The sequence below is a fragment of the Hyaena hyaena genome, unplaced genomic scaffold (assembly GCF_003009895.1).
Source record: "Hyaena hyaena isolate Hyena2069 unplaced genomic scaffold, ASM300989v1 scaffold_285, whole genome shotgun sequence".
In the NCBI taxonomy this organism is placed as follows: domain Eukaryota; kingdom Metazoa; phylum Chordata; class Mammalia; order Carnivora; family Hyaenidae; genus Hyaena; species Hyaena hyaena.
Window position 1 is genome coordinate 1,365,684 of NW_024080917.1, and position 64,700 is coordinate 1,430,383.

The 64,700-nt window shown below is 64.3% G+C and overlaps 7 protein-coding genes across 16 annotated transcripts in view; 5 read left to right on the top strand and 2 right to left on the bottom strand.

The window, feature by feature from the left end:
• TELO2 (telomere maintenance 2) overlaps window positions 1-5,109 on the bottom strand; it is an 11,335-nt gene extending 6,226 nt beyond the window's left edge. The window contains exons 1-6 of one of the 2 annotated variants that reach the window (XM_039246890.1): window positions 4,887-5,109; window positions 3,620-3,955; window positions 2,474-2,751; window positions 1,727-1,795; window positions 1,385-1,532; window positions 163-265 (exon numbers count right to left, since the gene is read on the bottom strand). In XM_039246890.1, the coding sequence (XP_039102821.1) occupies window positions 163-265; window positions 1,385-1,532; window positions 1,727-1,795; window positions 2,474-2,751; window positions 3,620-3,954 (933 nt within the window). In that variant the 5' untranslated portion in view covers window position 3,955; window positions 4,887-5,109. Of the gene's footprint in view, window positions 1-162; window positions 266-1,384; window positions 1,533-1,726; window positions 1,796-2,473; window positions 2,752-3,619; window positions 3,956-4,796; window positions 4,859-4,886 lie in introns of those variants that run through there. The other variant, XM_039246891.1, reaches the window with a different exon arrangement.
• Window positions 5,110-9,244: 4,135 nt separating this feature from the next.
• On the top strand, window positions 9,245-13,658 carry PTX4 (pentraxin 4). The gene is made up of 3 exons (XM_039246824.1): window positions 9,245-9,716; window positions 10,341-10,986; window positions 12,345-13,658. Exons 1-3 carry the CDS (start codon window positions 9,468-9,470, stop codon window positions 12,983-12,985), a joined length of 1,536 nt encoding a protein of 511 aa, XP_039102755.1. The 5' UTR covers window positions 9,245-9,467; the 3' UTR covers window positions 12,986-13,658.
• Window positions 13,659-16,052: 2,394 nt separating this feature from the next.
• CLCN7 (chloride voltage-gated channel 7) lies at window positions 16,053-40,628 on the top strand. 4 transcript variants are annotated; one of them, XM_039246657.1, is made up of 25 exons: window positions 16,053-16,257; window positions 23,336-23,407; window positions 26,511-26,582; window positions 26,856-26,921; window positions 27,273-27,405; window positions 27,615-27,724; window positions 28,264-28,344; window positions 29,145-29,207; window positions 29,327-29,410; window positions 30,028-30,121; window positions 30,297-30,361; window positions 30,818-30,934; window positions 31,560-31,614; window positions 32,058-32,118; window positions 32,645-32,783; window positions 33,627-33,720; window positions 35,418-35,587; window positions 36,532-36,583; window positions 36,829-36,956; window positions 37,118-37,203; window positions 37,462-37,591; window positions 38,046-38,105; window positions 38,185-38,361; window positions 38,745-38,825; window positions 39,088-40,628. In XM_039246657.1, the coding sequence occupies exons 1-25, from the start codon at window positions 16,099-16,101 to the stop codon at window positions 39,172-39,174; spliced, it is 2,436 nt and encodes an 811-aa protein (XP_039102588.1). In that variant the 5' UTR covers window positions 16,053-16,098; the 3' UTR covers window positions 39,175-40,628. The 4 variants fall into 4 exon arrangements, with proteins under 4 accessions (XP_039102588.1, XP_039102589.1, XP_039102590.1 ...); XM_039246658.1 differs by lacking the exon at window positions 16,053-16,257 and adding an exon at window positions 16,790-16,992; XM_039246660.1 differs by lacking the exon at window positions 16,053-16,257 and adding an exon at window positions 17,409-17,480.
• On the top strand, window positions 40,622-48,684 carry CCDC154 (coiled-coil domain containing 154). Its single transcript, XM_039246770.1, has 17 exons — window positions 40,622-40,747; window positions 41,458-41,765; window positions 41,859-42,048; window positions 42,121-42,173; window positions 42,401-42,496; window positions 43,191-43,314; window positions 44,668-44,769; window positions 44,856-44,984; window positions 45,198-45,322; window positions 45,498-45,624; window positions 45,702-45,839; window positions 46,992-47,111; window positions 47,196-47,272; window positions 47,552-47,669; window positions 47,951-48,037; window positions 48,257-48,444; window positions 48,538-48,684. Exons 1-17 carry the CDS (start codon window positions 40,622-40,624, stop codon window positions 48,665-48,667), a joined length of 2,238 nt encoding a protein of 745 aa, XP_039102701.1. The 3' UTR covers window positions 48,668-48,684.
• Window positions 48,685-49,373: 689 nt separating this feature from the next.
• PERCC1 (proline and glutamate rich with coiled coil 1) lies at window positions 49,374-50,165 on the bottom strand. The gene has a single exon (XM_039246691.1). The coding sequence runs from the start codon at window positions 50,163-50,165 to the stop codon at window positions 49,374-49,376; it is 792 nt and encodes a 263-aa protein (XP_039102622.1).
• A 7,262-nt stretch (window positions 50,166-57,427) lies between these two features.
• On the top strand, window positions 57,428-58,070 carry CUNH16orf91 (chromosome unknown C16orf91 homolog). The gene is made up of 2 exons (XM_039246809.1): window positions 57,428-57,519; window positions 57,594-58,070. Exons 1-2 carry the CDS (start codon window positions 57,488-57,490, stop codon window positions 57,967-57,969), a joined length of 408 nt encoding a protein of 135 aa, XP_039102740.1. The 5' UTR covers window positions 57,428-57,487; the 3' UTR covers window positions 57,970-58,070.
• Window positions 58,071-61,807: 3,737 nt separating this feature from the next.
• Window positions 61,808-64,700, top strand: part of UNKL (unk like zinc finger) — a 36,251-nt gene continuing 33,358 nt past the window's right edge. For 3 of the 6 annotated variants that reach the window (XM_039246795.1, XM_039246796.1, XM_039246797.1), the window contains exons 1-2: window positions 61,808-61,884; window positions 62,943-63,152. In XM_039246795.1, coding sequence (XP_039102726.1) covers window positions 61,808-61,884; window positions 62,943-63,152 — 287 coding nt within the window. The remainder of the gene's footprint in view (window positions 61,885-62,942; window positions 63,153-64,700) is intronic. The other 3 variants (XM_039246799.1, XM_039246801.1, XM_039246798.1) reach the window with 2 other exon arrangements.

Genomic DNA, 64,700 nt, shown 5'->3' on the forward strand with positions numbered 1-64,700 from the left:
CCAGCTACCCACGCGCTGGGCTAAGACCATCGGCCCCAGGCTCCCGGAGCAGAAACGGGTCTGGGCTGAGGGTCAGTGGCATTTCCTGGGCAACCGAGCTCAGCTCCACCTGCTCAGGTCACGTCTCCTGGGCCCCGGGTGGCCCTCAGCCCACGCCCTCACCGAGTACCGGTACTGTAGGAACAGAAGCTTCCGGGTCATCACGAACTGGGCCTTCTTATTTTTCATCACCAGGCTCCCCAAGAGCCGCGAGAGGACTTCAGGCCTGCGAGGTATAGTCGGGGGGCAGGGGGGGCGCATGAACTCCGGGGCCCAGCAGGGCCGGCTTCGCCCCTCCCCGGCTCTGCGCTGACCACCGGGAGCCCGGGGCCTGGGCCCCAGCTCTGACTCGGTCCTGATTCGCCCTCCTCCGGGCACGTGGGGAAACCGGGACGACCCAGCGCCTCATGCGAGAGGACGTCCTTTCCCCGCTCTGCCCAAGCGCAGGGTTCGGGGCTTCGGCCGCAGCAGGTGCGGCCAGGCTTCTCCGGGAAGGGCCAGAGGACGAGCACTCTGGTTCCCGGGCCATCAGACCCCGCAGCCCCTGCAGCCGGAAGCAGCGAGGGGCGTGCGTGGGAGCGAGCGCGGCTGTGGACCCGTGAAACCCCATGAAAAAAACGCACAATGGGCTGAATCTGGCCTAGACTGGGGCCCCCGCTCGTCTGTGTGAGCAAGCGCCCAGCCACCCCTCCGGCCGGTGTGGAAGGACGGGGACTGCGTGTCTCCTCTCAGCCCTTTCAGATGCCACACAAAGATGTAAAGGTGAAAAGAAAAAGAACCAAAAAAAAAAAAAAAACCCCGGCCATAGAAGAAAACCCACGCAAACCGGCCCACAGCCTCAGAGCAGGGGTGGGACACAGCGCGGAAGACAGAGAAGGCAGCGGCCCGCGGTGTGACACGCTTCCGGGGCAGTGTGGACACCTCTGAAAAGCCACGAACCAATGACGAGCTGGGAGGGACCAGAAGCGCGTGGCGGGGGCGGATGCGTCACAAGGAGGTTGTGCAGACAAGGCCTGAGCACCCAGCAGCGGAGGCGGTGAGACGTCAGGTGGTTCAGAGGCAGAAGGCAGGTCCCGGGATACACACACCCGCACCCAGAACCAAGAAACACGCGGTCACACGCGTGCTGGGGCGTGTGAAGGCGGGCACTCTGCGCGCACACACACGGGCACGTGCGGACACAGCTCCGGGGAGGGGAGCGAAAGGGGCGGCCCGGGGCCGGTGCAGAGCTTCCGGGAGGGGCTGGGCCGGCCCACCGAGGCCTCGCCGCGTGAGCTCCGACAAACTGGAGGGAAGAGGAGACGGGGTGGCTTTGGGACCGCGCCCCGCCCTCCTGGCTCCTTACCCGGAGGCGGCCTCCACCAGTGCCGTCAGCAGCGCCTCCACGGCCCGGTCGGGCACCCGCGCCACCAGGCGCCAGCAGACCCGCTGCCAGAGGCAGCTGCCCTGGGTGAGCGCCGTCAGCCGCGGCACCAGCACGCCCAGCATCTCCTCTGAGGGAAGCACATGGGGCCCTGAGCCCGGGGCCGGGGCCGCGAGCCCGGAGCGGGGGGGGGGGGGGGGGGGGGGGGGGGGGGCCAGGCCCAGGCGAGGGAACCGTGCAGCCCGCCCCCTCCCGGGAGGGCTGAGGGGAGGAGGGGAGACGTGCACGCAGCGCTGCGGACCCCCGGGGACAGGAGACACTCACTCTGCCTCCCGTGGACACAGGCTTTCCCGAGCACCTGCGACAGGAAGGACACGGAGCAGTCCCAGCCATCTGGGGCAAGAAAAAAAGCGGGGTTTTCAAGCAGGGCCAATGGTTCCGGCCACGGGACACCACCTGCCCAGGTGGGGACAGACCCCGTGTCCGGACAGGCGTCTCTACGCTGTAAAACGTCATTTCTCTCCATCCCATTCCAGCTGAAACCTCAATACGACTGTTTCTAGCTGGAAGCCAACAATAATTTCAAAAAGCCTCACGCGCTCTTGCTCAATTCATCGCCACAATGAGCCCAGGGAGCAGGGACCAGTGTGGCAGCACGGGGAGGGGGAGGCACCCAGGGCCCATGAGGCAGGCGGGAGGACACAGGACACGGGGACAAGGGGAGGGTGGCGCACCGACTCCCCCGGAAGTGGCCACCCTGAGCCGTCAAGGTGCGCCGCGATGGAAATGCGGTCTCTGCCACCTCAGCGGAGCGCCTGAGACCCTACAGAGGTGAGCCGGACGCAGCCACCCGGCAGGGGCTAGAGGGCTCGAGGTCAGCTCCAACTCCAAGGTCGACGGCCCAGACGTGGGTGACGCTCGGTACGGGTCGCCGCCTCCCCACACGGGAGACAACGTCTGACCTGCCAGCAGCAGCACCCCGAGAACCCCAGGGCGGTGAGAAGCCGGGGAGGGAGGGTAGGGGCGGTGGCCCCAGAGGACGGCTGGAGGGACAGCGTGGAGGGGCCGCACCTCGGAGAGAGGCCACCACCGCCTGCAGCGCGCGCACGATCTCCTCGCCGAGCAGGGGGAAGTAATTCTGGGGCAGGAACGCGTCCAGGTTCTCCCGCTGCAGACGGTTGCCCAGGCGGTCGGGCAAGCCCACCACCTGGGTGAGGAGCGTCTCCTGGAGCAGGGGGGAGGCCGGCTCGGTCAGCCGGCGGCACTGGCCCTCCATCACGGCGGCCATCCTGCCCGCGCTCAGGAACCTGGCCAGCAGCCGTGCTATCTTCATCAGACGGAAGCTCGGCCTGAAGCAAGGGCAGGTGTGACGGGCGGAGCGGTGAGTCCCCCCAACGAGCGGTCCCACAGCGTAATCGGCACTTAAAACGAGGATTTAAATCCCACTGCCAGGGCCTCGGTGGCTCTGGACTTCGGCTCAGGTCATGATCCCAGGGTTTGCGGGATCGAGCCCCGCATCAGGCTCTGTGCTGACAGCCTGGAGCCTGCTTGGGATTCCCTCTCTCTCTCTCTCTCTCTCTCTCTCTCTGCCCCTCCCCTGCTCATGCTGTTTTTCTCTCAAATTAAATAAACATTTTAAAAAATAAAAGTTTTCCTTCCTGCTGCCAAAAAGCCAGCCAGTGGTGCGGCGTGACCACCCGCCAGGCCCAGTGCAGCTCCCCCACCGCGGAGTCACGGGGCGCACCCTCCCCTCCCGCTCCACCCCACAGGGTGCTCGTCGCTTAGGTCAGGAACCGCTAAAACCCAGCTTCGCCACCACACGCCGGCCATGTCCCTGCAGGCCTGTCACATGCTCTGACACTGCTGGCTGCAGCACCCGGGGCCTCACCGCAGAGCTGAGAGCCGCGAGGGGTCAGAGGGCCCCAGGACGCTGGCGCTGCCCACTGCCCACCTGCGTCACCTCAGGAGCTAACCTGAGCCACCAGGATGGGGACGCTCCTGTCCCCTCCCTTCACCAACTCGCCGGGACCTACTGCAAGGGCCTCTTTGTCGCGAGGGAGATTAACACCAACCGCTTTAAGCGTTCAGGTGCTCTGCGACTTTCTCAGCTTTCAGGACGCCAGATTCTCCCAGAGCCTGCTGGTTCGCACCCCTTCAGGCCACGCTCGTGCCTCGGACGGTACAGGTGACCCCGTAACGAGGCCCGGCCCCACTCACCCGGCAGCACCGTCGACGGACTCCATCAGCACCAGGAAGGCCTGGTCGGCCGGGCCCTGCAGGAAGAAGCTGGCCCACAGCTCCTCCAGCGCGCCGCCAGCCACAAGCTCCAGCCAGCCTGGGCTCAGCCTGCCCACGAGACACCGGAGGAAGGCGGAGAAGTGCGCCCTGGCGAACTCCTCCTGCTGCCCGGCAAGGGCGGGGTTCTCCGCTCCACCGAGATACCGCTTCAGGGACTCCAAGGTGGAAAGGACGCGGCCGCCATCCTCACAAGAGGAGAGGGTGTGCACTGCTTCCCGCACGGCCAGCCGGACCGCAGAGACCGCTGGGTCCATCCTGGAGTGCGGAGGAGAAGCACATAAGGCCGGGGAGCCCTGGCACCCGTGCCGAGTATGTCCCACACAGCCTCAGACCTTCTGGCACCTCTTGGAAAGCTTCTGGGGACCCCATCTCTCCTCACCCCTGCCGTCACCCAGCAGCCTCCGGCCCTCCAGCACCCGTCACCGGTCCTACCAAGAGTCTGTTTCACAGCTAGGGCTCCGTGGCGCCCCTATTGCAGGGCCACTGTGCCCAGGGCCACAAGTGGGGGTGCTGTTGGCATCCAGTGAGTGGGGGGCAGAGGCCGGGGTGCTGGTAAACATCCCACGGGTGCACGACCGCAGCCACGACAGAGGCTGATCCAAGCCCAAATGCCAACCGTGCCGAGCTCGGGTCCCGGGGCTACCCCGCGGCAGCACTGCTAACTGCCCGACTGTCCGGCTAGGAGACTTTCCGTCCGCTAAACTCCCGTCTTTCCCAGAAACCACACCCTCTGCAGGTAGTATTTCGGGCCAGGCGCCCCTGCAGGATTGAACACCACTAGGCAGGCACCTATCACCAGGGACCCAGCCACTAGATAAGGCTGCATCAGGGGACCAAGCGGGTCCCCACGAGTGCGGGTCCTCCTCGCCCAGCCGAGTCTACGCGGGCTCCGGTGAGCAGCGCTCAGGCCTGCTAACGCGCCAGCGACGCCAGCACCACGCCCCCCCTACCCAGCGGCGACGGAACCCACATCACTGGGCCCAAGTCACGGCGCAACGGGCAGGGGGCTCCGGAGCGGGGCCGGGTCTCGGGGAGCGGGAGGGGATTTCGGGGTGGGCGAGGGTCTTAAGGGCGGACGGGGTGTCGCGGCGCGCACGGGCCTGGGGACGGACGGGGGTCTCAGGGTGGGCGTCTCGGGCAGCGCACGGGTCTCCGGAGCGGGCGGGGGTCTCGGGGAAGCGCGCACCCGCTCGGTCCCGGAGTCTCCCGGGCGTGCTCAGGGCCCGCCCCGCCGCTGCCGCCCCGCGCCGATTCGCCACGGCCGCCGAGGCCCAGTTCCGCACGCGGCTCACGGCCTAGAACGTGAGGCCGCGGAGCACGAGCTCCCCGCGCGCTGGCAGAGCCGCCGCTGAGATTCTCGAGCCTCCGAGGCCTGCCCAGCGGGCTGATCACGACGAATCTGCCGCGGAGCCGGGAAGCCGGAAGAGGCGTGGGGCGAGCGGCTTCTGCGCCTGCGCCGGGCGGGGCGGGGCCCCGGTGGGCGGGGCCGAGCGCGCGCGCCGCCGCAGCCGAGCGCCGTGCGCGCTCCCGGCCGGCGCGGGGTGCCTGAGGGAGGGCTCGGGGCGGGGGTTCCGGGTCCCGACCGGCGCCGCACGGCGCGGGGGCCGCCAGCCGTCCTGACGGACGCGCGGTGGGCCGTGCCGGGGCGATCCGGGAAGACCTCACAGGGGAGGCGCCGCCTCGCCTCTGCCCTCGAGGGGAGGCCTGGGAAGCGCCCTGACTCCGGCCTGGCGCCCGCGGCAGGCTGTCTTCCGGGACAGAACGCCGCGGCTGCAGCGCCCGCTCGCACGTCAGGGACGCGGGTCGCGGCGCCGGTGGCTCGGCCGGCTGCGCGTCCACTCGGGCTCGCGGTCCGTGGGTTCGAGCCCCGCGTCGGGGTGGCTGTTGTCAGCCTGTCGACGCACAGCCCCCGTTGGACCCTCTGCCCCCACCCTCCTCGCGCGCGCGCCCGAAAACAAACCCGAGCGCAGGAGGCGCAGGGGCGCGACGTCCCGGCCAAGAGTTGGGGAAGCTGGAGCGGCGGAGGAGCCGCCCTCCGGAAGGCCCCCCGGGGGCGGGCAGGGGGCGCGCGGCGGGGGGCGGCCGCTTCGGGCGCGGAGCGCGCTTGTTCCCGCAGCAGCTCCGTTCAGCCTCCGCCGTGTGTTGCCCCCGGTCCTGTCAGGCGAACAGGTGCCCGGAAGCTTCTCAAGCCTGTGTGTCTGGAAAATGCCTTTGTTCTTTGCTCCAGGCCAGTTCACATTTACATGAGATGAACCATTTTATTTTATTTTTTTAATTTTTTTAATGTTTATTTCTGAGAGAGAGACCGCGTGAGCAGGGGAGGGTCAGAGAGAGAGGGAGTCACAGACTCTGAAACAGGCCCCAGGCTCCGAGCTGGCAGTCAGCACAGAGCCCGACGCGGGGCTCGAACCCACGAACCGCGAGGTCATGACCTGAGCCGAAGTCGGACGCTCAACCGATTGAGCCCCCCAAGCGCCCCCAGGTGAACCATTTTAAGTGAAAATAATTTGGGGGCGCCTGGGGGGCTCAGTCGGTTAAGCACCCGGCTTCAGCCTCGGCATGATCTGGTGGTGGGTGAGACCAAGCCCCGCGGGACCCTGCTGTCATCGCAGAGCCTGCCTGAGACCCTGCGTCTCCCTTTTCCTCTGCCCTTTCCCTACTCACGCTTTCTCTCAAAAATAAAAGCATTGAAAATAACTTTTATTCACAAGTGCGAGGTCTGGTGCCCCGTGTTTGGCAGCCAGCGTTCAGTCCCCCGAGGAAAGTCTCAGTCTTTCCCATGTGACCAGGTTCCTCCTCTGCGGACACTTTTAGGAACTTCTTCATCATCCGTGGGGTTCTGAGCCTGGAGGAGAGACCCGGCCCTCTCTGGCGTGTGCTCCTGGGAATGGTGGGTGCCCTTGACCGTGACACCTTCCCAGACTCTCTTCCCCGCTTTCTTGAGTCTCACGCCCTACACTCGTGTTTCATCGGGTTGACCTCAAAGGCTATTTTTTCCCTTTTCTTCCCCATCTCTTTGTCTTTGGCCCTACATTCTGGGCAGTTGCTTAAACTTTGTTTTTCAGCTTTCTGGATTTCTGTTTTCATTTGCAAAATCCTAGTTTTCATTTTCAAGAGCGACTCCTCCCTTTTGATTACTCCTTTTCTCATAACATCCTTTTTTTTTTTTTTTTTTTTTTTTTTTGGCCTTGTGGACACAAAGCTTTTCTTCTCTTTCTGGGGGTAGTGATTAAGAGGTGTTTTGAGCTTTTCCTGGGCTCTCGGCATGGTTCTGCCTGGGCAGATTTCCGTCTGAAGCTCCCAAGTGTCCAGTGAGCCCTAGCGGAGCCTTCGCATGAAGCACGAGACCATAAAGGGCGGGAAGCTCTGTGTGGGGTCAGGGGGAAGTTGTTTTGGCAGATGGGGGAGGGAGGCTCTTGCTCCTGGTGAATGTAGCTTCTCCCCAGTCCTGAAGAAGCTTCCAGCCTTGAATCGCTGGATTCTACTCCTGAGGCCAACATCGCACTGTACGTTAACTAACTAGAATTTAAATAACTTAAAAACTAGAAAAACTTTCAAAAATAGCTGCCACCCTCCTACCACCTACGTGGGGGCAGGTGCCTGGTTTTCATTGTTGCTTTCTGGAGGCTGGCGGAACCCTCAGAGTCATACAAGCCGGTGTGTAGACTTTATTTCAATAACTTGCTTTCAGCATTGGCCTTAAAATAAGTGAATTTTGTGCGATGTATCATGTCCACTAAAATTATTTTTTTTAAAAACTGATGATGAAGGAGATTGAGAGGAAAGTCACCTGACCCAGTGCACGCCTGCACACGCCTGCACACGCCTTCATGCCCTTGCAGGCCCAGTCTTTCCCCAGGCAATCCTGTCCAATCACCATAGGTTGTGAGCTCTGGATGTAATGTTAAGTTTTCTGTTAACTGTACTCAAAAAGTAAAAAGGAATGGGTGAAGTTAATTTTAATTCAAAAATACATATGCATTACATCTGTAATCCAAATACATATATTTTTTTAAGTGGGGCCCACACCCAACACGGGGCTCGAACTCATAACCCAGAGATCAAGTCACGTGTTCTACTGACTAAGCCAGCCAAATGCCCAAGAATATATTTTGTTTACCCCAATCAATCCAGAATGTTCCCATTTCCACATGTCACACGTAAAGTATGATGGTTAGTGAGATATCGCACATTTCTTTTTCGTACAAAGATTTGTAATCCAGCGTGTACTTTATCACGGGGGCCTGTGGTGGAGCTCAGTTCCGACCAGTCACACGGCAGGAAGGGGGGTCCCTGTCAGATGACACGGCTCCAGAGAGCCGCCTGGCCACGCCCCGCGCGGAGCTGACGGCCCACCAGCCGCAGGACGTCAGGGACCCTGCGGACCCAGCAGCTCTGGGACTGACTCACAGGAGCCTCTTCACTCAAGCCTGTGCCGTGTCCACCCTCCCACCGTCCTCTGCAGCCTTGGGGAGGAAGGAGAGGGGCCCCGGGACCCCGGCCTCCAGGACGACGAGAGAATAAACTTCCGTTGTTTCGAGCTCCCCTGTGGCGGTCACTGGTCACAGCAGCGCGGCCAGCGGCCTCAGTAAATGGGGCAGGTGGGGACCTCGCCCCAGGGCCAGCCGCAGGGCCGAGACGGACGGAAGAAGCAGGAAAAAGCCAGTCAGTTAAACACACGGCTGCGCACACAGACACGCATGGCTCCCCTGCCGCCAGGCGCCGCTCCGATGGCAGCAGAAGGACCAGGGCGAAGGAGCCCAGGCCAGGAGCACCCAAGGGGACAGAGACGCCAACGTGGCCTGGGAGAGCGACAGGCCAAGGGGGCAGCAGGGGACCTGGAGAGGAAGACCTAGCGGGCGGGTCTGCGGCAGCATCCTGGGTGGCAGCCAATGGCCAGTGACCAACGGAGGGCCGAGGTCAAGGTCCCCAGGCTCCAGGGGGAGGACCCTTCCTGCCTCATCCAGCCCCTGGCTCTTCGTGCGGCCACGTCACCCCCGTCTCTGCCTCTGTCTGTCCTTGGCCTCCTCCCTGTTTCCTCTTCTGTCTCTTCTGAGAACACTCTAATTTGGCATGGTCTCATCAAAAGAACCTTTTATTTTTTTACGTTTTTTTTTTCTATTTATTTCTGAGAGAGAGAGACAGCGTGAGCAGGGGAGGGTCAGAGAGAGAGGGAGACACAGAATCCGAAGCAGGCTCCAGGCTCTGAGCTGTCAGCACAGAGCCCGACGTGGGGCCCGAACCCACAAACCAGGAGATCATGACCTGAGCCAAAGTCGGACGCCCCATCACAAGAACCTTAATGACATCTGTAAGGGCCTTTCTTCCATAAAACTCACGTGCGCAGGCACAGGGGAATTCACAGGGTCAGGACTCAGACCTACCATTTCGGGGGCCACCATTCAGCCCACCACATAACCTACCCCCCAAAATCAGTTAAGACGCCTCCCAACCCCATCCTTTGCCTTATCCAAAGGGGAGAGCTGGGCCTCATGGGACCAGCACGCTGGGCCCCCCAGCAGACTTGGCTCGGGGCGCCCTGGCCCCCGCCGGGCCCTGTCCTGCGTTGACTTCTCTGCGGTGGGAATACGCGTCCCTGTGCCCTGCTAAAGCCATCACCGCCGTCTGCCCCCGTCCCAGCCAGGCCAGGGCTCGCACCCAGAAGGGTTATTTTCCAGAGAAACTGTTTGCCTCTGTTTTAAGCTCGTGTCCTTGGGAACCTCCATCTCCCCAGAGCTCGCTGCTGGAGGACAGACAAGTGCTTCCCATGAAGGTGGCGGAAGGAGGAGGCGCGCGAGCCGGGTGTGTGTGGAGGGAAGGAGCACGCAGCAGGCGGCCGCCTCGACCTGCAGTCGGGGCTCCTGTCCGCGTCCCCGGCATGGGCGGCCCGCGGAGGACCCTGTCTCTCTTCCTTATTCTTGTGCCTGTGTGCCTGCATGGGGCTTTGTCGCACGAAGCCGGCCCCGCGGCGCCACGGAAACCGTTTTTCGAGAGGCTCCGTAGACTGGAAGAGCAGGTAAGGGTGCCCCGCACGTGGGGCAGGTGATGGCTGTCACAGAAACAGAGTGGGAAGCGTCAGGGCCCTGGGGACATGAGCGTGGAGTCCATGGCTCCTTCCTTCAGCCGACGCTGTTGCCACCCGTGGTTGGAAAGCAGCACGGAGGTTTGCAGGGCTCTGTTATGAAGACAAGCCAGTGGGACTGGGTGGGAGTCGGGAGGGAGGGGCAGCGGGGAGCCCCGGGGAATGCAGCTGGAGGGGTGCGGGGGCACTGGGCTCCCGGGCACCCTGCCTGTGCCGAGCTCTCCCGGCTCTGATCCCCACACACCCGCCTGTCCTAGGTCCGCTCAAGGGCGGGGCCCTGAGGGTCACAGGGGTGAGGTCTGCGGGGCGCAGGAGGTGTGGGAGCCCAAAGCCCTCGCCCCCCTAAGGCAGCCCAGGGCCCATGGGTTAGTCAGCCACGTCTCTGAGCCATGGGCCTGGCTGTGGTAATCGGCCCACCCCTCACCCAGCGGCCTGGGGATCAAATCAGTGCAGACCATGGCCAGTGCTTGGCAGGCGCCCAGACGCGTGAGCGGAAAGGCGTGTCCTGCGGCCTCCCCGGCCCTCAGCCCCCGTGACGGCCATGTGTCCTCTCCCTAGTTTCGGAGGCTCCAGGAGGTGACCCTTACACACCTGCGGGGCCTTGCCGGCAACTACAACCTGTCCTACAACGTGGACACTCGATTCCGGAGCCTGGCCCTGGAGACCCAGGCTGTGGCCCTGGCTGTGAACCGGTCGCAGGCCACTGTGCAGGGCGACCTGAGCCACCTCAAGACCTGGATGCAGAAGGCACAGCGCAGGAGCCGGAAGCTAGACTCCAGGCTGCTGGCCTTGGACGCCGCCCTGAGCCACAGGGACAGGCAGCTGGCCCAGGCGGGGAAGGAGCAGGAGGCACAGAGGGACGCCCTCGCCGGCCTGGGCCTGACCCTGCGGGGCCTGCAGGACACGGTGGCCCGCCTCACGCACCTGGTGCAGAGCCAGGGCACCAGGCTGGCTGCTCTGGAGCGGCGGCTGCAGGTGGCCCGCCCTGGCACCATGGCCCCGGGGCCGCCCCCCACCCTGCCCCCCGCCCAGCCCGGGCTGCCAAACCCAGGCTCCCCAGAGCCGCAGATGGGCAGGCAGGCGCTCAGAGCTCAGCCTGAGCCCGGGGACCCACCTCCGGACTTTGCCAGCCGTCTCCAGGGGACGCGGGAGCCACCGGGCCCAGGCAGCCGGCCAGCACGGCCCCCAGACACACAGGGAGAGAGTAAGTACCGCAGCCCGCCCTTCCCCCCGTGGCTCTCCCCTCCCCCCTCTCGCGCCTCCTTAGGCCCCTGGTCCCCAGAGCTGTGTGGAGAGATCACCGGCTTCACAGTCGCACGTGCTGGCAGGGAAGAAGGGGACCGCGCAGGGGCCGGTCTGTCTGCGGGTCCCCGCAGCCTGGACATCGGGGGAATGTGCACACAGGACTGGGGTGCCGCCCCGGGGGCAGTAAGTGCCCCCGCAGAGCTGGTGATCACACTGGGGCTCATTACCATGCCCTCCACCCTCACCAGCACGAGCCTTCTCTGCCGGGGCCTCCGGCGGCTTGTGCCCCAGCCTGGAGGCCCCTCTGTGAAGCCGGTTCTGTGTTGCCGTTCAGCTCTCCCAGGACAGGGGCGGGGCGGGACTTGTCCTGGGCGCGGTGAGGCTTTAGCGCCATCCCCGGCCTCCCCGCACTAAAGCCTGGCTCATCTTTAACTTGTATCTTTGACTAGGTCAGTCCTCTGGCTTGGCAGCCCTGGGGCCCCGTTAATCTGAAGCAGGGTTCCCGTCCACCCGGGTGGCTCTGGTGGCCTGTCTCCACCCTTGGACCAGGCACAGCCACCCCGGGCCCACCCCTCCCGTGGACCCTTCCATCAGGCAGACCTGAGGGCGATGGCCCCAAAGATGTTCACCTCACACAGCAAGGGGACTTTCCGGCTGTGCTTACGGATCCTGAGATGGGAGGGGATCCGGGATTAGCCCTTCCAGAGGACACGGGAAGGTCAGGATGGGAGAAGGAGCTGTGACCCCAGGGACAAAGGTTAGACGGAGGTCCAGGAGGGGCCGGGAACACGGAGTGGGGGCATCACTAGCAGCGGGGTCCCAGAAGTTCTGGGGTTCTGAGCCTCCGGAAGGAACCAGTGCTGCCCACGCTGTGATTTCAGTCCAGGGGACGGACCCGTGTCTGACTTCTGATCTCCAACCGCCAGGAGTGGAAGACACTGAACTTGCGTGGTTTCAGCCTCTAAGTTTGCAGGGCTCCCTCACAGCAGCCCCGGGAGGCTCAGTTCTGCTCAGTTGTGTGACTGCCTGCCCCCGTCTCCCAGCCGTGCGACCCCCGTCTCCCCGGCCGTGCGCCCCCGTCTCCCTGGCCGTGGGCATCCCAGTCTCCCCAGCCGTGCAGAGGCCCGGCTCCCAGTCTCCCCAGCTGTGAGACACGCCGGCTGTTCGGTCTCAAGAACCAGCAGGGCTGTGTGCGGCCAGCCTCGCCCGTTGGTGCTTGACGCTGATCAGCGGTGCCCCACAGCAAGGGCAGCGCCAGCGGTCGTGGGTGCTTCTGCCGCCCCCTGGCGCCCGGCTGACTCTCCCCTGTGTCCCCAGCCTGCAACGTGGGCCCCGTGCTGGTCTTCCCCAACGCCTCCACCCAGAACGCCGCCTTCCTCAGCCCCGGCTTCCCTGCGGCCCTGCGCGCCCTGTCTGTGTGCAGCTGGGTCCGCGTGGCCTCGGGCCACCTGGGCACCCTGCTCTCCTACGCCACCGAGGAAAATGACAACAAGCTCGTGCTGCACGGCAGGGACTCCCTGGTCCCTGGCTCCGTCCACTTCGTGATCGGAGACCCGGCCTTCAGGGAGCTGCCCCTGCAGCCGCTGCTGGACGGCCGGTGGCACCACGTGTGTGTCATCTGGACGTCCACCCTGGGCAGATACTGGCTCCACGTGGACCGCAGGCTGGTGGCCACCGGCTCCCGCTTCAGGGAGGGCTACGACATCCCTCCGGGGGGGTCGCTCGTGCTGGGCCAGGAGCAAGACAGCGTGGGAGGTGGGTTCGACAGCTCCGAGGCCTTCGTGGGGAGCGTGGCAGGCCTGGCCATATGGGACCGGGCGCTGGTCCCCGGGGAGGTCGCAAGCCTCGCCACTGGGAGGGAGCTCCCGCGGGGCGCCATCCTCACGCTGGACAACGCCCACTGGGAGGGCGGGTTCGTGCAGAGGGTGAACTGCAGCTGCCTGGAGCTCTGTCCCTGAGGCCTCGCTCTCAGGCCTGACCGAGCAGCCTGCGCAGCTCTGGCCACCTGCCACCGCCGCCCCCCGGCCCCAGCTCCCTAGAGGCCCCCTCCCGGACCGGGGTGGGGGACAGGGCAGCATGGAGGAGGGCGGGCCACGGGCGGAGCGGGGACCCCAGTGGGGCCCCTCCTCTGGGCTGGGGTTGGTGGCTTGTGAGAGTGTCCCTCTGGGCGGTCCTTGCTCCCATGTCCCTCATGGAGAGGACCAGGGATCCATTTCCTGCCCCCCAGCTCCTGTCTATCCAGACTCCAGACAGCAGCTCTCTGTCTTGGCGGATTTGCCTGGTCTGGACGTTGGCCATTTCACGTGACGGAATCACTCTACGCGGCTCCGTGTCCGCCTGTCTCGCTGAACCCCGGCCCCGCCCACGACGCAGCACACCGGGCACCCGGCGGGTGCGCTGCCCAGCGACGCCCCGCTGCGATCCCCCACCCCCCGCCCCGCCCGAGCCGTCATCCGTCCACCAGCCGCTGGGCATCGGGTTGTGTCCAGGCTTGGGCTTCCTCGAATAAAGCCGCTCTGAGCGTCTCACGAGAGTCCTGGTGCAGACCCTGTTCCCAGTCCCCTGCAGTGCGTGCCTGGGAGGAGGATTTCGGGCCACATGGTGGACTCGTGTCTGAACAAACTGCCAAAGCGGCCTCGAGCGCGGCGGCCCACGTTGCGTCCCCACTGGCCAGCGCCAGCCCCCCTGCTTTCCTGCCTTTGTGCCGCACTTGATGTCGCCCGTCTGACCGTTTGTATTGTTAGAATTCTGAACTGTGGCCTCTAAGCGAACACACTTCGCTGCGCTGCCAAACGGGCGTGGCTTCTGTGTTGAGGTTTTGGTGCGAGGGGCATCAACGCCTCCCGCAGTGGAGAGGCCCGGGGAGGAACCAACCCCAGGCTCACGGAATCAGGACGGAGTCGCTGTAGACAGAACAGGGCAGCCGGGCCCCGACGTGTGGGAGAGGCACGGAATCACGGAGTCTGGAAACAGGCTCAGTTCTTAGAACTCCTCCTATTGAGTTTTATTATTTATTTTTAAAGGCTTTATTTTTAAGTAACGTCCACACCCAATGTGGGGCTCGAACTCAGAACCCTGAGATCAACCCTGAGTTGTACCGACTGAGCCACTCAGGCGCCCTGTGAACCGCCCCACTTTTAAAGTGAGAAGGGGCGCCTGGGTCGCTCAGCAGTTAAGCATCCAGCTTTGGCTCAGGTTGTGATCTGTTCGTGAGTTCGAGCCCCGCGTCAGGCTCTGTGCTGACAGCTCAGAGCCTGGAGCCTGTTTCAAATTCTGTGTCTCCCTCTCTCTCTCTGACCCTCCCCCACTCACACTCTGTCTCTCTCTCTGTCTCTCTCTCTCTCTCAAAAATAAACATTAAAAATTTTAAAATAAGAATGAGAAAGCAAACTGGAGAAGCTCCCAGGCCCACACCAGCCCCGCCTCAAGGGGCTCTGTTTCAGCCCTGCAGCCGCCCCATGGGAAAAGTGACTCCCTACAGAGCTGTGGCCCCAGCAATGGGGGCCTTCCGCTCAGACTCAGCCCGGCGCCTTCGGCACACCACCTGTCCATGAGTCAAGGTCAGAGGAGGGGTTCTGGAACTGAACCCCCCCGGGTGGCCATGTGAACAGCCCCTGAATCACCAGCCTCTGCTTCCCCTCGAACTTCCCCCAGGCCAGCACCTTAAGGGAGAGCTGCACCTTCTCAAACTCCTTTCCCAGGCACCTCGGGCTTTTGCGGGAGCTCTGGCTCAGTCCCATTGTGCTGTCGAGAAGGGAGGGAGAACATCTTTCTTTAGGGAAGACTGGTATTCTGAGCAGTAGTTCCGCAGGGACAGCTGGGTCCCCTGCATAAAAAGACCACTGAGGGTGTTATTTCTGACTCGTCCCCGCCCTTACGGTGCTTATAGCGCCCAGGGGGCCCAGGGTGGGTCAGCAGCATCCCTTACGAGTCCATAAACCCTAAACCACAGGAATTTGGCAGAGACAGCATCACTGTGGGCTGTCACATCCACATTCGGGAAGCTTCTTGGAAGGGGGATTCCAGGAGCACAGAGCAGAGTCAGGGCTGAGACAGCCTGGGGGGAGGGGCTTCTGGTAACTGAGAATCTGGGACACGGGAAGCCATCCAGGGTTTGGTGCAAGGCAGTCTGGACGTGAATCTCATGCAATTGGCCATCCCCGTGGGGTCAGTGACAAAGTCACCCGTGCCGGGTGGGGAAGAGAGAAACCAGCCCCAGCTTCTGGACAGGCCCCAGCCCCTGCGGCGACCCAAAACCCTGGGTCGTTTTGTCCTCTTTAGCCGGAAACAGCAGACTCAGGTCATAGGGGGGATTTGATGGCTCAGCACTTCTGCGGCCTGGACCCCATCATCCCTCCACTCGGTCACACACCCAGCCCCACCCTCCCTGCTCCTTGGGGCTGCTGTGCACCAGCCTCCGTGCGCTGGGCCACAAACTGGGGGCCACCATGCCGCTCTTGTCCACCACTAGAAAGGGCAAAGCCACATGACGCTAATGAGAACACACGTCTTTCAAAAGAACGGTATTCTTAGAATTTCCAAAAGAGTGTTGCACAGTAATTGTGGGGAAAACTTAAAACCCTGTCGGGGAGATTTCTTTCCTGTTAGTTTGGTTTTAGTTTTGATTTTGAGTTGTTCGGGGGGAAGGGCTCCGTTAGCTTCTCAGCCTCAGAGCCTCTAACACAGTTTTAAAAATTTTTTTTAATGTTTATTTTTGAGAGAGAGAGAGAGAGAGACAAAGCACAAGCAGGGGAGGAGCAGACTGAGAGGGAGACACAGAATCCGGAGTAGGCTCCAGGCTCTGGGCTGTCAGCACAGAGCAGAACGTGGGGCTCGAACTCAGGAACCCTGAGGTCATGACCTGAACCGAAGTAGGTTGCTTAACTGGCTGAGCCACCCAGGCGCCCCTCTAACATGCTTTTTACATGTTCTTCTTTTAAAAAGTTTCAAACCCAAGAAACGGAAGTTGTGAGACGAATACATTGCACCGTCATACGTGTTCGGCCTAGACCGACCAGGTCAACATTCTGCTCCATTTTGTCCTCTCTGTCAGTGGCCACCTGTCGTTAGGATGACCAAGCCATCCACCTGCATAGGTCATGCATCTCCTGAGAACAAGGACCTTCCCGGCGGTGACCCCAAGGCAATGCTCTCAGCCTCGGGCACTGAACCGGGCTGTCCTACCACCCCGCACAGGGCACACTCGAGCTTTGCCAGCTGTGCCCGTGAGGTAAGGGCGGTCGGGAGCCTTCGTCTGCCCTGTCGCGTCCATCCTGTGTCAGTGGGCAGTCCCAGCCCTTTGTGGAACAGAGCTGCCTAGCAGCTTAGCAGAGGCCCCCGGCTAGGGTGTGTGCGACTCCCCCCGTGATTCTGTAGCAATGCCACAGGGGCCACATGCCTCGCGGGCGCCGGCGAGCGGTCACTCTCCCGGCAGCCCGGCGGCCAGGTGTCCACCGGTCCTTCCTCCCGCGCTCCTCTCCCTTCCTCCGGTCTCGTCCGCGGGAAGCCGGCTCTCCTTCCCGTTCCTGCCGTGATCCGTCCTCGAAGGCCGGATCGCCGTCGGTCCCCCCAGCGCCCGCGCGGGCAGCGCCCTCGTCGCCGACCTCAGCGGCTGCGGAGGCCCCTCCACCTCGAGAGGCGCCGGGGGCGGCGCGGGACCACAACTCCCAGAAGGCCCCGCGCGCGCGACCCTGCGCGGCCACCGTCGCGGGTCACGTGGACCGGTCCCCCGGGTCACGTGGCCGCGGCGCTGGTCACGAGAACAAACACCCGGCCGCCGCGCTTCCCCGGACCGGTCCGGCCGCCGCTGGCCATGGCCAACGTGTCCAAGAAAGTGTCGTGGTCCGGCCGCGACCTGGACGACGACGAGGCGGCGCCGCTGCTGCGGAGGACGGCGCGGCCCGGGGCGCCAGCCGGCGAGGGCGCGCCGCTGCTGAACGGGGCCGGGCCCGCGGCCGCGCGTCAGGTGAGACCCTGCGCCGGGGGAGCCCCGGGCCCGCGCCCGCGCCTCGGCACCCCTGCCGCCGGGAGCCGGGCGCGCCCCAGGCCCGGCCGCTGCGAGTCGCGGGTCAGCGGCTCGGGCGGGCGAGGGGGCGCTCGGTCGGCGGTGGCCCGGAGCGCGGCGGGTGCATCGGTGGTCTGGCCGTCCCCCTGCTCGAGACGGGGCGGCCGAGGCGCGGACGCTTCCAGAGCGTGTTCAGGCGCCGCTTTGGAAAATGGCAGCGTCGCCTGGATCCTGGGCCCTGGGGTGCTGGAGTCCTGGGGGGGAGCTCGGGGCCGGTGACGAGTGGGGTGGGGGAGCTTCCGGCTGCACGGGTTTCGGTGGCAGCGGGGAACTCTGTGCGCCCCTCCCCTGCAGGGGTCAGCGCAGGGCGAGCTCGGGACGACGGGTGTCTCCCTAGGTGCCCTTAGCAGTGAACCGAAACCGGCCGCGCCCACAGACGCTGGAAGCAGGTCAGGGTGGTTGCGGGGTGTTGAGCACAGCGCGATGCAGTGAGGTCTTTAAACGAATTTATGGGTGTCATGTTGATTTGGGGCTCGTGAACCCATCTTATCCGTTGCTTGCTCTTATTCTATTTTTATGTCTATTTAGCTTTTCCTTTCTTGTTCTAGATCTGTCTTTTAAACATTTGGACAGTGTTTAAAGATGAGGAAGGACCCGAACCGCCGGCTCTTTCTCTAGGGCTTGTCTCTGCTCTACCCCAGTCCCTGGAGATGCACCAGGCAGCGGAAGCCCATGGCTGCCCTTCGAGGGGAATCTTATGTTGAAATACTCTCTGTGTCCATAGGAGAAGGGATCTGAAGTGGGTCGTTTGGAGGTGGGAGGGTATAGCTTATCGTTTTCTTCTTGGAAAATCGTTTCTTTTTTTTTTTTTTTTTTCTAAAAGAGAGTAACCCGGGGCCTACGAAATGGAAGCATAAGACTAGCTTTAAGGGTCAACAGGTAAAGAAGTTGGAAACTCTGAGGTGGAATTTGGGTTTATCTCGAGAGTGAGCATGCTTGGGGTTTCCCACTTCCCTTTGCAAATAGACACAGGAGTTGGCTTTTTTTTTTTTTAAGAGCCGTTTGAAATCTTTAAAAAAAAAACTATTCCCCCCAAAAAAAACGTTTGCAGGATTTTTGGTTCATTTGTGTTAGGCGATAACAGACTGGCATCTCTTAAGCAATTAGGACGGACATTTATCACACACGAACCCAGTGCCTGGCTGTGTGCAGTGTGCCGGGGACAGAGGTGTGCGAGGTGGCTTCCTGCCAACTAGCTGCAGGCTCATGCCATCCATGTGCCATCAGACGGGCCCGCTGCTCTGTGAGGACTGGCGGGGGGGGGGGCAAAGACAGGAGAGGTCCCATCTGGTTCCAGTCTTGATGAGCACAAGAGCCTCAGGCAGGCCACACGCTGGGAAAGGTGACGACTGCTCTCGGGAGTCTTAGCGTTGGGCACAGCGGCGCCGACGTGCCTGTCCTTGGGTGGTTGTTTATGGAGTGGCTCTGCTGGCGGCTTCTGCTGGGACGGTCTGCTCCGGGCCTGCAGGCTGAGCTCCCCGTTAGGCCCAGGGGTGCCCTGGCGCTGCGGCAGACGGCAGCTCTCGGTCCAAGGCCATTTGGACCAAAATGACACCCCAGGCCAATGACCAGCCTGCAGGAACGTTCTAGTGAATCAGACACGGGAGGTTATCTTGGCCACCACCCCACCCTGGCCCCTTGGGGTTTATCGCAGCATATCCAGAGTCGGATGGTGGCGGTGGTGCCTCTGTGGCGCGTGCGTCACCTGCCATGCTCCCGCTGCTCTGGGCGGTGCGTGCAGTGTGGCTCCGTGCCTGTGGGGAGTGGGCACAGGGGGCGGGACGTACTGGCCACCAGCCTGAGCTCAGCCTCCTTCTGCCCTGGAGCGGGCAGTTCTGAGCCACCTGTGGGCTGCTGTCCCCTTCGGCAGCCCCTGGACCCGTGGGGCCAGAGCGTGGGGTGCGGCCGAGTTACCAGCGAGTCACTGCTGTTCTGCTGGAACAAGAGGAGGGTGTGGCGAGCCCGCAGGTCATGATTGCGTGTGTGGCCAGCGGGAAGCGGAGTGTTTCGAGAACTGTTATGCGGGAAAATCTGAGGCAGAAACAGAAGCTTCGGGCGCAGGGGGCGGGGTGTTTGCAGGGTTTGTAAACGCAGGCCTTTTCCGGCGACCTGGGCTTTGGGAGGCTCCGCCTGAGACACCACCGTAGGGTCGGGGAGGCGGGGCAGGACCCTCAGGTTAGCGTGCAGATGGGTCCTGGGGATCGCCTCTGGGAGCTGGGTCACCTCCGTGTCGTCCCTGGTGACCTGGGGCCGCGGACCGTAGCCGGAGAGTGCCAGGGGCTGGGGCGGGGTGTGCAGGGCAGGTGCCAGGGCGGGTCCTCCATTGCCCTCACCCGCCCCTTGAGTCCTGGAGCCCCTTCCCCCCCGTCTCTGTCCTCGGTGCTTCCCGGCACCCTGTCACTTCCTCCCGGAAGTCCCTGTGCTTCAGCGTCCTCGTCCCGTTCCCCCTTTCTGTCTGCGCGGCCCCACCTTGGGGGGTCCGGGCCGGCTGCCCCACGGCCCTCCCCGGCGACTCCCCAGGTCCGTGTCCCTCCTGCCTTCGGTGCCGTCTAGGCAGGGTCGCTGTGGGTGGGCCAGACCCCCGCCGTCACTAAGGACGCAGGCCGGAGAGCCGAGGGACAGGACCGGGCCGAGGCCTAGACAGGAGGTCCTGGGAGTCTCCCACCCAGACCATGCCCCCCGCCGTCCGCCGCCCCCTCTGCGCGCTCACTCCTCGCTGGGGCTCAGCCTGCAGGCCCCCTTGCCCCCCTGACCCCGCACGCCCGGTCCTCACAGGCTCCCGCAGGTTTGCGCCCTGCCTGTGCGCCCCCGGCCGCCGCGGCTGTGCCCTCCCTGCGGAGCACGCGCCTTGGGCACCTGCTCTCCGTCGGAGGGAGGACGGGGGACAGGAGTTGGCGCCATACCCCGTCTTAAGCACGCGGCTCGGTGGTGTCAGATGCATTCACGTTGTGCAACCGTCCCCGCCGCCCATCGGGGAACTCGCCGGCTTGCACAACTGAAACTGGCACCCAGTCCCCCCACCCCAGTGCCCAGCCTCTACTTCCCGTGTGTGTAGGCCCGGGCAGAACCCCTGCTGTGTGTGAGTGCGGCCACGCTGCTGTGGCCGCTTTCTCAGCATAACGCACCTATGGTTCCTCTGTGCCGGAGCGCAGCGCAGCATCAACCTCCTTCTTGCACATGTGGGCCCAAGTGGGTTTATCTGTCAAGGGACACTTGGGTTCCTACCCCCCTCACCCCTGTGGCCTAATCACCGTGCTGTGAGCGGGGTGTGCGAGGGTCTCTTCAGGTCCCTGCTTTCATCTCTTCTCAGCGCACGCCCGTGGTGGGGCTGCTGCGTCCCGTGGTCACCCTGTGTGGAGCTGTCTGAGCAGCCGCCAGGCCGCCTCCCACGGCTGCTGTACCATTGTACCCGTGTCGCAACCCCGGTGCATGGGGCGGGGGCACCTCAGGCCCCTCGCCGACGCTCACGGCTCTCCGGGCTTTGACGGGGGCTGTTGTGACAGGCGTCGCTTGGCATCTCGTGGCTTGTATGTGCGTGTCTCTAGTGGTCGCTGATGTCGAGTACGTGGTCACGTGCACACTGGCCATACGTGTGTCACCTTTGGAGACGTGTACTCGGCCTCTGCCCACTCTGTAGTCGGTTTGTTCCCATGGTTGTCTCGCAGGAGCTGTTCCGCGTTCGGGTTGTAACCTCCCCTCGGGTGTGCCGTCGGTACCGGGGTCTCCCGCTCTGCAGGCGGCCTCTTCCCTCTGTCTGTCCGGCGCTCCAAGGCTCTGGTCTCACATCGCGGACCCGTTTGCGCTTCCGTCTCTAAAAATTTTAAGAATAACTATGGATTTACAGGAAGTTGATTAGCCCCCACAGAGAGTGTCCGTGCGCCTCCTCACCCCCCGCCCCCATTCCCTCCACCGCCCCGGCCCCCTCCCGGCAGCGCGGCTGAAACCAGGACCCCAAGTGGGCCCGTGGGCACTTCCCCGCCGTGCGTCACGCGTGTGCATCCGCGGGAGCACCGCCACAGTCCCCGTGCGGAGCACGTGCGTTGGCACGAGGCTCCCCGTCCTGCCTCTCGTCACCCTTCCCACCCCCCGACCTGCTCTCGTGCCCCAGGCCCGACTTTTCCAGAGGGTCAGGTCAGCATGGCTGCACAGCGTGTCATCTTGGGTCCTCACGCCCCAGAGAGCCTGTCCAGCTTTTGTGTGTGTGCGTAGTTTGAGAAGCTCGGAAGTCATCTTCCCCGTGTTTAAGAGAAAGAGACACATGCGGCGTCAAATAAATCCCTGAACTTCAAGTAAATGGCTTTTCTCACCACAAAAGCTGTTTCTGGAAGAAGCCTTGAAGGCCAGGAAAGGAGCGGGGAAGCTGTGGGCCCAGGGGGTTTCGCCTCCAGCGCCATCACGCCCTCTGGGTCCAGCACGCTCTGCCGGGGCACAGTCTGCGGTGCGTGCCTGGCGGCCTCTGTCACTGAGCGTGGAGCCCTGCCCGCCGTCCCTTCTTGCCCAGCTCTCCCGAGGCGAGGCGGGCGGTGGCCCGGCCCCCGCACACCATTTAGACGTCAGAGGAAGCGCTTTGTGGGCCCCTTGTCACGGAGGGCTGACTGCTGCTGTGAGTGAGCTCCTTTCGTGATGGCTGGTGAGTACTTGGCCCCATGTGCCGGGTCGGGGTCGGGGCGCAGATCTCGGCCTCCAGGTGCCTCTCTCTTCAACTCTCAGTCCCGCCCGGGCGTTGCGCTGCCGGGCTGCGCATCTTTGCACCCTGTGTGCCTGGCTGGTTGGCGTGCGCGGACGTGCGCCCAAGGAAGTGCACTGGGGGTCGCCGCCGTCAGGGTTGCGGCTGCGTGCCATGGCCCAGAGCCCCTCAGGGTCACACGCGTCCCGTCTGCGGAGCCGAGGCCGCCTCCTGACCATGGCTGTCTCGAGCTCCGGGGTCTCTTGCTGGCCAGGGGGGTGGCCTGACACTCGGGCCGGAGAGCCCCGTCCTGCCTCTCTCACCGGATTCAGTGGTTTGGGGGGCGCCACCGATTGTTTTTAAGGGAGAAACAGATGTTTCTGCCAGTAGCCCCATTTTGCTGGTACTTGCGGCCGGTATGCGGACGGAAGCGCCCAGCCGCACCCCGGCACGGATCCCCCCGGGGACGTGGCCCGCTGTGGGGTGAGCGTGGGCCCCGGGGTGCCTGAACCCGCACTCGGGACTGAAGTGAGAGACCGATGGCAGTAAGGATGACGGAACAGGACGCTTGTAATGACTCACTGGCACAGAGGCCGTGGGAACGCGCCCCGTCTCTCTCACTATCGTACGGTTGTCGTGCGCGCATTCCTGCCCCTGTGAGGGTGCAGCTGGCAGGTCGCCCGCGTGACCACACGGCGGGAGGAGGTGGCGCCTCATGACGAAGCGCTGGGTGGCTGCTGACCGTCAGGAAGAGGATCATCTGCCCTCCGCTGACCGCACGCGACCCAAACCCCGGCTGGGGGGCTGGTGTCCGATTCGTCCCTGTGCTGGGCGCAGCGCAGGCCCCCGGCCGCATTTGCACGTCAGAGAAGCCACGAGTCACGTTTCGGTGCTAGTACGTTCCACGTGGTGTTTGTGACGTACCCCACCCTGAGACGCGTTCCCTGGGAGGTGGTGGCCGGGCTGCCGCCGTGGCCGGGCCGTGTGGGTGAGCAACCACGGGCCTGGCGATGTGTCCTCTGGCTGACCTGCCCCCCGGCCCAGGAGCGTGGCTCCGCTTCCGAGGCACCCTGGGGTGCAGGCACCCCTGAACCTAGGTCTGGAGGGCCTGCCTGGAGGCCTGTGACAGGTCCCCGCCTGCCAGAGCCTCCGTCTCCAGATGAGAGGACGCGGGACGATGGATGGGGCGGGGCCTGTGCTCCCAGGGGCTGACAGGTGTCTGCAGTCTCTGTAGAGCAGAGGAGGGCCAGGCCTCTGGGGCCCAGCGTGACTGTGCGGTGGTGGCGGAGGGGGGCCTGGACGGCACCTCATGTGGCCGAGCGGCCTGGGCGCAGTGTGGCCGTGTGATGGCAGGGGGAGGGGAGGCCAACTGCACCTTGTGTGGCCGTGGCGGGGGAGGGCAGCACCTCGTGTGGCCATGCGGGGGGGGGAGGGCAGCACCTCGTGTGGCCATGCAGGGCAGGGGGCGGACGGCGCCTCGTGTGGCCGTGCGGGGGGGGGCAGCACCTCGTGTGGCCATGGGGGGGCGGACGGCACCTCGTGTGGCTGACCACCCTGTGACGTCTCTCATGCTTCCAGTCGCCACGTTCGGCATTTTTCCGGATCGGACAGATGAGCAACGTGGACCTGGATGATGAGCTGCTCAACCCGGTGAGTGGCAGGCTCGTTCCCCACCCGTTCACCTCTCCCCACCCACCCCTTCCTCCTGTGGAGGTGCCACCTAGCAGAGGGCAGATGGCGAGTGCAGCGTGTCCTGTGGGAGCGTGGGACAGCTGGGGAAAGGGCAGGGGACCCAGCACCCCACGGGGGAGAGGGGCCTCCAGTGGGCTGGATGTGGCCCCTGGGGACAAGGATCTCAGGGGCGAGGAACTTTTGGACAGTGTGACGTCCTTGTCTCCTGCCCCCATTGCTGGCTGTCCGGCAGGTGCCGGTGTTTCCTGAGCCCGCCCGGCGCCCAGACTTGCCTTTGATTTCCTCCTCTGCGTCTCGTGGTCCCGACCTGTGTTTCTGTGCCGGCTGGTGGTGGCTGGCAGTGGCCATCCGTGTCTTCTCTGCAGAGATGTCTGTTCCCACTCCCTGCCGTATTTATCGGGCTGTTTGTGTTTTAATTATTGGTTTACAGGAATTCTTTAATTTTTATGAATTCCAGTTGATTGTATTTGTTGTCATTGTGCTTTTGCTGCCTTATCTGAGGAGCCGCTGCCTAGTCCAAGGTCATGAAGATTTTCTCCTGTGTTTTCTTCTGAGAGTTCTATGATTTAAAGATTTTGTTTTGGGGGAGAGAGAGAGTGCCCACATGCACACGCATATGAGTGGAGGAGAGGCAGAGAGAGAGAGAGAGAGAGAGAGAGAGAGAGAATCTCCAGCAGGCTCCTCACCGTCCACATGGAGCCCTACTTGGGGTTTGATCCCACAACCCGGGATTATGACCCGAGCTGAGATCTGTGTGCAACCCACTGAGCTACCCAGGTGCCTCGAGAGTTCTGTACTTTTAGGTCTTGAGTCTATTTTTGACTGATTTTGTCAGATGGAAGGTGAGGGTACAGCTTCAGTCTTCTGCGTGTGGGAGTTCAGTTCCCCAGGACCATTTCTCAGAAAATCCCCTTTCCCTCCCGAGCTGTCTCGGCACCATGTGCACAAGCCAGCGGTGCACGTGAGGCTCTGGGCTCCCTCGTCTCCACCAACGCCTGTGTGTGTCCTGGTGCCGCAGCCACACTGTCCGGTGGACTACAGCGCTTGTGTGAGTTTGAAACTAGGAAGTGAGTGTCCTCCAACTTGCTTCTCCTTTTTCAGGGTCACTTTGGCTGCTGGCGACCCTTTGCGTTTCCGTGTGGGTTTTAAGCGTGTCAGTGTCTTTGAAGATGCTGGCCGGGGCGGCTCGAGACTCGCTCCTCCTTAGTGCTTAGTCCTCTGAGCTCTGAGCACAGTGTGCCGATCCACGCGTTCCGATCTCCAGCCTCCCCCAATAGCGCGTCGTGCTTTCAGCACACGCGCCTTGTGCTTCTTCTGTGAAACATATTTAAGGGGACAAATTTCACTTCATTTATTGTCTTTTTGGTGACGGCGTAAGTAGAATCTTCTTAATTTTATTTCTGGTGCTTCATCGCGGGCAGCTAGAGACGTATTTGATGTTTGCGTACTCATCCCGTACCTTTCAGAAATCTTACTGAACGCGTCACTGGTTTTAGTACTTTTTTAGGGTTTGTTTGTTTTTGAGACTTTGTGTATACAAAATACGTCATCCGCAAATAGAGTTTCATTTCTTCCTTCCCGCTTCTGGTGCCTTCTGTCTCTTGCGGCCTGACGGCCCTGGCGGAGCCTCCGGGGTGCTGTCGAGCGTCCTTGTCTTTCCCTGACCGTCCGGGAGAAGCTTCAGCCCTTCACCATCGAGGCTGGTGACTGACGTCTTGACGGGGTCGAGGGGGCCCCTTTCTCTTACTCTGCGACGTATTTTTGTCACAAAGGAGCGTTGCATTTTTATTAGATGCTTTTTCTGAATTTACTGAGGTACCATGTGCATTTTGTCCTTTATCCTGTGGAAGCGGCGCTGAAGCGGTTTCACTCACAGCGCCTCCGACCTGAGTGTGTGGCTTTTCCGTGCCAGACAGGTCTCTTGTTCTCTGCGAATGCCAACCCGTGTCCTACACCTCAGTTCTGACGCTCTCACTGGGTGTCAGCACGGACCCCCGGGCTGAGGGCCCAGCGCCACAGGACCACCCCTTTCCGACGCCAGTCACAAATCCAGGCTGTCACCTGTACGTCTGGTCCACCGGTTCTAAGTCAGGGTTCTCACGCCCCCCCCCCTTGGGCTCCATAATTGGCTGGAACGGCTCCCAGAACTCAGGGAAACCCTCGCTCACGTTTACTGGTCCATTGTGAAGGATGTGACTCTCAGAAACGAGGGAAGAGGCACAGCGCAAAGGACAGGGAAGGGGCTTGGAGCCCCCAGGCCCTGCCCAGGGGTGCCACCCTCCCGGCACCTCCTCGTGTCCATTCACCTGCCCAGAGGTCTCCAGCCCGTACCGCCCACCCCCTTGCCAGAGGTCAGAGTTCTGGGAGTGGAGCAGGGAGTTCCCACTCTTGTCAGCCTCGGTCTTTCTGGCACCAGCCCCCCGTCTGTCTCTCTAGCACACAGAAAACTCACCCTGCAGAGAGGCCACGGGATTTCAGAGCTGGGTGCCAGCCCCTGGGACACAGACCAATAGTGTCTTTTCCGTGGTTCCACAAACATGACGTTACTCGATTTTTGGAGGCCAGCCTTGTGTCCCTGGGATAAACTGGCCCTGGCCGGGGAGCCGACGGGCCCAGTGTGCCGCTTCCTTGTCCGGGACTCGGCGTCTGCATTCTCAGGGGCCTGTGCTCTCCTGTCTTGTAGCACCCTCGTCCGGCTTTAGGGTCCAGAGACTGCTGGCTTCATGGAACGGATGGGCATGTGTCGCCTCCCCTTCTCATTTGTGCTTTCTATCTTAAGAAAAAATTTTTAATAATGTTTGTTTTTGAGAGATCAAGAGAGAAGGAGAACAAGCAGGGGAGGGGCAGAGAGAGAGGGAGACACAGGATCCGAAGCAGCTCCAGGCTCTGAGCTGTCAGCACAGAGCCCGGCGCGGGGCTCGAACCCGCAAACCACAAGATCATGACCTGAGCCGAAGTTGGACATTTAACTGACTGCCACCCAGGCGCCCCCCACCCCCCCCGTGGTTTCTTCTTAAACGTGCTGGGTTGTCAAGTTTGTGGTTCTGCATCTCCCCTGCAGGACCTGGAGCCCCCTCAGCCGCTCCCCAAGGAGATCCCTCACAATGAGAAGCTCCTGTCCCTCAAGTACGAGGTGGGCCTCCTTCCCCTGGCCCCGCCCCGCAGCCCCTGGGCCCGCCCCCGGCAGCCCCTGGGCCCGCCCCCGGCAGCCCCTGGGCCCCCCCCCGGCAGCCCCTGGGCCCGCCCCCTGCAGCCCCTGGCCCCGCCCCTGCAGTCCTTGGCCCCGCCCCGCGGCAGGCCCCGCCCCTGCAGCCCCTGGGCCCGCCCTGCAGCAGGCCCCGCCCCCGCCCTGTGACTCTGGAGCATGGGGTCAGGCATGGTGGTGTCTGCCGCCCTGGCCCTGCAGAGCCTGGACTACGACAACAGCGAGAACCAGCTCTTCCTGGAAGAGGAGCGACGGATCAACCACACGGTGAGTGTGCAAGGGCGCCCGCACCGCCGCCCTGGTGCTGCTCCCACCCCGACCGCCGTCCTCCAGCCTCGCATCCTAAAGCCTCCATTCCTTTTTCTGCAAGAGGCGCCAGTACAGGACCCCGCAGGGGTGTGGCTATGTCATGTTGGTGACAGAGGCCGCCTCCGCCCAGGCGCCCAAGGTGTCAGCTGCTGATTGTATCAGTTGGGAAGGCCCACCGCCTCGGAGATGTTGACCAGAGGCCGCCTCCCAGGAAGTGGGGTCCCACGCACGGCCTGCTGTTTGGGGTGGTGGCCTGTGAGTGGGGGCCTCCCAGGCGCAGCCGCTTCTGATGGGCGTCCTCCCCCACAGGCCTTCCGGACGGTGGAGATGAAGCGCTGGGTCATCTGCGCCCTGATCGGGATCCTCACGGGCCTCGTGGCCTGCTTCATTGACATCGTGGTGGAGAATGTGGCCGGCCTGAAGTACAAGGTCGTCAAGGACAGTATCCTTTGTCCACGGTCCCCAGCACAGGAGGGTCTACCGGCGGTGAAGGCTGGGAGCCCCACGTGTGTGCCATTGTGGGGAGGGGTGGCTGCGCGCTGGCCTTTGTCACGGCTGGGCTGTGATGAGTCCGGTCGGCGCGCTGCCCCTGGTGCTCAGGGCTCCGGAGGCTGGGCTGAGCAGGGAGTTCTCTTCCTTGACGAGCCCCAGACATCGACAAGTTCACGGAGCGGGGTGGGCTGTCCTTCTCGCTTTTGCTGTGGGCCACGCTCAACTCTGCGTTCGTGCTCGTGGGCTCCGCAATCGTCGCCTTTGTGGAGGTAGGGCCGCTGGAGGCCGCGGCCGGGGCGCCAAATGGCGTGGCCATGCTGCCGGGGCCTCCGGCGCAGGCGTTGAACGTCCAGTCACCCCCGGCCCCAGGGTGCCATTCCTGCCCCGCGCGGCGAGGACAGTGGGGCTGGCCTGGGGGGGAGCGTCCCCTGCTTCTCTCAGAAGCTTGTCTTCCTCCACCTCCTCCTCTGCTTCTCCCTTGTTATGGGGTGTAGCATCCAGAAGCTTCTATCTGGGGTGCTGTGCAGTGGCACCCCTGCCCTCTGCCCTCAGCTGGGGTGTGGCCTGTCTCCTGTCTGTCCTGTTGCGTCCCCCACCCCTTGTGGCCTCCTGGGCCCTCCGTTCCTCTCCCTCCCCGACCCCTCTCATGGTCTGCTGACCCCAGCGGTCATTGCCTGGGGGAGGAGCAGGAAGCCCTTCATGGACGGCTATCCCGCACGTCGGGCCCCGTGGGGCCGTGTCCTCCTGGGCCCGGTGGCAGCCGTGGTGCCTCACCCCTAGCTGAGAACTGGCCTCTGTCTGCTTGTAGCCAGTTGCCGCTGGCAGCGGGATCCCCCAGATCAAGTGCTTCCTCAACGGGGTAAAGATCCCGCACGTGGTCCGGCTCAAGGTGAGGCCCGAGGCTGGGAGCAGGCGCTCTGGGGGGGGGTCCTCCATGGGGTCGGGAGCTCCCGGCCTGCCCGCCGCACCCGGGGACTCGCCCAGATGTACTCAGTGTGCTGCCGCGAGCGTGCGCACAGGTTCCACGTCATCTGCTTTGGGAGGCGGTGACGCTTTCTCTTACGCATTTTAAGTCCTGCACATAGGCTGAAACGGGGCATCTGTCAGGGTCACGGCAGTGTCCTGAGTTCTGCACGCGGGTACGTTAGAGTGGGGGCTACGCTTGCTGAGACGCTTTTCTTGTTCTTAAAATTGTCCTTAGCGTCTGTCATGCTGAGTGTTCTTGAAACCCCATTTCTGAGGAGGTTGGGGGGCTCAGGAGCGTGGTTCCTCCATGGTCATTTCCAGGTGTCTGGTTGGCCTGCCTCAGTCAAAGGTATCCCACGCCGTCCGGAGAGAGGGGTGCTCCTGGGGGCGGCAGCTGTGCGCTGGGGGCGACACCTCCTCGGAGCCGCCAGGAGCGGCCTCTGCCCTGTTGCGCCCGCACTGGTAGCCGGGCAGTGGGCGGCGTCCCTGGCAGGTGGCCAGCAGAAGAATGCACGTGGGCTTGCCCAGGGGAACCACGCCCGCTGCCGCCTGCTCCCAGGACACACGAGTACGCTGTGGTGTGGGGGCCTCCCCGCCGGCCTTCTCGTGGGGCCGGGGCTGGACATGTACTTGGGGTCGCTTTGTGTTTGCAGCTCTGCACAGGATTTTAATCAGACTGCGTGGCCTTTAATCAGACTCAACATATCTTGCCTTGTGTTCTAGACCCTCGTGATCAAGGTGTCTGGAGTGATCCTGTCCGTGGTGGGTGGCCTGGCAGTGGGAAAGGTAAGGAGCGGGTGTGGCGCCGCCCTAGCCCGAGGCCCCTGCACTCAGCTTGCGCCCCGAGGCCAGGGTGTCCTCTCTGGAGCCACGCTTGTCTGAGGGCGGCTGTGCCATGCTTCCAGGAGGGGCCGATGATTCACTCGGGCTCTGTGATCGCCGCCGGGATTTCCCAGGGGAGGTCAACGTCGCTGAAGAGAGATTTCAAGGTGAGTCCTCTGCTCCTGACATGGGCGACCAGGCCTGCCCGGGAGGCTCCGCCTGGACCTGGGGCCCCCGCCACCGTCCCCAAGGCAGGCGGGACCCGGAGGCACGAGTGACTCGTGGACGTGTTGAAGAGGCTTAATTCCGGGATCTGTTTCAGAGCAACTTTGTCACTTTTCCCCTGAAAGCACCACGTTGTAAAGGGTAGCACGCTGAGTTGACGTGCGGATTCCGACATTGGTTTTTTTTCAGCAGGAGACGCTTCTATTTTTAAGTCCACGTGTTTTCAGTTTGTTTGTTCATGGTTTTCGGTGCGGTTTCAAGTCTCTCGCATGTCTCTTAGGCCGACTGACGTGTCGTCGTCGCTGCGAATGGGTGTCCCCGGTCCCCTCTCGCAGTATTGGTGTGCAAGGGCGCGTTCAGCGTGTGTCACCTCGGCAGCTCTGTGATCTGTGTGAATGCAAGTCGATGGCTGTCCAGGGACGCCTTCGAGTCCCCTGCTCCCTGCTTCCCTCTCCGTCGGGCCCTGGCTCGTGGCCTCTGGCTGCCCTCGGCGCCGTCTAGGTGCGGTGCCCTCGGGGAGGCTAGCTGAGCCCCTCCGCCCCGTCTCTCCCTGCTGCAGATCTTCGAGTACTTCCGCAGAGACACGGAGAAGCGAGACTTCGTCTCGGCAGGAGCCGCGGCCGGAGTGTCCGCTGCATTTGGAGCCCCTGTGGGTGAGGAGGACGGCCCTTACCGGGGAGGCCACCGTGCCCACTGTGCGGAGGGGGAGTCTTGGCATCTGCAGACCCGGCTCGGGGTGAGGGTGGGCACGGTCTCAGGGCCCTGGGGTCTCGCGGGACCCCCTGGGGTCTGGGTGAGCACGGCAGTGCTGGGCTGCTTGCCTTCCAGGTGGGGTCCTGTTCAGCTTGGAGGAGGGGGCCTCCTTCTGGAACCAGTTCTTGACGTGGAGGATAGTAAGTGTCTGCACAGGGCTGCTCCCTCACCGACGTCAGGCAGTGCCGGTCCCTGGCCTCTGCTGCCTGGCTGGGCCCCGGCTCCAGGGGAGACGGCCCCTGAGGCTTCCGTGTCGCGCTGCTGGAGCCGTGTGCTCTGTGGATCTGTTATGCTCGGCCCTGCCCGTCACTTGACCTGAGCCGCTGGCCGTCCGCCGTCAGCCACGGGCCTTGTTTGCACCCTGTTCTCCCGCTTGTCAGGACCCCCAGATCCCGCACACCTCGTCCCTCGGCTCCATCACCGGTGTGGCCCCAACACTCATCCACACGAGGCTGTGAGCCACTCGCCCAGCCACGATGGCCGCCTTGGGAGGGTGTCCAGGCACCTCCTCAGTGACGGCAAGGCCCTGCCCAGCCCCCCAGCCTCGGGGCTGTGGCTGCCGGGCTTGGATCTGAGGCCTCGTGCTCTGCCTGCAGTTCTTTGCTTCCATGATCTCCACGTTCACCCTGAACTTTGTCCTGAGCATCTACCATGGCAACGTGTGGGACCTGTCCAGCCCGGGGCTTATCAATTTTGGAAGATTTGACACAGAGGTAATAAATGTGCTCTCGTGTTCTTTTTGGTTCTTTCTCAGCGTGGGGCCAAGATCATTTACTTATGGTTCATCCTGGGAATGTGGACTTTTGGGAAGCAGTTGGTTTTAGCCGCACAGTGAAGCTGAGTGCGGGGGTCGGGGGTGTGAGGAAAGCACCCGCGTGGCCTGTTGGTCAGGTCAGGACGCCTTACACCTGGCGGGCTCTCCCGGGGGCGTCCTGGCAGTCTTTGGACTGCGGACAAGTGCGCTGAGTCGCGATTCCCAGGAGGGGCCGCGCATGTGGACGCAGAGGAGGCCCTGGGTAGCTCAGGGCCACGAGACGAGTTCCCAGGACCCAGGGCGCTTCCTCGGAGCTTGTGCCCCTCTGACCGCCGTTTGGCAAAAGCTCGGCACGTCCCCGCCTTCAGCTGGACGGAGACCCAGAGCAGCAGCAGGCAAAAGCCTTAGTGGGAGTGTCATTTACTGATCTGCTCAGAACACCCAACGTTTCTGTCCCGTGGGACCCCCACGGCTCTGCGTGCAAGTGCTGGGGCCCCCGTGCTCACGAGCGCACTGTGGGCCACATCCGTGCCAGCATCTACCTGGAGGGGGCTCATGGGGTGCTCGTTCTCTCCCCTGTGCAGACGATGGTGTACACGATCCACGAGATCCCCATCTTCATCGCCATGGGCGTGGTGGGTAAGAGCCGGCCCGTGCTTCCTGCCCTCCCCAGATGGTGGCGGGCGCCTTCCTGTGGGGTCAAGGTCTGCCAGAGCCCAGGCCCGGCCCAGCTTTGAGGTGGCCGCAGCGGAGTGCAGCCCCCCACCCCCAGGATCCTGCTGCGTCCTGCCCTGTGCACACACCTCCGGGAGGGAGCCCACACCCTGAAGACCGAGCTTTACCTCTCCACCAGAGAAGCCCCTGGGTTTGGGGGTTTGGGTCTGCAAGGAAGTAGAATAAGCTGTGGGTGGCATTTTCTGCTCTGAAAAATCTTTCCCTGGAAGGAAAGCAAAGCCTCTGAGAAACAAGCCATTGCGTCTGCCAGGGTGCACACACACGCACACGCACACGCACACACCCCCCCTTCCGGTGCCTCTGCTGCTCCCCCGTGTCCCTTACGTGCTCTCCCTTCCTGGTCGTAGGTGGTATCCTTGGGGCCGTGTTCAATGCCTTGAATTACTGGCTGACGATGTTTCGAATCAGGTGAGAAATCTCTGCTTTGTGCCTCAAATTGACCAGTGTGGCTCTGGGGCCTTTGAAGAGGGATATGTTGTGGGCCCTGTGCCCCAGGGCCACTCGGAAAGCCGTGTGCCGACGTATGTCCTTCTGTGAGGGGTTATACGGGAGGGGACAGGCAGTGCTAGCCGGGCGCTGGCGAGGCTGGGCTTGGCTGCAGGCCAGCAGGGGCCCCTGGGGTCGAGCTCCTCCCAGCCATTCGCCTTGGCCTCGGCCTGGTCCATCCGGGCGTCTCGACCCCGGGCGCCGCGGGCCCGCAGAGCTGCGGGGCGGTTCTGGGAGCTCCCGGGTTTCCTGACACGTTGGGGCGGGGCCGGGGCTCTAGGAAGCGCGCCGTCCTTCCTGTCGTCTTGCCCAGACTCAAAGTGTGGCTGCGGAGCGTCCGGGAGATGACCCGGCATAGCCCGCTGTCGCCCCGCGGTGTCCCGCGACGGCTCTCCTGGGCCTCGGGCTCCCGTTGTCGAGGCCCTGTGCATCCCGCTGTCTGCTGTAGGTACATCCACCGGCCCTGCCTTCAGGTGATCGAGGCCATGCTGGTGGCTGCCGTCACAGCCACCGTCGCCTTCGTGCTGATCTACTCCTCGCGGGACTGCCAGCCCCTGCAGGGCAGCTCCGTGTCCTACCCCCTCCAGGTAGGGGCCCAGGCTCCTCAGCAGGGCCTCGTGCAGCCAGACTCGGGGCTCGCGGGGGCTTCAGGGCGCGGCGTTCTGTCAGACGGGGTCTCCCTGGTCCTCCTCCGGAACGCCAGCCCGCGGGGGCCACGCGGGGACTTCCGAAGCGGGGCCTCGTGGGTGTGGACCTGAGAAGCACAGACACCCGTCCGCGTTCTCGCTGCGGCACGGCCACAGCCCAAGTGTCTGGCACAACAGTTTGCCGTAAATGGGTTTATTTGGCCATGAATGGGGGGGGGGGGCTGACACACGGGACAGCGTGGAGGGACCTCAAAAACACACTGGAGAGAAGTCAGGCGCAAAGGCCTGTGTGGTGTGTGATGCCCCATATGTGAAACCTCCAGGACAGACAGAGCCACGGAGACAGAGCAGATTGGTGGTGGCCTGGGGCTGGGGGAGGCGCCAGGGAGTGGCCACCAGTGGGGGTGGGGGTGGCTAGGAGCACGTGTCCCAGGCGTAGGTCTGGGCTTCCCGAGACTGGCTCTGGCCACCCGAGCCGGCTCCCGCCACGGGTGGGGCCTCTGGGAACCACAGCTGTGCTCACCCGGGGCGCCCGGACCCGCGGGCAGCAGGACACAGGTGGCCCGACTCTTGAGGCCTGGGAGCGAGCTCAGGTATGCCCGGAGTCCTCGCGTGCCCGTGTCCTCGGGACTTGGCCCCTGCAGGCTGCACCTGCCTCTGGAGCCCTGGCTGTCCCTGGGCCTGGCTTTTTGCGTCCTGCCCGCCCCTCCCCACCCCGGCCCGCGGCCCGCCCCAGCCCTCAGGTGGTGGGCCCACCGGCCCGTCCGTCTTCCACCCTCACAGCTCTTCTGTGCGGACGGCGAGTACAACTCCATGGCCGCGGCCTTCTTCAACACCCCCGAGAAGAGCGTGGTCAGCCTTTTCCACGACCCTCCAGGTGTGTGCCTCCCACCTGCTCTCCGACTGACCCGCCGTCACCGGGCCCGGGGCCTGGGTGTCACCTTCTGGCCAGCCGTGCCCCAAGGGCAGAGGTCACCACCCTTGCCGCAGTGGTGGGCACACTGGTGTGTAGGAGTTTGGCCAGGCCTCTTCCCTTCGTGTAGGGCGGCTGCTGGGGCTGCCCTCGTGGGTCACGACGGTCATGATTCCCGTCCCCAGGGTGTTTTCTTCATGGGCCCTGCTCGCACAGGCCTCTCCCCAAGCCTGGTGGCCAGCGCTGGGGCCCAGCCTCACTCAGCCATGTGCAGTTCTGTTTTCTAGGATCTTATTATTATTTTTTTAATCTTTATTTTTGAGAGCAACAAAGAGACAGCGTGTGAGTAGGGGAGAGGCAGACACAGAATCCGAAGCAGCGCCAGGCTCCGAACATCAGCACAGAGCTGGACGGGGGCTCGAACCCATGAACGGTGAGATTATGCCCTGAACCAAAGTCGGATGCCCAATGGACTGAGCCACCCAAGCACCCTAAGGTCTTATTATTTTAAAAGTAGTCTCTGCACCCAGCATGGGTCTCCACCTCACAATCCCAAGATCGAGGGGCACCTGGGTGGCTCAGTCAGTTAAGCGTCCAACGTGGGCTCAGGTCATGACCTCGCAGTTTGTGGGTTCGAGCCCCACATCAGGCTCTGTGCTGACAGCTCAGAACCCGGAGCTGCTTCAGATTCTGTCTCCCTCTCTCTCTGACCCTCCCCTGCTCACACTGTTTCTCTCTCTCTCTCAGAAATAAATAAAATGTCAAAAACAAACAAACAAAAAAAATCAACCCTGAGATCGAGTCCTGGCTCCTCCTGAGCCAGCTGGGTCCCCCAGCCGCGCACAGTTTTTTTTGACGTTTATTTCTTTCAAGAGAGTATGAGCGGGGGAGGGGCGGAGAGCGAGGGAGACACAGAATCCAAAACAGGCTCCAGGCTCTGAGCTGTCAGCACCGAGCCCGACGCGGGGCTCGAACCCACCAGTCATGAGATCATGACCTGAGCCAAAGTCATATGCTTAACCGACTAAGCCACCCAGGCGTCCCTCAGATCACACGCATTTTTAACTTAAAAAAGGTTCTGAACACAGACCGCTCTGCACGCAGCACACAGGCCCGTGAGAGTGCTTGCTGTACGCACCCGTGGAAGCCGTGCTGCTGGTCTATGCCATCGTTTCCTGTTTTCTGTTTGGGCATCTTTTAGGTCATCCCTGATTGTTTCCTGTCACACACGAGTTTGCTGAGAATGTTCTAGTTTTTACGGTTCTGTGCGTGTGTCCCAGAAATCCCCACAATTTAACAGAAAACCTTACACGGGTGGCCCCAGGCTCCCGGGTCAGTGGTCTCCAGGCTTCGGTACTTCCGGCATCTAGAAGTCGTCTGCTGGGCCTCCCTCCCCCCGACACCCAGTGGTCTCGACTGTGGTGCCAGCTGTTTGCACACAGCCCTTTGCGGCCACCTGCCCTTGGCCTCGGATGATGGTCGTGCTGGTGGCCCTGAGCCCCGCCCGCCAGGTGGCCGTCATTCCTGCCTCTGAGGACTGGGCCTCCAAGATCCACGCTCTGGCCCCTGAGAATGGGGAGACTTCTGGGGGCCGGGACGTGCGCAGGAGGCGCTCTGGGCGAGCCCACGCAGCAGGCCCTGGCCAGCCCCGTCTCCCCTAGGCTCCTACAACCCCATGACGCTGGGTCTCTTCACCCTGGTCTACTTCTTCCTGGCCTGCTGGACCTACGGGCTCACGGTGTCTGCCGGCGTCTTCATCCCGTCCCTGCTCATCGGGGCCGCCTGGGGCCGGCTCTTCGGGATCTCCCTGTCCTACCTCACCGGGGCCGCGGTGAGTGTGCGCTCCCAGCGCAGGGGAAGCAGCGCCTTCCGCTCGGCCTGCAGGCTCCCGGCTGCTGGCGTCTGACCCGCGCTGTCGGCGTGGCCGCCGGAAGGTGCGCTGCACAGACGCGCATCGGGGGCGGGGGCTCGGTGTTTCCCGTTAGAGGACAGGCGCTGGCCGACGTGACCGAGGCACATGTGCCCGGCCTCTGGGAACTTGGGTTTTGTTTTTTTGTGGGTTTTTTTCTCATTTTAGTCACGTGAGGCTTTAAGAACCGTGAGAAGGGCAGGGAGTGTCTCCCTCCCCCGCTGCTCCCTGTCCCAGGCCCTGCGTGTCACGTGCCACCAGCCCCCCCCACCCTGGCCTTGGAACAGCGTCCCCCCCCCAGCCTTGGAAGCCTGCCGTTCAGCATTCGATGGCGTGTTCGTGGGCTCATGTACGAGCCACCACTGTCGAGTGCCACGCGACCTCCCTCACCCCAGGAGACCTGTGCCCCTGGGCAGCCACTGCCCCCCACGTCGGCACACCCACGTGTCCTTGGTGTTTCCTGAGTGGAGTCTCACGCCGTGTGGCATCACCTGTGTCCTCCGTGCTGTGCATGTGCTGGGTTCTCTGCCCCCTCGTGGTGCAGTCCGCCTGCTGCATGCGGCTGGGCGCCGCCATCCCTCTTACGCACACCAGAGGGGTCCCTTTCGTAGCTGCCGAGTTGTCCGTTGTGTGCAGACGGCCTAGGTCACACGGGCGCCCCGAGCAGGGCGCCCCCAGGGTACTTCCAGGCTTTGGTCCCCCTGGGTGCTACTGCAGACCGCTTTGTACACGTGTCTGTAAATTTTAGGTTTTTTTCTAGGATTGGAATCAGTTGTTGGGCCCAGTGGTCTCTGGTGGGGTCACGCATTTCCGCAGGTTTGAGTAGGGGGTTGCTGCCCCCTGACCCTCCTCTGTCGTCCCCACAGATCTGGGCGGACCCTGGCAAATATGCCCTGATGGGAGCGGCTGCCCAGCTGGGTGAGTCCTGGCCTCCACTTGGGCATCACAAGATGGGGGGGGGGAGCGTCTTCCCCTTGGAGCAGTGAAGGGCAGGAGTTACCTCCATTTCAGTGTACGGGGTCACGGTCCCCACCCCATGAGGGTAAATGGTGGCAGGGGGTGGGGGGTGCCGGCATGCACAGAGAACACGGATGGATGGGACGGGCAGGTGGGGGAGGCCATGTGGCCACAGAGGCTGGACACTACCCTCGATCCCCGGACAGGTGGGATCGTGAGGATGACACTCAGCCTGACTGTCATCATGATGGAGGCCACCAGCAACGTGACATATGGCTTCCCCATCATGCTGGTTCTGATGACCGCCAAGATCGTGGGGGACGTCTTCATCGAGGTGTGGCTCATGGGAAGAGGCCTGTCTGGTGTCCTTCCCCTTGCTCTGTGGGCCCCCCATGCCGCTGGCCGGGAGCCCGAGCCCGGGGAGGGGGGGGTGTGCAGCAGAGGGGGAGGGAGGGGCTGGCGGAGCCCCTACCCCAGCAGTCTGCTCGTCCTCAGGGCCTGTATGACATGCACATCCAGCTGCAGAGCGTGCCCTTCCTGCACTGGGAGGCCCCTGTCACCTCACACTCGCTCACTGCCAGGTACGCTGGCGCTGTGGACACTCCCGGCGGTTTGGGAGGGCCCGTATCCGAGTGCCTGGGCGGCTCTGTCTGGGCAGCCGGCCCCAGGCTGGCGCTCCCAGGGAAGCTACTGGGGATCTGTGTGCCCCTGGTCCCCGGTCTTCCGCGGCCGGCAGCGGCCTGCCTTCAGAGCGTCCGCTCCCGTGTGAAGAGCGAGTGGACGCTCCCCTTGGCCCCGCGGTTGGTTGCGGTGAGGCCTCAGCAGCCGCTCTTCCCCAGGGAGGTGATGAGCACGCCGGTCATCTGCCTGCGGAGGAGGGAGAAGGTGGGCGTCATCGTGGACGTCCTCAGCAACACGGCCTCCAACCACAACGGCTTCCCCGTCGTGGAGTTAGCCGATGACAGCCAGGTACCCAGGGCATCCCGCACAGCCACACGGCCCGTGGCTCCTGGGCCGCCTCCTGGAGGCCACGTTCCTTGCCACAGGTGTGCGTGGGGAGGCGCCACCTGGGTGGAGATGCCGCCCGGGCACTGCAGGCTCCGCCCTGCTGGCTGCGACGGAACGGAGTCACCGGGCCGAGGGGGACGGCCTGTCCGCGTGTCTCGGGCTCCCACCCCGACCTGCCCCGTCGGCTGAACAGCTGCGGGGGTGACCCGTCAGGAGCAGCCGGGGCTTCCGGGCCGCGGCGCACTTCTTGTCGCCCGTTCCCGTGGGCGCCCCGGGGCCGCTCCCGGGAACCTGCAGAGTGGCGGTGCCTGCGGCGGGGCAGTGTCCGCCTCTGAGGGTCGCCACCGGGCCGCTGAGCAGGGCAGGAAGGGGCTTGGGGCCCGGCCTCAACCACAGCCGGGCCTCTTCTCTGCAGCCGGCCCGGCTCCGAGGCTTGGTCCTGCGCTCCCAGCTGATCGTCCTCCTGAAGCACAAGGTGGCCGCCGGGCACCTGGGGCAGCGGGGGCGGGGCGCGCCGCCGGGCACCGCGCCCTGACCGCCGCCCCCGCCCGCAGGTGTTCGTGGAGCGCTCCAGCATGGGCCTGGTGCGGCGGCGGCTTCGGCTCAAGGACTTCCGGGACGCGTACCCGCGCTTCCCCCCGATCCAGTCCATCCACGTGTCGCAGGACGAGCGTGGGTGCACCGTGGACCTCTCGGAGTTCATGAACCCCTCGCCCTACACGGTGCCCCAGGTGCCCGCGCGCAGCCGCCCAGACCCCGTCCTTGTCTCGCGCTGTTTTCTTTACGTTTATCTTGGGAGAGAGCGTGACCCCGAGCACGCAAGGGGAGGAAGAGGAGAGAGCGAGCGAGCGAGCGAGCGAGCGAGGGACGGGCGTAGAGAGAGAATCCCCAGCAGGCCCTGCGCTGTCCGGGCAGAGCCCGATACGGGGCTCAGACCCAGCACCCGCGAGATCGTGACCCGAGCTGAAATCAAGAGTTGGGCGCTCGACTGACTGAGCCCCCCGGGCGTCCCCAGGACCCGTCTTGGGGGGCGGATGTGCAGGGGGAGCCCCCAGCCAGCCTCTTCCCGGTGGGCGGAGCCCGCAGCCCACTGAGGCCCCACCTCCCGGTGCAGGAAGCGTCCCTCCCTCGGGTCTTCAAGCTGTTCCGCGCGCTGGGCCTCAGGCACCTGGTGGTGGTAGACAACTGCAACCAGGTAAGCGGCGGGGACGCCGGCCGAGCGGGCGCTGCGCCGGGCCCGGGTGCCAGGCTCGCCCTTCGCCTCCTGACCTGCCTGCCCCGCTCACGGGTGGGCAGGTGCTCTCAGCTCTCGGGGGGGACTCCAGGCTCGGGACCCAGACTGGCCACATGCCCGATTCTGGGGTCCCCCCCACTGCACTGGCCCCCGGCACGTGGGGCAGTGGCTTCCCCAGAGGTACAGGGTCACCAGTGTCACTGACGTGGTTTTGCTTCCACAGGTGGTTGGACTGGTGACCAGGAAAGACCTAGCCAGGTACCGGCTCGGGAAGGGGGGTCTTGAGGAGCTCTCCCTGGCCCAGACGTGAGGCCTCAGTCCCTCTCGGGGGCCCCTACCTCACTCCCCGGGTCAGCAGTGGACCCAGCGTCCCCCCCATTCCTCGGGACGCGTGTGTGTCTGTGTGTGTGCGCCTGTGAGAGCGTGAGCGAGCCGGGCCCCGTGGGTCCCAGTGCTGCCGGCCCTCAGGGCAGGGCCATCTGCTGCTTGTGCGCCGTCCGCCCCCCTGCGGGCCGGCCCAGAAGGACCACGCTGTGCGTCACCAGCTGGGGCCCGGGTGACGCGCGGCTGCTACAGAGACCCGTGGCCCTGTCCCTTCGGCTCGTTCTGTGACGATGAGGTGATGGGCCTGGGCACTGGACCCTGTCTGGCAGAGTCCCCGGCTGGACGCCTGGAGGCGGGGCCCCCAGGCCACGGACCCTGTAGCCGGCTCTGGAGAGAGTTCAGTTCTTCTGCCACACTCACCACGTGGCCCCTCTGGGGTCTCGGCCAGAGAGAAAGCTGAGAACATCCACGGGGCAAACGCCTCTGTCACCCCGAGCTGCGGTCCAGATCCACAGCTGTCACCGGAGCGCACGGCACTGAGAGAGGCTCTCGGAGCGCATGGGGGCTCCCACAGCCTCCCTGGATCGGGGCTTGTGCTCCAGGCCTGGGGTGGGTGGGCTTGGGGATGGGTGGGTGAGCCCAGAGCCGGGATGCTGTGCTCCTCCCGGCCTAGGTGGGGCAGATCTGGTGTCGTGTGTTCCTGGGGCCTGCTTGAGACTAGGTGACATGGGTGACATTGTGGTAGCTGGGGATGGGGCGGGGGGCAATTCACCTTGGTTCTGGGCCCTTTCAAGGGAGCGGGGCCTCAGAAAGCTTGTCTCTTCTTGGTGGGAGCCCCCTGGGGGACGCAGTGGGGTGAGTGCGGGGGCCTTGAGAGGGAGAAATAAAGGAATCATACCCTCCCAGCCACAGCCGGCCTCCTCGTTCCTGCCCAGCACGAGCCACGGCCCAGCACTGGGGGGCTTGCAGGGCCCCTGCGTGGGGGCGTCTCGGGTGGGGCCTCCTGGACGTGCAGTGCAGGGACCCCTCGGGGAGGGAGGAGGGAAAGACGCAGAAACCCACGCGTGAAGAAGCAGTTGTGGCCGGCCCGCGCCTACGGGGTGTGCTGGCACCGGCCACCGGATGGCCGCACGGCCAGTGTGGCAGTTTCCTGCCCCTGGGCCCTTGTCTGGACGCCGCTCTGGGCCGTGAGGGGGGTGGTGTGGCCACAGGCGGGGCCCTGCCATGGCAGCTTTGGAAAGGTCCTCGGACAAGGGGCTGAATTTAGAGCATCCGCCTTGTGCTCTTCGTGGGTGGGCTTGGGTGACCAGGCAGGGGGAGCACCGAGCCGGGCTGGGAGGACCTAGTGTGAGAAAGCGTGCACGTCGTGGTTTGCATTGATGACACATTGAAGGGGCTGCGCCTTCCCCACGTGGGATGAAATAAAGCGCACTATGGAAAACACCGCATCTGTCTGTCTGCTTTCTTGCTGTGGCCGCGAGGAACCTGGAGGCGGCGAGCAGCCCGCACCCCGCACCCCTTCCTGCTCCGGTGGCATGCCTCCGCCTGTTCTGTCCTGGGTGCCTGCTGCTCAGCAGCTGGCCCGAGATGGCCCTGCCTGTCCCTCCCACCTGGGCCCGTTGGGGTCTCCTGCTCCTGGCCCACAGGCCAGCAGCCAGTCCCTGTCCTGGCTGGCTGAATGGTGCCCCCTCGGGTCTTCCCGGACCAGGCAGTTGGGAGGGCCTCGCCAGGAGAGTTGAGGGCCCGGGTTCCACTGGCAGTTGGGCCTTGAAGTCCCACGGTTCCGGTGAGGGAAGATGGTTCCGGAAGAGCCCTTGCCGCTCTGCAGGTCTGCCTACCCTAGTATTGTTTCTGAAGGAGAGATGTGAGGGCAGGTGCTCCCCCAGACCTCCCCTGCCCCCATCCAGCTGCCCTGGTGCCCCGCTCTGGGCGCCGTGGGGGGTGAGGCCCGGGGCCTCTGAGTGGCTACTCCGTGGTGAAGCTGTGTTGGGTGAGCGTGGCACCATTGGGGGCTGAGCCAGGAGGATGGGAATGTGGGCCACCCAGGACGGCACGAATCCCTGACCCCTCAAGCCGCCTCACTGCCTGGGGCCTCTCTCTGGAGCTGGGCAGGCAGAGCGCTGTCCTGTTCCTGCCACTTAGTGCTGTGTATTCTCAGGCAGGGGTCTGGGTGTCTCTGAGCTCGAGCTCCCTGCTGTGGGGCAGCGAGAGCTGAGCCCTCCCGGGGCTGGGCTGGGTGCCTCAGCGGGGCGGGTGGAGGTGAGCTCAGTGGACCCTGAGCTCCGTGGACAGGGATTTGAGTCCCTGTTCTAAGCTGCACCGGAGTCTTCACTGGCCCAAAGCGCACCTTCTTGGAGAGCTGGCTGCTAGCGACCCCTCTTCTGGGGCTTCGCCCCCGTCTCAGACGAGCACCATCACCCTGGGGGACCTGGAGCTCTCCCTGGAGGAGGGGCTGACCAGCCCCGGGCTCTTGAGTCTGGAGGAGATCTCCGAGAGGTATGAGTCCAGCCGCCTGGCATCCACCACGACCGTGCCTGAGCAGGACTCCCCCACGCGCTGGAAGCAGCTAGAGCAGTGGTGAGCCGGTGTGGAGCCGGGGGGGGGGGGGGGCCCGCCCCCCCCCCCCCCGGCACGCGCGGCCCGACGCGGCCTGCTCCTCGCCCTGGCCAGGGTGGCGGGCCTGCAGGCCGAGGTGGCGTCCCTGCGGGGACACAGGGACCGCTGCGAGCGAGCCATGCTGAGCCTGCTCCGGGAGACGCTGCGGCTCCGGGCCTGCATGCAGCTGCAGGACGCAGAGCTGAGGAAGCTTCAACAGGACCTGCCCCAGGCGGCTCGGGCCCCCGAGAAGGAGGCCCTGGAGGTAAGCTGGCCCCGGCCCACCCGCGGGCAGACCCCCCGGCCCCGCTGAGGCTCAGCCTCCTCCTCGTTGCAGCTCCCCAGCCCCCAGAACCAGAACCAGAACCACATGCAGGCCCTGGACAAGAGGTACCGCGCGCCCATGGCCCGGGCCCCGGGGGGACGGTCGGGGGCTTCGGGAGAGCAGCGGCTGGCCGCTGGCTGGGGTCCTGGTCGTGGTGCCCGGCTTGTGCAGGCCGTGGCACCTGCAGAGAAAAGGGGCGGGAGGCCTGTTGCTGGGCCCGGACCCGGACCCCACAGGTCGCCAGGAGCGCGGGCCAGGCAGGCCCCGGGCAGAAGTGGCTCTCGCGCGCCAGGCTGGTGGAGGTCCGGGAGGCCCTGACACAGATCCGGAGGAAGCAGGCGCTGCAGGACGCGGATCGCAAGCACACGGAGCAGGAGGCGGGACTCAGGTGGGCCCCTCCCCCGCCTCCCTCCGGGGGGGGGGGCCGGCCTTAGGTGGGCCCCCCCGCCTCCCTCCCTCCTGGGGGGCTGGCCTCAGGTGGGGCCCCCCACTTCCCTCCCGGGGGGGGCCGGCCTCAGGTGGGCCCCCCCCGCCTCCCTCCCTCCTGGGGGGCCGGCCTCAGGTGGGCCCCCCCGCCCCCCTCCCTCCTGGGGGGCTGGCCTCAGGTGGGGCCCCCCCACCTCCCTCCTGGGGGAGGGCCGGCCTCAGGTGGGCCCCCCCCGCCTCCCTCCCTCCTGGGGGGCTGGCTCTGCACTCACTGAGGCGCCCCCCCTGCCCTCCCCCGGGGGCCGGCTCTGCTGTCTGTGTTGCCATGCTGCTGGTCGACATGGCGGAGGTCTCAGACCCCCATGGGCCTCTGTGGGGAAGAGACAGGTCCGGAGTCTGCACCCCTCTCTTCCCCGTCAGTGACGCTCACGCAGGCCGATGTCCCGTCCCTGCGTGGGAACAGGGAACAGGGAGGTCAGTCAGCTTCATGTCCTTGCCTGGGTTTGCCCTGGTGGCCTGTAGGTCAGCCTGGGCCCCCAGATGCAGGCCTGGCCTCCAGGGGGGTCCTCAGGGTCCAGACGCCCCGCTTCAGTCACCGTGGCTCCGCGGGCAGGCCCTCTGGCACCCGGGCCGCCACCACCCGCACCATTGCCTAGGCTGGCCAGGGTGGCCGAGAGGCTGGCGCAGGAGGAGCAGAGTCGGGCAGCGGCCTGCGGCGACCTGAGGAAGAGCCAGGAGGCGGCGGACCAGAGGGTGGACCGTGAGGTGGCCAGGATGCAGGTACCCAGAGGGGGGCCGGGCCCGGGCTGCCGGCAGCAGGGCCGTCGGACACCACTGCACGTGCCGCCCACATCCTCCTCGTCCGCGTGACCGGGCCCACGTGGTCGTCCTGCGGCCCCGCGCCCCCCGGTACGTGGCCACCAGCCACAGATGCCTCTGTCTGTGGAAATGAGCTAACGTTTTTAGGTCCCTCGGTCACGTGAGCCACATCGCACATGCCCAGGAGCCACACGGGGCCCACGGCTGCCCATGTGGGAACTGCCAATGCGGAGCTCTTCCTTTGGCGCAGACGGCCCCTCGGTGGCCGTGTCTCAGCCGCAGCCCCTCCCCCTCTTGTGACCTGCACCCAGAGCAGGACATAGAACGTCACAACCCCGAAGCCCTTCCTCAGCCACCTCCAGGCGTGGCCCCAGCCCTGGGCTGGCCAGGTGCTCCCCCTGCGCGAGACCCTGGGGGCAGGGCCGGGCACGGGAGGCACGGAGATGCGGCCTCTTCAGCTCTGCAAACAGAGACCGGGGCCTGCGTGGGCCGAGCGCTCCCGGCCGCTGCCCACATAGCACGGCTGCCCGGCTTCGGTGGCCTCCCTTCCCTCCGCCCGCGGGGAGGCGGCGTCTGGCTCCATCAAGACGCTGCCCGCCGCTGCAGCCCGGAGCTCCGGGAGGCGCCGGCCCACGGATTCCTGCCGCGCCGGGCGGGCTCCGAGCGCCCGCCTCTTACCCAGGTGCTCTCGGGCCCCTGGCCACTGAACTGTGGGGCCCCCCGTGGCTTTGCGAAGCCCCTTCGTTTGCCACAGAGCGGACGGACGGCGTGCCGACCCCTGCTCCAGAGCACCCGCATGCAGGAGCGAGGCTGGCGGGGCTCAGGGCACAGCTGCCCTGCGGGGAGGAGAGGGAGAGGCCCAGAGCTCAAGGGCGAAGTGCGTGTGTGCGCACAGATATGTGCAGGTCTATGCACACACCTTCCTCTGTGTGCACATGCGTGTGGCCGTGTGCGCACGTGGAGCGCTCCCACACGTACTTGGCTTCCCGCACGGAGGCTCCTGGCTCAGGACGCGATGCCCTGCGTGTGGGTCTGGTGCCACCACGAGCGCCGGCGTGTTCCGGACCCTGCAGACCCTTCCCAGCCCTGGCGCCTGGCGCTCTGGGGGCCCACGCGGCCTCCGCCTGCCCTGCCTGCCTTCCTGGGGAGGGTGCGGTAGGCCAGCTCTGCGAGGCTCAGGGGCTGCGGGGGACACGGCGCCCAGGGCCTCCTCTGCAACGGACCCGGCTGGGAGCCCGGTTTCGCACTGGGCCGGGGGTGGACGGGGCGAGGAGGGAGGTCCGACCCCATGGCGGCCACGCCGACCCCCCACAGGCCCAGGTGACCAAGCTCGGTGAGGAGATGAGCCTCCGCTTCCTCAAGAGGGAGGCCAAGCTGTGCGGCTTCCTGCAGAAGAGCTTCCTGGCCCTGGAGAAGGTGGGAGGTGCAGGCCTGCGGCCAGGCCGGGCCGGGCCGGGCCCCCCCATGCCGCTCACGGCAGGCTGGGGCGGGTCTCCCCACAGAGGATGAAGGCTTCGGAGAGCGCCCGGCTCAAGGCGGAGGGCAGCCTGCGGGGGGAGCTGGACAGCAAGTGGCGGGGGCTGCAGGAGCTGGCGGAGGAGCGAGTGCAGGCCCTGCAGGGGCAGCGCGAGGTGGGGGCGGGGGCGTCCGGGAGGGGCGGGGGGGCGCAGGGGCGGGGGCTGGGGGCCTCTGGGCGAGGGGGGACGGGGGCGAGGGGCGGCGGGGGGCGTCTGGGTGGGGGCGGGGGCGGGGAGCAGGGGCGGGGGGAGGCCTCCAGGCGGGGGCAGGGGGACCTCCGGGCGGGGGCGGGGGCGTCCGGGCTCGGCGTCACTTGTGCGCACCAGCAGGAAGAATGGCACGTGCTGGAGCGGTGCCGGGGCCTGGACAGGGCCGTGGCGGAGCTGACCAAGTTCATACGGCAGAACCAGCTGTCTCTCAACCACATCCTCACGGCCGAGCAGAAGGCCCGGTGGGTGTCTAAACCCCCTCCCCCCGCCCCCCACGGAGGCCGCTGCATGCGCCAGGGCATGTGGTCCCCGTCCCAGTGGGCCCCTCACGTGACCGGTCTGTGCTCCCCGGGGTCTCCTGGGTGGTTCTGGAGCCAGCCCCAGCTGAGGGGCCGTCTGTGTCGGCACCACCCCCAGGGACGCGCAGGGGCGCCTGGAGGCGAGCCGGGCAGGGGAGCTGGCCACCCACCTGCAGGAGAGCCTGAAAGCCGTGCAGCTGGCGGGGGAGCTGGCCCAGCGGGAGGCGCACAGCGAGCTGGAGCTGGTGAGGGCGGCGCCCGAGGGGTCTCCCCTTGGGGCCCCGCCTCCCCGGGCACCCGCACTCAGCCCGGTGCCCCGCAGCAACGGGAGAAGAGCCAGGCCCTGGAGACATCGCTGGCCGAGCTGGGGAAGCAGGTGAAGGACCTGAGTGACCACTTCCTGGCCCTGAGCTGGAGACTGGATCTGCAGGAGCAGACGCTGAGCCTGCAGCTGAGCAAGGTGAGCTCGGAGCAGAGGGGAGGAGCTCGGAGCTGAGGGGAGCACGGAGCAGAGGGGAGGAGCTCGGAGCAGAGGGGAGCTCGGAGCAGAGGGGAGCACGGAGCAGAGGGGAGGAGCTCGGAGCAGAGGGGAGCACGGAGCAGAGGGGAGGAGCTCGGAGCAGAGGGGAGCACGGAGCAGAGGGGAGGAGCTCGGAGCTGAGGGGAGCACGGAGCAGAGGGGAGGAGCTCGGAGCTAGGGGAGCACGAGGCTGAGGGGAGCCGCCTGCGCAGAGGATCCCGCGCCCATGCGCAGCCATTTCCAGTGCCCGAGTGTGGAGGCCCGACAGGCAGATCCCAGCCCTCCCGCCCCTGCCCAGCCGCTGTGTACAAGGCCCACGGTGGCCCTGACCACGCAGCGGGTTCCAGAGGGGCTGGCAAGGCGGCCCCGCCCTTGGGTTTCCCTTCTTTGTTGTGTCAGTGTCAACATTTAATCCGCGCACCGCAGAGCCCCCCTTGTGAAGAGTGGGGTCCAGCGGCTGCTCGTGTACTCAGGGCTGGACAATCACCACGTTACCAGTAGATCCTTCCTGTCACCACAGAGGAAGCCCCGGTGCGGCTAGCGGTCACCCCTACCCCACGGGCCCTGGCGACCGCTGATCTGCTTCCCGCCTCTGCGGATTGGCCCGTTCTGGACTTTTCCTATAAACACTTCCATACAGTCTGTTACCGGCTTGGCTTTCCTTGTGCTGATGGACGCTGCACTGCCCCCCCTTGCTGGCCATGCAGAAGGCGCGGACACGAACACACGCCCACCCTTCCGCTATGGGGCAGGTCCCCCAGGCCTCCTGAGTCCCCTCCCCTGCCGGGGGGTCAGGCTGTCCCTTATGTCTCTGTTGACTGACTCCTGGCGGGCTCGGAGCTGAGCCAGGCTTTCTTCTGCTGGATGTGGCTCTAGCTCAGCCTGGGGGCCCTTCCCCGGGGTCTCCAGGTCCCCAGAGCGTGCCTGGCCAGGCCCCCCACCCCGGGTTGTGCGCAGACTGGGTGGATGAGCTCGGAGTCAGCCCCTTCCAGAGCTCTCTGCTGCGTGGGTTCGGCCGAGTTGGGTTCGACTCTGGCTCCAGCGGGCCCCGTCCATCTGTCTGTCCCCCTCACTGTCCCCGCTGTGTCCCAGGCAAAGAGAGAGTGGGAAGGCTCGGAGCAGAAATCCCTGGAGGGCCTGGTCCGCTGTCAGAAGGAGGCTGAGGCGCACCTGAGGGAGGTGCGGGAGCGAGTGGACAGCCTGCCCCGGCAGGTGGGTGAGGGCCGGGCGCGCCACCTGCCCCCTCCCGCCCCACTGGGCCACCCCGGCTGCCCGCCCACCCTGCCTCTGCTGCAGATAGAGGCCGTGTCCAACAGCTGCACCCTCCACAAGAGCGACTCAGACCTTAAGATCTCGGCCGAGGGCAAGGCCAGGTGAGGCCCGGCTCCGGGGCTCATGGCGGCCCTGCTACGTGCACGCGGCCTCTCCTCCCGCAGCCCCGTACCCGCGGCGGCCCTGAGCCCTCCCGAGCTCGGCTTGGGCCCACCAAGTGTAGCCCACACGGACCCCCCAGCTCTGCCCTCTGTCACCCGCTGGGGCCCCCACTTCCTGCTGCAGGGGTGGCAAAGCTGAGCAGCCACCCCCACGCCCTGCCCTCTTCCCCCCACATGCCCTGTCTCTGGGACCCCTGCCCAGAGCCTCTGTTCCTACAGAGAGCTGGAGGTCGGGGCCATGCGGCAGGAACTGGCCTCTCTGCTGTTGTCCGTTCAGCTGCTCAGGGAGGACAACCCCGGGCGGAAGATCGCGGAGATCCAGGGCAAGCTGGCCACGGTACCCCCGGAGCCCTGTGCCCGTCACACTCGGCGGAGGGGCCCCCAGGGAGGCCCCAGATCTGAGACACCCTGAGTGGGGGCACCTGTCCAAAGTCCCCAGACGCTGGGCTGTCAGCAGTCACGGTGAGAGGGGCCGGCCCGAGCCCTGGACTGAGTGACGCACCCCAGACCCCACATGTCAGAGGCCAGCTCCTGCCTGAGTGACCGGGACGGGGGGGTGGGGGGGGGTTCTGAGGCCCACAGACTTGCCACGCCCAACAAACGGGGCGCCGTTTTCAGTTTCAGAACCAGATAATGAAACTGGAGACCAGCATGCAAGACCACAAGACCATCCAGAACCTCAAGTTTAATACGGAAACCAAGCTGGTGAGAGGGGGGCCCCTCGGCAGACCCTGCCCCCTCACCCCGGCCCAGCACAGCCCCTGGCTCTGCGGCCTTCCCCACGTCCGTCCGTCTGGCTGTGCATCTGGCCTGAGCAGGGTTTCCCGGTAGATAAGACCCTAGTTTGTCCGGAGGGAGATAAGCCCCCAGGGCCGGATTCCTGCGTTCCCGCCCCAGCCCCCCATCACATGCCCTCGCCCGCAGCGCGCAGAAGAGATGGCCAGCCTGCGCGAGAGCGTCGTGCGCCTGTGGAGCGAGGAGGGCCCGTGGGCGCTGACGCTGGGCAGCAGGAGGGTCCTCATGTCTCTGGTGAGACAGCGATTCTTCATCAAGGACTCGGCCCCCGGAGAGGCGATGCCTGTGAACTGCTGGGGCGTCTATCAGGCCGTGAGGTGGGCAGGGGGAGCGCCTGGAGACCCCTCGCGGTGCAGGGCGGTGCCGGGGAGGCCCCCGGGCCGGCGGGCGTGACACGTGTCTCCGGGCAGGTGGCTGCGGTGGAAGGCGGTCCTCATGAGCCGGGTGGCCCGGCAGAGGCCGGGCGCCGTCGTCACGGAGAAGTCCTTCCGCCAGGAGCCCGCCCGCCCGTGGGCGTCCTCATCCCTTTCCCGGAAATAAACGTGCCAGTTCCTGTCCCCGTTGGAGTCCAGAGTCCCCTCTGGGCAGGGCAGGTGGGGGACAGAGGTTCTTCCCGGGCGCCCAAGCCCAGTGAGCCCTCCACCCTGCGCTGCCCATGGCGTCGCGGAGCCCCGGCCGCTCCCCGCAGGCCCCCTGGAGGCCGGCAGGCCCGGGTCAGGGGTCCCCCGGGTCACACCCATGCGGTGGCCAGTGCAGGAAGCCGCTCCCCCTGCCCTGGTCTGGGAGCGAATGGCGCGTTTGCTCACATGCTCGGGACACGTGGAGGGAGGAGGCGCCTCCCTCCGGGAGGGACAGCCCCAGGACCAGCCACGCGGGCAGGCGGTTGGGTCCCTTTGCTGCCGCCCTGGGACCGCAGGGCTGGTCTGGGTGGCGAAGGGCCTCGCCCAGGGCCGGGCACGGTGCGTAGGCCTCTGGAGCACCCGGCCTCTGAGAGGCTGCGGCTCCTGCCCAGGTGGCCTCTGCTGCTGGCCGCCCCCCAGCCCCTGGAGGAGCCTGGCCCGACTCCCTGGGCCTGGGAAGCCCCGACCTGAGCTGGCCTGTCCTGCCGGCGGCCACCATGGTTGGAGGGCCCCGGGGCCGCCTCCAGAGAGAGCTGTGACTGGAGAGCCGCGACAGTCCCGACGCCTTAAGGAAAGGCAAGCCCTGCTGCTCCCGCTCACCCCCACCCCCGACCCTGGCCCGTTCGCTAGGCCTCTGCCAGCTGCACCCCATCCAGGGCCTGGGTGCCTGTGCCGGGCAGCTCGGGGCCGGACTCCGCAGACCAGCTGGCCAGCAGGTCGCTGAAGTCGGGGGTGCCTGGGCGGAGGAGGCCCAGGGGGCCAGGTGCCGGCTCCTCCCAGAAGGACACCGGCAGCTTCCTCTGGGTCATGGGGACGATGTGGCCATACTTGCGCTCCAGCCGTAGCCGGCGGCCCGCCGGGGCCCCAGGCCCTGAGTACTGCCACAGCCCATAGTCAAAGAGCTCTGCCAGGGGCCCCAGCCCGCGCGCCTGGCCCTCGGGACCCCTCGGGGAGAGGACCCCGGGCTCCGTCGCCTCCTCGCCACCTGGGCTCCCGCTGGCAGCCCGGTGCGCCAGGTCCGCACAGCCGAGGCCCCGGGCTGAGCTGCCGTCCGTGCAGGCGTCGCAGGCGTCGGGGTCCTGCCCCCTGTCCTTGCGGCCGAAGTACCGCTGGATGTCGCCGCTGATGAGCTCCAAGAAGCGCAGCAGCTGCAGGGGGTTCTCGGGGCTGCTTGGACCCCGGGGGGCTGCTTCTGGGGCCCGGCCTGAGGCCTGGGGGGCTGGGCTGCGGCCCCCAGGCCCGTCCAGCTCCCCCTCCAGCTCCTCCTCCCCCTCCTCCTCCCGCTCCTCCTCCCCCTCCTCCTCCTCCTCCTCCTCCTCAGAAGTCTCTTGGGGCTCTGGGTCTGCAGGCAGGAAGGGCCTGTGGGTCTGCAGGGACAGCCGGAAGTCACAGAGAGGCCGGATCACGCCTGCAGCCATGTCCTCAAGGCCCAAGCTCCTGGGGCCTCTGGGGCAGCAGGTGCAGCTGGGGAGGGAGGCAGAGGGAGCACAGGTCAGTCATCAGGTCCCCGGGCCTGTACAGCCACACGGGTGCTTGGAGATGGTGCCACACTCAGAAGCTGGTGAGGTTCGCAGAGAGACTGGCCCTGTGGGCACCATGGGCGGTGGGCGTGGCAGGGGTGGGGAAACAGGAAGCCAAGGGGGGTCAGAGATGGCTCTGCTGGGACAGTGGGGACAGGGAGGGAGGGCGGGGGGAGCCAGGCAGGCAGGGTGGGTGGCTGGGGAGGGGCGTGGCAGCCCAGGGCGGCAGAGCCCTGGGCCCCGCATGGGACGGCTCCGGCTCCTGATCCACAGGCCCGCCAAGGAGGCACCTACTCAGGTGCTGCAGGGGGGACCCCGAGCTGCCCACACTGAGCCCGGGAGCTGGGCCTAACTGCCTTGACCACCCCCCTAGGTCTGGGGCCCAGAGCCCTTATGGTTTCAGGGGGGCCTTGGGGGCTTAGGGGAGGCTCAGAGCCGGGCTCAGTCTCTCCCATGCTGTCTGATGGGTCCCAGGCTCTCATCTGCGCCCCCCCCCCCGCCCTGGCAGGGCGCCTGGGGTTTGGCGGGGTCAGCAGGAGGCAGGGAAGGTGCGTGGGCCTGGGGCTGAGCCAGGCGGGGTGGAGTGGGAGTTTGAGGGGGTGATGGAGACGGGGCAGGGGGAGTGGTGCCGGCCCTCCCTGGCCTGCTGCCACATGCTGGCCTGACCCCCCTGGGGGTGTGCGCCCTGCAGCCAGCAGGCAGGTGAGTGAGCCCTTTGGCCTCCTTGCAAAGCAGGAAAGGGAGAGGGGGGCCCCCAGCTTGTCAGAACCCCCGCCCCAGGGAGGCTGGGTGAGGCTAGCGTCACGCGGAGTCCGCTGGCCTGCGGAGGGCAGGGTCCCTGCTGTGCTCCGGCTCCTCCCGGTCCCGTGGCCCCAGCGCTCGGCTTGGGCCCCTCCTCCTTCAGCACCCCTTTTCCTCAACATTCCCCCCCGACCCCAGGCCTACACTGCCCCTGCCTGCAGGCGGGTGGTCCCCACAGCCATTAGGGGAGGGGGAGGCCACATCCCGCCCGCCGCCCAGCCGAGCTCCTACCTGGAGGCCTGCAGCTCCCGCGGGGCGGGCCCACCTCCACCTGGGCTCCAGCATTTATAGCTGCGCTCCGCGGCCGACCGGGCTGGCAAATATTTGGCGACTGCATTGTCATCACAGACTGGGCAAATAGAGCCCGTTTGCTTTAGCGCCCGGCAACCAGGGCCCCGCGGGGGGGTGGGGCTCAACCTGCCCGGGGACCGTGGAGTGTTTGCTGCAGGCACAGCTGGCTCACACCCGGGGCCGAGGACCCTTATCTCCGCCACCGACTGGGACCGGGACCAAGCTTTGTCAAATAGGCGGAAAATTAAATTTCATGCTATTTTGACTTCTGGAGTAGCCCTTCTCCAGCGCACATCCTGCCCGTGCGGATCTCTGGGTAAACCGTGCCCCAGGCCGGCGGCCGGGCCGGGCAGGCCGTGGACGGGGGCTGCGGGCACCACCAGCCCCGGTGGCGGCCTCACGTGCGCGGCCCTCCCTGGGGTGCCCTCCTGCCCCGCCCCCCGGGGTTACATGTCAGCAGGACCCCAGCGAGACCGCGTGTGCGCGTGGTGCTGCCCGAGTGTCCAGAAGCCCCGTCGCCAGTCGCCAAGGTGTTGTCCGGGCGGGGACCCGGGCCCGCTTCTCTCCCAGCGCCTGCCGCGGGGCTTCTGGGCTGTGCTGGGTCCCGGCGGGCTCTGCCGCCGTCTGCGCGCGGCCGCCCTCACGCTTCCTCTCTTACAGGGACGCCCGTCGTCGACTCGGGCCACTGGGATGCAGCCTGACCTCACATTCATAACGTCTGCAAAGACCGATTTCCATGTGAGGTTCCATCCCGAGGTCCAGGTGGACCAGGTGTGGCCTCTGCTGGGTGCTTCGTGCTTCGTTCCCCTGGAGCACCCCTCCCCCCCCGCGCCTGCTAGGAGGACTCCAGAGTCCCATCCGCCGCAGCTCAAAGCCTCCACCGCCTACGTGCCGGCCGGGCTCTGCGCGCGGGACAGCAGCCTCCTCCCAGCCTGGCACGTGCCCGGCCCCTAACGTCCCTGCCGGTTCCCCGGGAGGGTCACGATGCACTCCCGTCGTCCCTGGGGCCTCGGCCTTTGCTCCAGGCTCTGTTCCCTTCAGACGGGACACATGGGGTGTGGGCGCAGATCCAGGCCTTTCCTGCAAGTGGGCGCCGTGGGTGATTGCTGCTGGCCATTTCATGAGCACTTGGAGGGCCCAGTGCACGAGGCCTTAGTCAGAACCCCCAGCTCTGGGGGACTCACAGGGACATGAAGTGTTCCTCCCCCCTGGGCCGGGCCGGGGACTTGCCAGGGGCAGATCTGTGGGGCTGCCGGCATCCTGCAAGCCCGTGGTTTGCCGGAGGCTGTGGACCCCGGGGGGAGGGCACAGGGGTGTGGGGCACGGGTGTGGGGCAGGCCAGGCCTCCCTGCGGCCTGTGTTCACTGACCAGGGTGAAGCCAGGCCCCAGGGGATCTGTCTCGTGAGTCCAGTCTGCAGAGACTGACCCCAGGCACGGCCAGGGTCCCGCCCGAGACTCCTGGTTGGAGGACAGTGCTGGGCAAGCCTGGCTGTGGGGGGCCCGGCACAGCCCTCTGGGGCAGCGTCCGCTCTGTAGCCACGGTGTCCCCAGCAGCTCCTCGGGAAGGGCTGGGCCAGGGCCCAGGAAGGGGGTCAGCTGGGCCGGCACCACCTCGCTCAGTTGGCCGAGGGGGGCTGCGGGACCCGGGGGAGCCCCGTCTGGGTGGAGGCGCCCTCACCGGCGCCCTGCCCCAGGCTCTGAGGAAGGCGAGGCGCGGCCCTGCCCTCAAGACAGTCCCGGCCCTTGTGACCAGAGGAGGGGCTTCACAAAGGAGGCCGTTTGCTTGGTGTCACACTCACCTGGCCTGTCCGTGGGAAGTGCGGGGGCTGCAGCAGAGGGGACAGCCCGGAGAGGCCCAGGCCACCGGGAGCCGGCACCTCCGTGGTTGGGAGGTGTGCGTGGCCGCACAGACAGCCCCCCCTCGTGCCCAGGCACCGTGGACCCTGCAGACGTGTTCGTGGATAATCACGGGGTCCCTACGAGAGAGGGAGGTCAGGCTTGGAAGGGGAGACCTGACCACAGAAGCAGGGTCACCGCTGGCTCTGAAGGTGGAATGTAGGGGCCTCGAAACTGGAAAACCCAAGCAAGTGATTCTCCCCTGGAGGCTCCGGACAGCTGTTCCGCAGACACCTGGGTTTGGGGCATTTTGGACTTGCGACCTGCAGGCCAGCACGCTAGTCACCAGCGCTGCGCTGAGCCCCTCTGCCTGGGCTCAGCAGCCACGGGACGCTCGCGGCCGGAAGCGTTAGCTGGAAAGTGGGGGTGGGTGGCCTGCGGGGCCCCTGCTGCCCACTGGGCCCCCTGGAGCGGGGCAGGGGCTGACACACCCAGGCCGCCAGGCTTGGGCCCCAGCACATGTCCCACCACCTGCTCCCCGCCGGCCCCACTGTGGGCAGCGCCAGGCCCTCTGTGCCCCCTGCCCTGCTCGTCAGGCCTCGGTCCCCAGGGGAAAGGCCCTGCTCTTCCTTAGGCGAGGATCTGCCTGTCCCCACGCACCTCATATTGATCGTCCTGGGGAAAATCAATAACCCCAATATGTCAGCTCCCAGGTGGCGCGCAGCAAACCAGGCTTGTCCTCAGGCGCAGCAGCCAGGCCTCCTCACCCCTCAGCGGGACAGTAGGCCCGGAGAGGTCTCTGTGTGCTTTGAGATAATGAGGGCTCAGGTGTTGGTTTATGCTCTGACGGGGGAGGGGGCCTCGAACCCGAGCTGGCGCCCGGCCTGGCACGTCGGGGTCGTGGAGGAGAAGGTTCCAGAGGCGCAGGGGCCCCCAGAGACACAGGGGCCCCCAGACCCATCCAGCTGTGACTTTCCCCGCCCTGGGCTTCACCGCGCGTTGGAGGGTCAAGTAGATGGCAGCATCTGGGGCGGCCGCCGCCCTCCAAAGGCCACTGGGAATACACGGGTGGTTGAACAAGGTGGGCAGGGGCGAGAATCAGGCCCACCGGGGCACGCGGGGCCTCCGAAGGAGCGCGTTGGGCAAGGCTGTGTGGGCCGAGGGGCTCTGCTCTGGGTTGGGAAGTGGGTGACTGTGACTGCCCGCCTGCACGGGTCTCCTGGGGCCGCCCCGCAGAGCACCACGGGCTGGGCGGCCTAAGACACAGAAGGCCCTTCTACAGTCGGGGGGCCAGAATCTGCGCTGAAGGTGTCGGCGGGGCCGGGCCCCCTGAAAGGTCCCGGGGAGAATCAGTCCCAGGCCTTTCTCTCAGCCTCTGCTGTCGCTGGCAAGCCTGGGGCCGCGTCGCTCCGGTCTCCGCCTGCCTCTGCATGGCCTCCCTCGTGTGTCTCTGGGTCTTTTCTCCTTTTCCCAGGGGGACACCAGTCCTTGGATTTAGGCCCCCCAACCCAGGATGACTCTACCTAACTGCATCTGCAGAGACTCCGTGCCCAAATAAAAGTCCTGTGCGGAAGAGCCAGGTGAATGTGAGTCTGGGGGCACGCGGTCCAGCCCAGGAGGCCGGCCTCATACACCTTCTCCCGGGGGCGGGGTGGCGAGGGGAGGCTGCAGCCCAGCCGGGCCGGGGAAGGACAGCGTCCCTCCCATCCTCCAGGACGGGGGAGATGTTTGGTCTTTTTGTCTTTTTTTTTTTTTTTTTTTAGGTTCAGGCTGTGCCTGTATTTTGAGCCCAGATGTGATTACAGGGCAGTCTTGTTCCGTCATGAGCCATCGTGTTTCTGGAGTGGCCGGCTCCAACGTTGTCCCCCGGAATTGCTCATGTCCAACAGGAGACACCCCCCCCCCCCATGAGCACAAGTCCATCTCCCCGAAGTCATGGGCTCCTGTCCTCTTAAGACTCAGGGCGCCTGGGTGGCTGAGTTGGTTGATCTGTGAATTCGAACCCTGCATCGGGCTCTGTGCTGGCACTTCGGAGCCTGGAGCCTGCTTCCGATTCTGCGTCTCCCTCTGTCTCTCGGCCCCTCCCCGGCTCTTGCTCTTACTCTCTCAAAAATAATTAAACATTAAAAAAAAAAAAAAAGACTACAAGACCCATGTCTTTTGCAAAGTGCTTTCAGTAGGAGCTGGAGACGGAGGAGGGTTGTTTGGACCCGGATTTGCTCATTCCCTATTGAGAGCAGCCACTCTCCTCCCCAGCTCCCGCCTCAAGTGCCCCTCAGGCCCCGGTGGCTGTAAGGGTGGCCCCGCTGCCTCAGGGCCGCAGGATGGAAGGGTGTCCCCTTATCAACTGTGGCTGTCCCAAGACCAGCCGCAGCCTCCCCAGGCATGGGACCGGTCCTCACAGCAGGCCCAGAAGGGCACGACGCCCATTCCACACGTGAGAAATTGGAGGCTTGAGAGCTTGCGTCACCCGTCCAACTGCTTTTGTTTTGTCACTCGTCCACGGCAGTCACTGAGACTGAGACGGGACTAGCGGCCCCCTGGGGGCTGCCCTGACCCGAAGTGAAGCCTCCAGGAAGCCCTCCAGACAGCACACCAGAGTGATTCTGGCCCATCGTGTGGACCACAGCAGAAGCTCCTGGGGTTCCCTGTGGGTGAGTTTGGCAGTGATCTGGGGTGGGGTTCTGTGGCTGGCCAGAGGAGAAGCTCTCTAAAGTCTTGATATAAAAGGGAAGTCATTTTAGATTACTTTAAAAAATATTTATTAAAAAAAATTTTCTTTTGAGAGAAAGAGAGCGAGAAAGGCAGAGATGGAGGAGGAGACAGAATCCCAAGCAGGTTCCACACTGTGCAGAGCCTGATGCTGGGCTCAAACTCATGAACCATAAGATCATGACCTGAGGCCAGATCAAGGATTAGATGCTCAACCGACTGAGCCCCCCCAAGCACCCCCATTTTATATTTCTAAATCAGCATGACTGTACGTAAACTTTGCTTACACCAAAAGCCTGATTTACACCCCCCCCAACATGCCTCGTACATCCGCTTTGTGAACAGCAGCCTAAAGGAAAACCGTCTTGTCCCTGAGATATCGTCACCGTTGCTGGACGATAAAACACGTGACTGCTGCCTATATGCTGATCCATAATCTTTTGAGAGCTTTTACAAGATGTGGGGGGAAAAAAGTGTAAAAACAGTTAATTCTCCAGAACACTCTCCTCCCTGTGAAGGTCGCATTTCCTGGGCAGCTGTCCTAACTTGGGCTTGAATACAACTCTCTATTTTCTGTTTATACTAGAGTGTTCTCCCCGGTGCATTCGCATGGGCAGGGTGGGGCGGGGCCCAGCGAGGAGGACCCGGGCACACAGGTGCCTCTGTTGACACAGGCAACTCCGAACAGTCTAGCCTGGGCATCGAGCTGCCGCGGGGCATCGGGGCTGGGCTTGCCCGGGTGGGGAGGGCTCCCTGATGTCGCTGAGCGGAGAGCACCCCCAGCCTGCATCTCTCGCCCTAGTATCTGGAGAGTGCCTGGGGACGGGGGTACTGGTCCCGGAGTCTGCTGTTCCCCCAGGAAGCGGGGGCAGGAGAGGGACGCTCCAGGGGCCAGGAAGCTGGATTAGGGAGGTAGCACGTCACAGCTCACAAGGCGGCCTCATGACCTGATTTTGTCACCAGGACACCCCCAGCACACACACATCCCCACAGGTGGTGCCTGGACACCCCCCGTGGTCTTCTGACAACACCAAGGCCAGTTTGCCTGGAGGACAGAAGCCACGGCGGCTTCCCTGAGGCCCGTTGGGGGAAGTGCGTGCGACAGGGAGCCCCGGGAGAGCCCGAAGGACACCCGCCCAGCCTGACTCCCGAAGGCCGGCGGGAAGGTGCGGCCGCAGCCTCGGTCCCAGACAGCAGCCTTGGCCCGGAGCGCGGACGCAGGCAGCGCGGTGGCCGCCGGGGTCGTGCCCTGCGGCTGAGGGATCACCGCCTGGAGGCCGAGAGCGACGATGTCGCCCCGGCCCCTGCCGACGCCCAGGCACCAGACGGCTCTCTCGGCTCCGGGCTGGGGGCGAACTACATTTCCCGGCATGCCCATGCGGCCTGCCGCGCGTCGCTGGCTGCGACGGAAGAGGCCGCCGGGGAAGGCGCGTCATTTCCGTTGCGCGAGTGGGCCCACGTTCTGTAGTCGTGAGCACAGGCTCCAACGGCGACTGGCTTCCGGTTCCGCGCTCCGGAAGTGACGCAAACGGGCCGCGCCGCCCCGCCCCGCCCCGCCGAGCGCGGAGCCCGGGTCGCAATGAGTCGTGTGTTGTGTGCGCCGGCAACCCGGTGAGCGGCACGCGGTCGCCGAGGGGCCGGGGGGGCGCGGCGAGCGGGCGCGCTCACGGCTGTCTCTTTTCCAGGGCTGTCCCGGCGCTGAGGTTCGTGCGCTGGGCCTCCCGACGCCTGCAGCCGCCGCCCGGGGCCCGGGCTCAGGGCCCGCCCGCGGCCGAGGCCGACGAGGACGACGACCCTAGCCGTCCCATTCCCTTTTCCTCCAGCAAAGCCAGCCCGTCCCGCTGGACAGTGCAGCAGTCCCTGGGGCGGGGGCAGCAGCGGCCCTGGTGGGGGGTGCTGCCCCTCAGCTTCGCGCTCGCGGCTCTGGTCGCGTGGTGCTTCTTCAGGCAGGAGACCGGCGCGGACCGGTGGTTGAAACAGGTGTTGGGAGAAGAGGAGCCGGAGCCCGGCGGTGGTTCTCCGGAGGCTGGAGCCCCGGCTGCCCAGCAGGCGAGGACTTAGCGGGGGGCTGGGCGGGGCTGGCCGCCGGGGGACCGGCAGCCGCCCCCAGGCTGTCCACCTCGCGTTTGCCCGTTCCTGCGTCGGCGGCGCGCGTCCCCAGACGGGCGGGCTTGGCACAGCTGGCCCCAGACCCGCGCTGAGCAGAGCAGAGTGGCCGCGGGTCGGAACCGGCTCTTTGCCTCATACTTGATGCCCAACGGATACGTCCAAACGATGTTCATTTTCCGACCCGAGGGAGAGGTTTCGGTTGCATTGTGCTGTTGGACTTGTACTGTGTCTTTCTCCAAACCGATCACGTTTCCAAAGTAATTCTGGGGACACTTGCAGTCAGTCCAGCGTGAGCCGGTCTGCGGGCCGCTTGCTTTCTGCGACAGGGTAACTGGCAGAGGAGTTCAGCTTTTTGCGTTTTCATGTGCTGTGTATAAACAGATGTTAGTATGACAAGCCAACTGACAATAAATTTTAATTTAGTGCTGTGGAATTAGGCCAGTCCCTTCCCTTTTTCACATCTCATTTTAAAAAAGAGGGGGTTGCCTTTTAGTTCTTTATACTTTGTTTTTTCTGTTTTTCCAGAATAGGAACTGAGGAAAGAACCTTAAATGTAAATTGTGGAATTTACAAAGGATACCAGAAAAAAATGAACTTTCTCGGCTTTACCAGTTTTTATTTTTAGCAAGGTAACTTTCTGAGTAGAGTGAAACTGACGAGTATTTTTTTGTTTTTTTAATGTTTTATTTTTGAGAAAGAGTATGTGTTTGTGCAGGGGTGGGGGAGGGGCGGGGGGCGGGGACAGAGGATCCTTAACCGGCTCTGTGCTGACAGCAGAGAGCTCCGTGTGGGGCTCAGACTCTAGTTCAGGAACCCTGAGATCAAGACCTGAGCCTCAGTCGGCCGCTTAACCGACTGAGCCACCCAGGTGCCCTGGTAGGTATTTCTTTTGACAAGTTACAGGCCATATTTTCGGGTATCTAAATGATACGCTTTTCAAGTACTACTTAGTAAGAACCTGCTTAATTCTGATTTAAATACAAGATACACAAGAGGAAGGTTTTATTCACTTACGCTTCTAGTGGAAGGTTTTATCTTGGCATGTCTGGGTGCTGAAGTTAATTGGAGGTTTCTCTCATTTGGGTGTTTGAAGGGACTCTTGGCTACACGGCGGTGCACTGGCTTCCCAAAGGCTCTCTCTGCTAGAGGCTCGTGGTGTCGGGGCCCCCTGGGTAAATTATGCTTGTCTGGCAAGTGGGATGAATACAAGAATGTTCATATTTTTTAAAAAAAATTTTAAAGTAAGTTCCATGCCCGATGTGGGGCTCAAACTCATGACCCGAGATCAAGAATCACATGCTTTACAGACTAAGCAAGCCAGGAGCCCCCAAGTATTTTTTTTTTTAGCTTTTTTTTTTTTTTAATTTTTAATGTTTTCATTTATTTCTGAGAGAGAGACACACACAGTGTGAGCAGGGGAGGGTCAGAGAGAGAGGGAGACACAGAATCCAAAGCAGTCTCCAGGCTCTGAGCCGACTGTCAGCACAGAGCCTGACACGGGGCTTGAACCCACGAACCATGAGATCATGACCTGAGTCGATGGGGGACGCTTAACCGACTGAGCCACCCAGGGGCCCAAGTATATTTATTTTTTAAACGTAGAACAAGGTTTGGAAAGGTTGACCTAATTATAGCTCAGGCCACATTTTTATGTGGGAGGTAACAGAGAAGGAAGCCGTCCTTTCTCTGTCCTGGCTCGTGGTTCTCTGTTTAATTGGGAACTATGTTGTTTGACCAACAGTCATTCAAACCAGAACCCTTACCTTTTGTCTTCCCCTTACGTTTTGTCTTCCTAGCTTTTGCAGGAAATAAAAAGACCTAATGAAAAGAATTTTGGCTTTAATTGAAAGTTACTCTCGGGGTGCATGGGTGGCTCGGTCGGTTAAGTGTCCAACTTCAGCTCAGGTCATGATCTCACGGTTTGTGGGTTCGAGCCCCACGTCGGGCTCTGTGCTGACAGCTCCGAGCCTAGAGCCTGCTTCGAATTCTGTGTCTCCCTCTCTCTCTGACCCTCCCCTGCTCGCTTGCTCTTTCTCTCTCTCTCTCTCAAATACATAAAACATTAAAAAAAATTTTTTTTTAAAGTTACTCTCCTATGGGGGCGCCTGGGTGGCTCAGTCAGTTGAGCGTCCGACTTCGGCTCAGGTCATGATCTCGCGATTCGTGGGTTCGAGATCCGCATCGCGCTCTGTGCTGACATCTCAGAGCCTGGAGCCTGTTTCAGATTCTGTGTCTCCCTCTCTCTGACCCTCCCCTGCTCACACTGTCTCTCTCTCTCTCGAAAATAAATAAAATATTAAAAAAAAAAAAAAGTTACTCTCCTATGGCGAAAGCAATGCGGCTTATCGGGAAAAGCTAGACACTGTCATAAGCAAAAGGAGGAGCATCAGAAACATCAGTGACGCCACGACCTAGACGCAACCACTGTGAACACAAGGATGAGTGTTACTGTCTTTGGTGGCACGTCCTGCCACGTGGGAATAAGTCCTGAGCGTCTCCTGGGCGGCTGACCGCCGTTTTCTGCTTCCCGACCTCACACCCCAGACCTGGGTGGGCTTTGTCCCAACAGAAGGAAGAGCGAAAGCCAGCGGTGACAGCGCGAGCAGGCCCTCCCCGTGCGTGGGCTCCGCAAAGCGGTGGCAGCGGACAGGTGGCGAGCTAAGCGGCTACTGTGGTCCTGGCGGTATTTGCCCTTACAGCGTGCTCTCTTCCGGCCCAGCCACACTTCTGGGGCTTCTTTGTCGGGGGTTTTGTTCAGAACAAGAACATGTCTGCCTACGCCACAGCCTCTTCGTTTTAATTTGCTTTAAAAATTTTTTTAATGTTCATTTATTTTTGAGAGACACACACAGAGTGTGAGGGAGGGAGGGCTGGAGGGAGAGGGAGACAGGATGGGAAGCAGGGTCCAGGCTCTGAGCTGTCAGCGCCCTGATGCAGGGCTGGAACTCGTGAACCCCAAGATCATGACCTGAGCCAAAGTCGGAGGGACATTCAACTGAGACACCCAGGTGCCCCTTAATTTGCTTTGTAAAAAAAAAATGTTAACTTTTTAAAAATTAGTTGATTAGAGGGGAGACAGGCAGAGAGAGAGTCCCAAGCAGGCTCTTCGGTGACAGCCCAGAGCCGGAGGCGGGCGGAACTCCCCAAACATGCGATCATGACCTGAGCCAGAATCAAAAGTCAGACCCTCAATGACAGCCACCCAGGTGTCTGGATTCTTCCTTTAAAATCAGCTTTATTGATACATAGCTCACATGCTGGGCAATTCTCCCACTTAAAGTACACGATGAAAGTGGTGTATTCACTTGGGGCGGCCATCACCACACTCTAACTCTGGGACACGTTCCGACTCCTTAAAAGAAGGCTGGGGAGACACGCACAGCAGAGCCGCCCCAGGGCCCCGCATCCACATACGCAGCCCTAAGCAACGGGGTCCATTCTCGGCAGCTCAGCACCCAGCCCGGGGTCAGAGCGACGAACGAGTGGACTCCCCGAGTGAGCAGCCGGCCCGCGGTCCCCATGCGGGGAACCTGCGGCGGGTCCGGCAGGACGCTGCGCGCTGGGCCGGGGTGAAGGCGGGCACGGGAGCCCGCGGGGGCGGGGTGGCGCGCTCGGGGCGCGTCCCCGCCCACGGGCGCTGCGCCGGGTCGCCGGGAGGGTCTGGGGTCCGCCCGGCGCCGGCGGGGGCGGGGCCGGCCGGCGAGGGCACGGGGGGCTCGGCACGGGGGGAGATCCGGGGGGCGGGGGCGGGCCCGCCTGGCGCATGCGCGCTGCATTGTTTTGACTGAAAATGCCGTCGGTTTCGAAAGCGGCGGCGGCGGCGCTGAGCGGGTCCCCCCCGCAGACGGAGAAGCCGACCCACTACAGGTCAGTGGCAGGGCCGGCCGCGGCCAGGACGGGGGCGGGGCGGGGGGCGGCCCCGTGCGCCCCCGGCTCGCGCCCCGCGCCCCGGGGCCTGGGTGCCGCCTCCAGTGCGGCCTGGGGCCCCGCGCCGTCCCCCGCCCCGCGCCCGGGCCCCCGCGCCGCTCCCGAGCCCGGGGCAGCGGACCGCCGTCCGACGCCAGCTGCCGCCGCCTGAGGTCGAAAGGCGGCGCCCAGGGTCTTGGGGGGGGCACCTGGGGGCGGGGGCTGGGAGCGCGCGGGGAGCTGGGGTCCACGCGCCGCTGCGGGAGGGTCGGGGTTGGGGCGGATGCGCCGGGGTGGGGGGGGGGCGGTCCTCCGCACTCGGGCTGCCCCCACCTGGGATCGGGGTTGGCACCAGCGCCCGGGGGTCGGGGCGCGCCTGGGGTCGCTGGGGCGCGCCTCAAGTTGGGCGTCGCGTCCGTGGCCAGGAGGTGGGGTGCTGCGGGCGGGGTCTAGGGAATGGCGCCTGGGCTGGGGGGTGGGGAGGCGGCCGTCCGGGGTCGGGGGTCGGACCTAGGGTCGGGAATGGGCAGCCCTCTGGCGTCGGGCTGCGCCTGCGGTCGCTGCGTCGCGCCTGAAGTTGGGCGTCGCGGCCGTGGCCGGGAGGGGGGTGCTGCGGGCGGGGCCTGGGTAATCGCGCCTGGGCTGGGTGGGGGGTGGCCGTCTGGATTCCGTGGGGGAGGGGCCGTGCCTGGGGTCAGGAATCGAGGGCTGAGCCTGGGGTCCGGGACCGTGCCTGGGATCCGAGGAACGCACCCCGGCGCGGGTGGAGGGCGACCGTCTGGACTCGGGAGTTGGGGTCTCATCTGGGATCGGAGATGGTCGGCCTCGCGGGGAGTTGGGGACCGTTCCTGGGATCCGAGGAGCGCGCTGGGAATGGGGGGCGGCCGTTTGGGGCCGTCTGCCCTCAGAGAAGGGGCTGCTCCGGAGGTTGGGGCACCCTGGCTCGCGGGTCCGCCCCCTGCCCACGAGCCCCCCCAGGCCTCGGCGGAAGCGACCCGCAACGCTGTTTGTCTTTTTAGGTATCTAAAGGAATTTAGGACAGAGCAGTGCGCCCTGTTTGTGCAGCACAAGTGCGCCCAGCACAGGCCATTTACCTGTTTCCATTGGCATTTCCTAAATCAGCGTCGGCGCAGACCGCTCCGCAGGCGCGACGGCACCTTCAACTACAGCCCGGACGTGTACTGTGCCAAGTACGACGAAGCCCGCGGCGTGTGCCCCGACGGCGACGGGTGAGTGTGCGGCAGAGCCAGTGGCCGCCACCTGCACACGGGGTCCTGTCTCTGTGCTCAGGTGTTAACGGAGGCCACTGGGGGGGCAGACTTCTCTCCACCTTCAGGACCGTGTCTCGGGGACACCCTTGGGCGGCGCCAACCGACTTGCCTTCACTTCCCGCGTTGGACCTAGTTGCCCAGATTTTCCGCATTAGAGACGAACCTTGGCAGACGCACCTGTCAGGCGTAGGACCGCTTTGTAGCTGCCCCGTGTTTTCTGGTCAGAGCGCGTGTTCCGAGCGCTTGCTCACGTCAGCGCAGACCGTACCTGGAACGCTGACTTCCTTGCAGCGTACGTGTCTAACTTCTTTTTTTAAAAAAATTGATAGGGAAATTCATTTGCAGCCTGTCGTTTCTGTAGCACTTTAAAGTTGGGAAAACCAACGTTTTGTTTGGATTGGCTGTTTTCTTACAAGTTTCTCGATGGTGTTATGAGCAGATGTATTCATTCAGCAATAGGTAGAACAGGAAAACCGGGCACGTGCAGTCAGAGTGTATATTATGTAACAGACAGATATCGATATCGGGAGGCTTTGTGTTTTCCTTCCGGGCCGTTTGAGGAAGGAGGGCTGGTCCGCCTCTGCCGGGAGGTCAGGCAGCATCACTGTGCTCCAAGGCTTGTGTCACCTCCTCGCATCCAGGCCTGATTTGGGGGAGCTCCATTTGGCTTCACCCCCTGATCCCTTGAAGGGAGTTGGGTCTCCAGGAATGCTCCCTTTTGGAAAAAACTTTTTTTTTTAATGTTTATTTTTGAGAGAGAGAGAGAGATGGAGACCCAGAATCTGAAGCAGGCTCCGGGCTCTGAGCTGTCGGCACAGGTTCTGATGCAGGGCTCGAACTCATGAACGACAAGATCACGACCTGAGCCCGGGTGGGACGCCTGACTGACAGCCACCCGGGCGCCCCGTGGAACATCCCCTTCTGACAGTACAGTTTGTTCTTCACTTTCCAAAGATGCTTAGGGCGGGGAGTAAACTTTTCACTCACAGCGATATCGTCAACTTTATATGCTGCCTCGAAGACTTTCAGTTGAGCACCAGAGAGGTAAACAAGATAGTGGCGAGGGCGGCCTGAAGCCTGCCGAAGTACGTGCCTGGGCCTCCCTGGTTCCGCTTGTGGGGGCTTTTACAAGTGCCTTATTCAACTGCTTCTTAAACTGATATTTTCGGCAAACAGAAGAAGACCTGTGTTTCTTGGGCTGAGGCCTGGAATCAGGCCCCCATTTCTCTTGCCCACGTCAGTCACCTCTCTGCGCCTTGGGTCCTGAGATACCCAAGGTTGGGGGCGGGGAGTGGTGCTGCCTGACCCGGTATGGGATCCAGTCACCCGCTGTGTCTGACCCCCTTCCAGAGCTCTTTGTGAGGGACTGACCGTATTCGTCGATGCTTTTGGTGCCCATACAGAAAGCACATTGGGACAGCTGTTGGTATTGGTCATGTCCTGGTATTGATTGGGCCCTGTTGCTGGACACCAGGTGGCACCCCGTTCTTGTGGAATGAAGCATCT

What these genes read in the sequence shown, in the direction of transcription:
- PTX4 (XM_039246824.1), top strand. Translation starts at nt 9,468, where the DNA reads ATGAAGGTGGCGGAAGGAGGAGGCGCGCGAGCCGGGTGTGTGTGGAGG. An exon ending in TCCGTAGACTGGAAGAGCAG is followed by an intron (nt 9,717 to 10,340) that starts GTAAGGGTGCCC and finishes TCCTCTCCCTAG; the next exon opens with TTTCGGAGGCTCCAGGAGGT. An exon ending in CCCAGACACACAGGGAGAGA is followed by an intron (nt 10,987 to 12,344) that starts GTAAGTACCGCA and finishes CTGTGTCCCCAG; the next exon opens with CCTGCAACGTGGGCCCCGTG.
- CLCN7 (XM_039246657.1), top strand. Translation starts at nt 16,099, where the DNA reads ATGACCAAGCCATCCACCTGCATAGGTCATGCATCTCCTGAGAACAAG. An exon ending in CGCACGTGGTCCGGCTCAAG is followed by an intron (nt 28,345 to 29,144) that starts GTGAGGCCCGAG and finishes CTTGTGTTCTAG; the next exon opens with ACCCTCGTGATCAAGGTGTC. An exon ending in TCGTCCTCCTGAAGCACAAG is followed by an intron (nt 38,106 to 38,184) that starts GTGGCCGCCGGG and finishes CCCCGCCCGCAG; the next exon opens with GTGTTCGTGGAGCGCTCCAG.
- CCDC154 (XM_039246770.1), top strand. Translation starts at nt 40,622, where the DNA reads ATGGAAAACACCGCATCTGTCTGTCTGCTTTCTTGCTGTGGCCGCGAG. An exon ending in CGCACAGCGAGCTGGAGCTG is followed by an intron (nt 45,625 to 45,701) that starts GTGAGGGCGGCG and finishes GGTGCCCCGCAG; the next exon opens with CAACGGGAGAAGAGCCAGGC. An exon ending in TGAGCCTGCAGCTGAGCAAG is followed by an intron (nt 45,840 to 46,991) that starts GTGAGCTCGGAG and finishes GCTGTGTCCCAG; the next exon opens with GCAAAGAGAGAGTGGGAAGG.
- PERCC1 (XM_039246691.1), bottom strand. Translation starts at nt 50,165, where the DNA reads ATGGCTGCAGGCGTGATCCGGCCTCTCTGTGACTTCCGGCTGTCCCTG.
- CUNH16orf91 (XM_039246809.1), top strand. Translation starts at nt 57,488, where the DNA reads ATGAGTCGTGTGTTGTGTGCGCCGGCAACCCG. An exon ending in TTGTGTGCGCCGGCAACCCG is followed by an intron (nt 57,520 to 57,593) that starts GTGAGCGGCACG and finishes TCTCTTTTCCAG; the next exon opens with GGCTGTCCCGGCGCTGAGGT.